The sequence below is a fragment of the Leptidea sinapis genome, chromosome 12 (genome assembly GCF_905404315.1).
Source record: "Leptidea sinapis chromosome 12, ilLepSina1.1, whole genome shotgun sequence".
Taxonomy (NCBI): Eukaryota; Metazoa; Arthropoda; class Insecta; order Lepidoptera; family Pieridae; genus Leptidea; species Leptidea sinapis.
The window spans coordinates 205,055-272,909 of record NC_066276.1 but is presented as its reverse complement, the minus strand read 5'-3'; the positions used below and the strand labels follow the sequence as shown (position 1 = coordinate 272,909).

General features: G+C 34.1%; 2 protein-coding genes and 1 long non-coding RNA gene across 3 annotated transcripts in view; 1 reads left to right on the top strand and 2 right to left on the bottom strand.

Annotated features, from left to right (window-relative positions):
• The window catches only part of LOC126967343 (odorant receptor Or2-like), a 4,583-nt gene extending 3,789 nt beyond the window's left edge, over positions 1 to 794 (bottom strand). Inside the window, exon 1 of the mRNA XM_050811799.1 lies at positions 1 to 794. This exon is cut by the window's left edge and continues 140 nt beyond it. Within this exon, the coding sequence (XP_050667756.1) occupies positions 1 to 654 (654 nt within the window). The 5' untranslated portion in view covers positions 655 to 794.
• A 6,659-nt stretch (positions 795 to 7,453) lies between these two features.
• Positions 7,454 to 18,421, bottom strand: LOC126967003 (uncharacterized). Its single transcript, XR_007729860.1, has 6 exons — positions 18,295 to 18,421; positions 18,043 to 18,214; positions 15,711 to 15,765; positions 15,321 to 15,533; positions 15,015 to 15,173; positions 7,454 to 8,974 (listed from the first exon to the last, which is right to left on the bottom strand). It is a non-coding gene; the product is annotated as an uncharacterized LOC126967003 (long non-coding RNA).
• A 44,927-nt stretch (positions 18,422 to 63,348) lies between these two features.
• Positions 63,349 to 66,602, top strand: LOC126967312 (uncharacterized). Its single transcript, XM_050811774.1, has 4 exons — positions 63,349 to 63,358; positions 64,411 to 64,558; positions 65,572 to 65,641; positions 66,585 to 66,602. The coding sequence occupies exons 1-4, from the start codon at positions 63,349 to 63,351 to the stop codon at positions 66,600 to 66,602; spliced, it is 246 nt and encodes an 81-aa protein (XP_050667731.1).
• Positions 66,603 to 67,855: the final 1,253 nt, after the last annotated feature.

The following is a 67,855-nucleotide window of genomic DNA, read 5'->3' as shown; positions in this document are numbered from 1 at the left end:
CGCGTTAGTGTCATAACTTGCCAATGTAAGAGCTCCGAATGATAATATAAACAGTTGAAGCGTAATCACCATACAGTAACCGATACCCCTGGATTTATCCAAAGGTACCCAAGAACTTATTATTTCTGGATACGGAGCACTGCCATTTTTAATAAGATATCTATATTCACACGACGAAAAGTATGCGACAAACGGTGACATATAAAAAATTAATAAACTAACAAATGCTAGCGACCAGTAACAAAATGTTATAGACCGACAATATTTTGTGTATTTCTTTATAATCTTACATGTTACATTATCATCATTTAAAATTTGTATTATTTCGGTTGTAGAAACATATTCTATTATACTCGTCCACTGTTCTCTAAATAATACAAAGCTTATAGATTGTAGAACACATAAACTGCTGGGTAACGAAAAGGTAAGATTATTCAGCAACTTTTCGGAATCATGTCTTAGAAACCACAATTCTATAAATTCAGTTAACTGCACAGCTATTAAAGATAGCTGGACGACATTATATTTATAACAGAAATTCCTTTTTTCCTTCCACATGTGCCCTAAACTAAGACTCCAGTTAGTAGGACCAAGTAAAGGATGGTTACAGTTTTCCAATTTCTTAAAAAAAAATGTAAGTATATACTGAAGCATAGTGCAGTTCTACAATCGATTTTGTTTGGTTATTCATATATATCCATGTGTTCCGTATTTTATATTATCCAGCAAACTTATTTAAATTTTAAATTGAATTAATATTTGCCCATAAGGCAAAAATTAAATCTACCTGCAAAATTATACATAATGATATAAAAGTAGTGGATATTCTTTAAATTTACTTTATAAATGGGGTTTCTCTATGATCGATTTCTGATTGTAATAATTACATGTTGTACTTGTGTATTATAAGATATTCTTCTACTTCTCTACTTTTATCTGTCATTTATACAGTCACAATTAGTAATATAGGTACATACGTTATTGAGTCTTTGTGTTTTTGTGGTGCCACAGACAACAAAATCTAGCTTAGGTATGGTAGTTTCATAAAAATATTAGGTAATACATTGTTCAGCCTATATTACATGTTTATTATTTCCATGTTTAAATCATTAGACTAAACATTTTAATGTCAACTTTAGAAAAAAAAATTGTTAGTATAATTTGCCAAGTTGCTGCGAGGAAAGAAGGCAATCTTTATAATAACTATAAAGCGATTCACTTTGTACAGTTTCTGTGTTCATGTACCAGCTACCGAGTATGTGTTGAACGGTAATAATTTTTACACTAGGTTCCTCCCAAATAACGAGATTAGTATATACAAATGAAAGATGTAATCTACTTTTATACAGCGATATGTGTCTGATTTTTATATTATTCGAGTATTGTGTAGAGCATAGTTTCTCAAACTTATTTTGCTCACCGCCCACTTTGAGAATATGTTTTTTTCCATCTTAATTTTACTTACCATCTGTCGTGAATTTAAAACAGCTATTGCCACGATTATATTTAAACGTAAGATATTATATTACAGTCGTAAGATACGAATATGACCCTTATCCTATTTCTGAGTATAAAATGAAGAATGAAAGAAGAATGTTTCAATGGGAGCAATTATAACGCATGCTTAGTTATATTGAGGAATATTTTTTTTTGACATTCAAAAGACGTGAATTTATGACATAACTAATGAGAAGGTTGAATTTGATGCATTTTAAGGAGTTTGTTAATGTCAGGCTAGATTTTACTTAAAAACAACCGTAAGTCGCCGCGTTCAGTAACATGAAGCCGATCAGAAATCGTGGAACAATCAACCATAATCCTGGGTACAGTTGTGAAATCGGCTTCTACAGCCAAAATTCTTGGTAGCCATTCTTGAATTTAATTTTTAATTCCTCATTTGTCGTCAGTTCTTAGTTCTTCTTCTAACTGGAATGATCCTGCTGTGTTAACATTTGAAAAAGTATCCAAAACTCAGTCTGGTATGTCATGTTTAAAACGTCCTGGAATCGTTCTTTGAAATCTCTGTGGAGGTTTCCCAAGTGGAAATTTGGGAAGTTATTGAATGTCTGCCGATATTTCTTTTGTATAATAGTAGTTTGGATACGAAAGCAGCAATGCTATTTTTTGTCTTAATCAAGTTTAAGTCATCACCTTGGAGTTGGAGGTTGACATCATTAAACAATTTAGACAGGTCTGTGAAGTACGCAATATCATTCTTTGATGAGATGAGGTTTTTGTTTTTTTGGGACTCTATCACAGATCCAAACAGATTGTAAAATCGAGTCAAGCAAGTACCTTTCTGTGCGAAGCAGCAGTCGGTTGAAACCTTCATCATTGGCAATGCAAAGCTGACTAAATAATCTGTCATTCAACGAGTTACTTCTGATTTCATTTACTGATCTGGTGACATATTGCAGTGATATATGGAGGCGTTCATTCAGATTTTTCGCAACCAAATGCTGGCGATGAATTACGCAATGCAAGTAATTTCCTTTTCGGCACTAGACTTTTCCAGAGTATTAAATATAGTTTCTCCTTTTGTATCCGTTTCGAAATTTGTAGCAAACAATATTTCTTGAAATATTTTCTCATCATTAATGAAACTCACGTAAGACAATAACAATACTTCATTGGTGGGTAAAGTGGACTCATCCTTTACTTCCGCCCGAACCTCTTAAGTGACAGTACATATACGGTATTTTATTTTGTTTGTTTTTCGAGAAAGTTGCAAATTAATATAATCTATTTAAATAACTAGCTATCTTCTTTAATATTCAGTTTGAAATTAGAAATAAGTTTTAATTGCCACCGATCAGTGAAAAACCACTCATCAGTTACTCACAACTATAAAGACGACATTCACCGGAACGTTCTTCTACGACGAGCTTTGAAAATTGTGGCACTAAACAGAAACACTTCAAAATATAGCACAAAACGTAGAATAACATTAAAGAACTACACAAATTGGAACTCAATACCGATATCCACAAACAACCAAGGTAAACTAAACCAAGTTTTTATTTCGTTGCAAATCAAATACTTTGTGCGACTTAGGTATATTGAAAAATGTCGAAATTAATCAGATCTCCTGTAAATCGAAATGTACAGCATACTTTGTCAGACTCTGACATAGCACAAACAAAAAGTCATGAGACAGCGCCACAGCGCAGCAGCAAGAGACGCACAGGATCCCCTGATAAGTCATGCACGACGGAGGATATCAAGAATATACTGGCGGAATGGAAGAATAACGAAAATTCTCTACTTAATAAACTGGTAAATGACGTAGCCGAAATCAAACATCAAAATACTCAAATAAAAGAATCTAACAAAGAAATTAAAAAAGCATTAGAATTCTTGAATTGTCAGTATGAAGATATGAGGAAGAAAATGGAATTATTAGAAAGTGAACGCAAAGAGCATATTTCACAAATCGAAATTCTTGAACAAAAAGTAGAAGAATTAAACCGTACACTGAAATCATCATCAATCGAAATAAGAAATATGCCTTCTATGAAAAACTATGAAAATAAGGATGAGCTGTCCAGTATCGTAGTTAAAACCTGTAAGGCTCTAAATCTTGGTATAGAGAAACGAGAACTAAAAGACATATACGTAATACGAGGCAAAGGAGGTAACAATACCATTGTGACTGAATTCACATCTAATATAGTAAAACATAATGTCATCAAAGGTGTAAAATTGTATAATAAACAACACCCCAACTCTCGCTTGAATACTTCTGTTATAGGACTAGAAGGTGATAAAAACCTATCTATATATCTGAGGCACTTACTTACAAAGCACGAAGACTATTCTATCTAGCGCGTGACTTAGCCAAGACAGAAGAATTTAAGTACTGTTGGGTAAGTAACGGTAAAATATTTTTGAGGAAAACCGATCAATCGCAACACATGGAAATCAAAAACGAATTTCAGTTAATCAGTCTCAGAAGCAAAAAGTGTCTAGATTCGATTTTGTTGAATACAAATAATTTTCCATTATTTCTGTATAAGTTGTGCATATACTCATATTTATTGTATTTCTCTCAAGGTAAAAAACTGTTAATAAAAACACCAAGTAATATAAACATAGAGCAGGAACTGGGTAACAAACACTTAGGGACATAATATATAATTTCAAACCCTTTCCGATAGGATTTCAAAAGTCATGTTTAATCAAATATAAAATTCAATGTCGAAAATAATATAACTCTAGCTAATGACCTGGATCAAATATCTGCCGGGGACGCATATGAATGTCGTCCTGAAACAAGTAAAGAATTGCTAATATCCCCGAATGATACCTCAAACCTTAAAATCCTTACACAGAACATAAGAAGTATCTCTCGTAATTTTTCAGAATTACTAGTATTACTAACAAGAATTGACGTGAACTTTGATATTTACATATTAACAGAGTCCTGGAATTCTAAAACAATTTATTTTCCCTCTATGGTAGGATATAATACCTACTATACTGAGAACAATTCCAATCAAAACGATGGGATCGTTGTTTATGTTAAGCAAGGCTTAAATTATGTAGTAAAAGAAGATATACTAAGTGATGCAACTTGCATATTAATTGAGGTCAATACAGATACAGTTGTTATTGGCCTCTACCGTTCTCCTTCTTTTAAAAACACAAGCAATTTTGTGAATTCACTTGACAATTTACTTGATACTTATAAAACGCACAAAACTATTGCTATATTGGGAGATATAAACATTAATGTAAGAAATGACATTGATTCTAATTCTGCTGATTGTCTAAACTTATTGGCAAGTCACGGGCTCATTACTGGTCACAACTATCCTACCAGAGGTAAAAATTGTTTTAGACCACGCTATGATAAAAGCGAAATTACCATCCACGACCCTTGTTATAACACCATCGATTACAGACCACTCAGCGGTCATTATTAAGATTAGTTTAAATTCTAAAAATACGCAAAATACCAAGATATTAAAAAACAAAATAAGATATGATTTGATCGCTAAAGAAATTGAGAAAAAAAAAAACATTAAGCCTATCATCAACTCAAATGATCCCAATTGGTGTTCTAAAGAAATAGTTGATACTTTAACTAAAACAATCTCAAAATATACAACCACAACATTAATTCCCAAGAAGTATCACTGTATCAAGCCTTGGATTACTCCTGGTCTCATACGTTGTATCAAAACCCGTGACAAAATGCATACAAAGTCTAAAAAAGAACCTGACAATCAAATTCTCAGTATTACTTACAAGCGATACAAAAACCACTGTAACGATTTATTAAAAAGATTAAAAAGAACATATGAACAAAATGAATTAAAAAAACACGCTAAAAATCCTAAAAACACATGGACACTAATAAGAAAATTCACAAACACAACTAACAAAAAAGAATTACAACAGGATCTCCTGAGGATTGACACTAAGCCTGAAAACGCAGTTGGGAAAGTTAATAACTATTTTGCTGGTATTGGCAAGGACCTAGCAGACAAAATTCCTCACGTTCAATGTCCCGTAGATTTAAATTGTTCTAATAAAAAACCAATGACGCCATCAAACTCTATAGTGATGTTGAAAACAACAGAAAAAGAAATAGAAAACTTAATAACGAACCTTAAAAATGACTCAGCTGTTGGATGGGACAATATATCACCAAAAATAATAAAATTGAGCAGACACATCCTTGTTCCACTTTTAACACACATTTTTAATTTATGTATTGAAACGAGTACTTTTCCACAGGTTTTCAAACTCTCCATTATTCTACCCATATATAAATCAGGAGAAAAATCATGTGCCAATAGCTATCGCCCTATTTCAATTTTACCGACTATTTCCAAATTATTTGAAAAAATTATGAGTAAAAGACTTATGTCCTTTCTAGATAAAGAAAATATCTTATCTAAGCATCAGTATGGCTTTAGGGCAGAAAGATCAACAGGGGATGCAGTATTGGATCTATCAGAATTTGTCGCAGCCCGTCTTGATGCTAAAGAAAAATGCGTGGGCGTTTTTCTTGACCTTGCGAAAGCCTTTGACACCGTTTCTATACCACTTCTTTTAGACAAAATGGAGGCAATTGGAATAAGAGGAAAGGTGCATTCACTTTTTAAGGATTACCTTACAAACAGAAAGCAAAGTGTAAAAATAGGTGATTATGTAAGCTCTTTTCATCCAGTAACTCACGGTGTACCTCAGGGCAGTGTGCTCGGTCCTGCTTTGTTTCTGATTTATGTGAACGACCTTTGTCATCTTAATCCAATTAACTGCAAAAAATTTATGTATGCCGATGATACGGCCTTAATTTTTCATGATGGCGCATGCTGCTGACGAACAAAAACTTAATATAATTTGATCTATTTCATCTTGAAATAATAAAAACCATTCGGAATAAGCCATTTTAGTGAAATAAATCTGAAATTTTATGGTAGGGGTTGACCGCGAACCCAAACCGGTTCGCTTGCCAGTTTAGATTATAAACATACACAAAACATCGATTAATAATTATTAATTGATTTTTGTGTATGTTTCTTTTATTATAATTTCAACAAATATTAAGTATCTTTTGGAAATTAAAATTTATATAATCTTAATCTCTGTACTTTAACCTCGATTGTAGTACTTTTTGTTTTATAGTTTTTAGTAATGATGATTTTAAAACATTGCTCGTCCTACCAAAATACGTGCACACGTGATAAAAATGATAACAATACCTACAATAACAAAAATTAAACGATTTTAATTTTAATTTTACTTAAGTACGTGATTAGCGTGTATTTTTTTGCCTTTTTAGACTATATTTTTCAATCTACCCACGCCCCATCTGCGCCATCTCAATGCCCCCTAATTTTCTCTCGGTCATCTACTGCCCCCCCGAAAGTCTCAAACGCCCACAAGGGGGCGTTATCGCCACGTTGAGAACCTATCACAGAGTGACAGGCGCAGTGTCATTTTATCGGTGTCATATTATTATAATATATTATAGCTAAGGTGTACTTTGCATACAATATGTATATCGGTAGTAATGTTAAAATATTAAATTTTGATGCGTCAAATGAATATAATTGACTTTTGAATTTTTGAATTGGACCAGTGGGAGGCTCCTTTGCTCAGGATGCCAGCTAGATTATGGGTACCACAACGGCGCCTATATCTGCCGTGAAGCAGTAATGTGTAAACATTACAATGTTTCGGTCTGAAGGGCGCCGTAGCTAGTGAAATTACTAGACAAACGAGATATAACATCTTACGTCTCAAGGTGACGAGCGCAATTGTAGTGCCGCTCAGTGTTTTTGGGTGTTTCAAGAATCTAGAGCGGCACTGCATTGTAATGGGCAGGGCGTATCAATTAGCATCAGCTGAATGTGCTGCTCGTCTCGTCCCTTATTGTCATCAAATAAAAAATAAAAATAGAGCAAACGGGAATAGGAACATAGAATTAAATCACTAACACTTTATTTTGCACACACTTTTTATTTTATTATCTCTATTGACAAATTCAAAAAGTAATGAAGCTGGACAAATAATTAAGAACGATTTATCAAACTGCTCGAGAATTGTTTTATATAAAACTTGAATTGAATAAATCACATTAATTTGAAGTGCATGAAGAAAAATAAACAATTTATTTATTGCATTTAAACTAAGATTAATAGCTAGTAGAATGTCCATGGCTTTTAATTACTGCTTTATAACAGCGAGGTATTGACTCTATTAATTTTTTGACATATTCTTCTAGAAAAACGTCGAATGGCTCTTAAAAGTTGCTATGATTTATTTTTCTTCCACATCCGCCAAATATATCGGGTTCATAGTTAGGCTGTTATCTGGCCAATCTAAGAATGAAACTGTGTGTGTAAGAAATTTCTTAACAATGCGTACAATAAGGTTTGGGTAATTGCCGTGCTGGAATGTCCAAATAACTGGAAGGACGTCTTTAGCAAGGTAACATTATTTCGCGGTTTCAACATGGACACCTTCCTTGCTATCCTTCCGTCCAACTTTTCATCTACCAAACGCCTTTGACTAGTGCGTACCGAGATTGCTGAAGGTTTTTATCAAATATTCTTTTTTCAGCTCATTGGGCACTTTGGAACGATTTTGTTTGATATTTGTTCAACGAACGATATTACAATCATCTCGACGATATAATTTTCTCTCTTTAGGTACACGCGGAACATTTGAAGTTGTTTGATACGTGGCAAAATGCTTCACAGCGTGCTAAAAGTCATCGTTGTTTAGTATTGCAAGATGGTCGGCTATATTTTGATACGAGCAAAACCATCTCGTGATATTTTATAATTACATTCCTTATAGATTTATAGAAACTTGAATTTTTTCCCATTGCTTTCATTTGAAGCAATCACCGTCAATACTTTTACAGCACTAAATGTCGGGAAATAAAAGGAAAAGTGACCTACAAGTAGAGAGCCAATAAATGTTCAGTTTTATATTTTGAATAAAATAATAAACTGTATAGCTTACGTAATTATTTGACCAGCCAGTAAGTAATGTACCAAGTTCATATTTAACGTATAAAGTTTATTTACTTATTTATTTGTCAAGTATATTTATCAACGCATGTACCGACAGTATGTAAATTTATGCAATACAGAGAGGAATACATAAAAATACAATTAGTTATACTTGTGACTTTGCAAAAAATCTTCCTTGTAGATAAGCGTTCTAAATTTAAGAAGGATCAATGTGAAACGAAGCTCTTAATTTAAATAATTTTGCCACACACACTTAAGATACGTATAAAATTAAATGATAAATATAGGAAATAGTTTCTTAAATTTTTCATGGTTTAATTTTTGCTCATTGTATGATTTTTTATCCATTCCCTAATTTGAACATTCAATAAGCTGGTAAAAACTGCAGGAGATTGATCTGAATCGCAATTGCGAAGAAAAGACGTCAATCCGATGACTTTCATGGTAGCAGTGACAAAGATGGGGCCGCCAGAATCACCCTGTATAGAAATAAAAATATAACTAAATATCTAACGGAAAAATAAATATTAAATAAATAAATTTTCAAAAATCCTAAATCTCCAGATAAGATTATCGTATAAGATTCAACAGTTCTAAGTATATTTGACTTATTGTGACATTTGACTTGGCTGGTTTAACAATAAATTGCTCTTATTTTATTATATTTTATGCCCTGTTTCACAATGTACAAGTAGAGTAACGAATAGGCAACTTGCAACAAAGATATCATGTGCATCTTACAATGTATCAATAGTGTTATCTAGCAGATAAGCGCCATTTAAGTTATAGGATGGATCTTGAAGCAATTATCAAAGTTATCTGCCGGGTATTGGATAGCCTGACAGAGTGACAAGCTGTTGACAAAATAATGTCAATTTATATAATCCCAACACACCCTCGAGGTGAAAGCATTTTTAGAATTGCATCAAGTTGACATACTTCTAATAGCAGAGACTGACTTCATTAACAAGAGTTATTTTAATATACATTCTTATAAAATTTATCATACAATGCACCCTGGTGGTACTGCACATGGCGGAAGTGCCATACTGATAAAAACAATATAAGCCACCATGAGACTACAAGCTATTGCAAAAGCGAAATTCAAGCAACAAATATTGTCGTTGACGACTGGGCAGGACCATTGACAGTATCAGCAGTATACAGTCCGCCTAAACATAACATAAAGCAGGACGACTATGAGAAATTCCTAACCTCTTTGGGACCTCGATTCTTGGCTGGTGGTGTCTATAACGCTAAGCATACTTACTGGGGCTCACGTACAATAACACCGAAGGGAAGACAGTTACTCAGGGCTGTTGAAAACTTTAACATTAGTTGTATCTCATCCGGCGAACCAACCTATTGGCCCACAGACGTAAGAAAAACACCAGTTCTGATTGATTTCCTAATTGTGAAGGGTATAGCCAGCACAAACTTTGCATGTAAATCAATCACTGAACTTTCATCTGATCTCTCACCCGTTCAAATATTGCTAAAGAGAAAAATAGCGTTAACTGTAAACCCATGCCAGCTGCATAATACAAAAACAGATTGGAGTTGCTTTCGAGAGACAGTAGCAGCATCTTTAAACTTGAAATTACCTCTTAATACTGATCAAGATATAGAAGAAGCTGTTGAGTACTTTAACAATTGCATCCAACAATCTGCTTAGCTTGCTACACCTGAAACCACTAATACACTATGTATTGCACAGAGATATCCTATCAATATCAGGAAACTGATTGCCCAGAAACGAAAAGCACGTAAACTGTGGCAGAACCCCCCCCCATACGCAAAGCAGATAAAAGTTGGGCAACTAAAGACTCCGATAAAGCACAGGTATTCGCTGATTATCTAAATAATGTATTTCAACCCAACCCTGATCACGGATCTACTCAGACTGTATCAGTATCTAAATTTCTAAAAGAAACACATCAGTTAGATCCCCCAATAAATGCTTTTCGAAACAGGAAGTAAAACAAGCAATCAGAAAGCTAGATCAAAATAAGGCACCTGGATATGATCTGATAACTGCGAGAGCCATGAGGGAATTGCCAGACGAAGGTGTACTATTCTTGATGTACGTTTACAATAATCTATACTGAGAAGATCAGCGATGCCGAGACAATGGAAAGTAGCCCAAATAATTGCAATAATTGCAAGTCACAGAAAACGAATACAATGACAACATAATATATGTATACTTTAAGTCAATTTAAATTGCAAAAAAGCGTAGTTAACTAGTACATAGTAATGCCTTTAATTAGTTTAAGCATTTGTAAAAACGTAAAAAAAAAATACTATTTAATACCTATTTGTGGAGGCTTTTAATTGGCCTATATATAAACATGTAGATATATGTTTTTGTATTAACGGCTGTTAGCCACGCTATGAAAATAAAAATAAAATAAAATAAAAATAATGGTCCTCAAACCTGGTAAATCTCCAGAAGATGTTAAATCCTACAGACCTATCAGCTTATTGCCAATATTGTCAAAAGTAATGGAAATTCTATTCCTAAGTAGACTAATGCGAATCATCAAAGAAAGAAATATAATTCCTGTTCATCAGTTTGGCTTTAGACAAAAACATAGTACAATAGAACAAATCCACAGGCTTGTTAACCATATTAATATCGCCTTTGAACGCAATCAAATCCTGTACAGCTGCATTTTTGGATATATCTCAGGCCTTTGACCGAGTGTGGCATGAAGGACTCCTATACAAAATTAAAACATCTATTTCAATAAAATTCTATCAGTTCATAAGATCGTACTTTAAAAACAGACACTTCTTCGTGAAGCAAGGTGAAGATGTTACGCCATTATACGAAATACATGCAGGTGTACCACAGGGCAGTGAAATGAGTGTCTATACTCCGGACTTTCCTACTTCTGAGGCAACTACAACGGGCACCTTTGCCGACGATACCGCAGTACTGTCATCGCATGAGTTTCCGGAAAAAGCCACCCAAATGCTCCAAAATAGTCTTGATATGATCGCAAATTGGCTCAAGGATTGGCGTATAAAGGCAAACGAATCAAAATCTGTCCAAGTAACTTTCACTACTCGGCATAACACCAGTCACATTAAATGGAGTTCAGATCCCACAAGCCGATGAGGCAAAATACTTAGGAATGTACCTTGACAAGAGAATCATAAGCATATCTTCACCAAACGACTGGCAATGGGACAACAGGTTCGGAAAATGTACTGGATGTTAAACAAAAAGTCACAGTTATCACTTGCGAATAAGCTGCTTCTCTATAAATGCATCATCAAACCCGGTATATGGTCTTATGGATTGCAGCTGTGGGGCACGGCGGCAAACTCAAACATTGAGATCCTGCAAAGGTTTCAGTCAAAGACGCTAAGAATGAAAGTTAACGCACCATGGTATAACACAAACCACAGATTTCATCATGACCTTAACATGAAAACAGTTAAGCACGAAATAACGGACAAAATGAAAGCTTATATTACAAGAATTTCGCACCATCCAAATGTACTTGCAAGGCACCTCCTGAGTGTTACCATAACAAGAAGGTTAAAAAGGAAAAACCCACAGGATCTTCTACTGTAGATTGATTTTAATGAAGCGAACTTGTCAATGGACGAGTATCGCACAAGCCCGGTATATATAAATTCACGACCTATTGATGAATGTCGTCCTAGACAGATTGCAATATATTATTTATATATAAAAAAAAAATATATAATAGTAGGGGAGCCCTAGAGTCTAAATAGGGAATTACTCGAGTGTCGTGATCACCTATTGAATTGTGAAGGATTTGTGTAGATGCTATAAAGATAAAAGTTTATCTGATCTATGTACACACGATATATGCACCTCACGTGTTTCTGATAACAGAAAAATATTAATCTGCCGTTTTGCATGGTGGGGGTGGTCATCCAAAGAAAATAGGAAAAAAACTTTTACAGTGCGTATATCTGCGAGGAGATTTTAAGTGAACGCACTTGTAGCTCCTATTCAAAAGACTAACGATAAGGATGTGACCAAAAGCTATGACAGATTTTTGAAAATATAAAAAAAATCGTGACTTTGAAATACTCAAGCTCATTATAACCTGTATAATTATGAGTTTATCTGAATGACCTTGTCATCCTGACCTATGATTTAACATTTATGTGGAGGAATTCCCTCAATCTAACGGTTTGAAAGTTTTTGGTTAGAACCTTTGTGACTTTCCCATTTCATTATTTCACGCTCAAATTATCACTCTTCTACACATAATTAATTTACCTTCAAGTACTTACGTATTGTGGGAGTACTTCACAAGTTGCAAGTTTGCCCCACTTATGTTATTCTGACGCGCTCCCAAACTCCCCGCCTCCTCTACTATTTAATGTTTGATACATTAGCCACGTGAGCAAACAGGAAGGTAAGGAAGGTGTACGCGCTTTTTTTGAAGGATATGTCGTATCGTCCCGGAAACACTGCACAAAGAAGTTCATTCCACAGCTTTGTTGTACGTTGAAGGAAGTTCCTTTAAAATAGCTCTGTGGAGTACCGCCAAACATCCAGATGATGGGTGTGGATGGGATGATATCCTAATTTGTGGCGTATCGTGCGAAGGTGAAATTCGGCGGCAGGAATCAGGTGAAACAGCTCTTCGGAAGACTCCTCTTGATAAATGCGTAGAAGACACACAATGAAACAACGTCTCTACGCATCGCCAACGGCTGGACCGTTCACAGAGCACTGGGTCCCCGACAATTCAAGCTGCTCTGAGTTACAAGCGGTCAAATGGATCGAGCTGATACTCACCGACCATGACGAAAGCCGTAATCTCGGTCGTTGATCAACTGGTGACCTTCTAGGTATACCATGAGTTGGCGGTTAATTATGCTCTCCATGATTTTGGAGAGCAGGGAGGTTATAATAATAGGACTGTAGTTAGCCTGACCTGAACTGTCTCCTTTTTTTGGATAGGATGGACAAGGGCTGACTTCCATGAGTCAGAAACTACGCCATTTGAATATGAGTGCCGGAATAAACGCGTTAGCTTAGGCGTCACACGTTCTAAGCACGATTGAAGAAATGCTATCCGGCCCGCTCCAATTTCTGACGTCCAATGAAAAAAGAGCTCGCCGAACAATTTTCTGTCTGAACTGTACTTCAGGCATAGAGCTCTGACACCGCGGGATGGTCGGCGGTGTTTTTACTATGTCGTCAAGAGTCGAGTTGGAGGCAAATAGAGCGCACCGAAGATCGGCTTTCTCTTTTGCCGTATGGACCAGGGTGTCATTCTTCATGTGCACTGGCGGCAGGGACGGCTGGTTGAAGTTACCAAGAGCAGCTTTCGATAACGACCAGAACTTGCGTGTTCCAATCGAATAACTGGAAAGCTGCTCACTGATTTTGTCACCGTGATTCGATTTCGCACGGGCGATTTGCCGTTTTAAATATCTGGAGGCACGGTTATATTTCCTCTTTAGAACTTTACGGTTTGTATCCTTTGGGCCCAGCGCCCAAGTTCGATACGCCTTTTTTTTTTTTGCAGTCAGTTGCTGCTTTAACTGACGCATCGGGCTGATCTGCCACAGATCGGTACTACAGAGCGTGGTATAAATATATCCATGACCTGGGATCATCTGAAGAGAAACAAACTTTGCCAAAACCAACGGTAAGATACAAAAATGGAACGCATCCTATCCCAATCTGCTGACTTGTAGTGTCAAACGTGGCGGTTTGCTGGTGGTCTACGACGTGGGCGTCGGATAGGTACTACACTCCTGACCAGGCAATAGTCGGACGTCGCGAGAGCAAGTCGTAAGCTCAATCCATTTGGTTTTTCATTCCGAATTTTTTATGAGTAAAATGCAGTACGATAGTGAAAAACCCTTTTTATTCATCGACAATTACAAATAAAAACCAATTTTATGAAATCCCAACTCATGGAAATTTCTTTTTTGGTTTCTTAGAATATTCATTAAATTTGTACCACAATTTTCGTTTCTTTTCTGGCAGAAATTGGATATCCAATATAGTTTTGTGTAGATGATGCCACAACCTGAGAGTTGAACAAAGCATACAAGATTTTATGACGTTACGTCACGTTAGCTCATTTGGTTAGAGCATAGAGATACATAACAAACAAACGGTGTCAGGCTCCACCTACAGAAATCGTTTTTTTTTTAATTATTTCATTAATAAGCAAATAAGTCATCTAGTATATAAATATAATAGTGAAGTGGTGCGAATCACAATCTGTGTTATTCGGAACTTTTATGTAGCAATTCATTTATCTTGCCTATGAAAATTTGCGACTTTACTTGTACATTTTGAAACAGCCTCATGGGCCACGGTATGGTGATTAATTTATTATTTATTCCAGAAAAAAAAATACTCGACTGTATCAACACAATATGTGAGCTATTCGCAATAATAGTTCTGTCTGTGATAGATCCTAAGTAGCTTCCCGTAATTTAATTTAAGAAAATTAGCACAAGTCATGTAAAAAAATGTTTTAATAAATACAAATGTATACTTACCCGACATACATTCGAAAATCGGTACCTATAAGATGGAAAAGGAGAAAGAGCACAAATCATTCTAGGTGTAAGATATTTTTTGTAGGATTTCAAACATTTTTCATAATTTACTGTTTCAACAAATCCTGCCTTTAAATACTCAGAGGCTGGATAGCCTTCCTGAAAACAAAATTAGCTCTTAAAAAATTACTCATTGATAACTTAAGCGTTTTTAATATATTTCTGTTGGTACTGGAGCTATGTTAGGAATACACACCCAACGATCCCAAGTGATAAAATATATAGCAAATAATAAGTATTTCTTACGCTTATAGCGCCCCATCCAGACACAGTGCAGTTTGTACCATCAGCAATCTGCTCTCCTGGTTCGGGAAAGGAGGCTTTGGCTATTCTAACACCATCAAATATTAACTTTTCTAATAATTTTATGAGTGCTACATCAAAATCAAAATTAGTATTCTTTCCAGGATTGTTATATTTTTCATGCACGATCATGGTTCCATTCCTGTATGGATATTCCTGTAATAATATATTATATCAATCTATTGAATACTCTCTCGGATGAGATTGAAAGCAAAAACAATATTATGTTTCTAATGAATTATATTTATTATAAACCTTCTTTGTAGTTTTATAAATATAAATAGATCTAATTTCTGTTAAGCTTTGAAAAATATTTATAAAATTTTTACTTACTTCTTCCGAATCACCCCAATTGTTAAATCCCACTCTTACTTGAGCTATGTTGGAACTAAAACATAAGAAAATCAATAAATTTCATTAAAGGTAAAATACATATACTATATTTGTATAACAAGAAGAGAAACAGAAACATTACAAAAGCCACAAAGACTAGACTAATGCGAATGCTTATCTTACTTAAATTTTTGTATAACGCTGAAACGTGGAAATTGCGAGAGATTGAAGATAAGAAGATAAACACAAGAATGTGGTGCTGGAGAAGGATACTTCGTGTATTATGGACCGAATGTCGTGCCAACGTTTTGATACGCAAGGAACTAAAAATCAAACAGCAATTATCTTCCATTGTGCAATCTCGTATACTCGCCATCTTTGGATAGGTATCGAGACGGGCCAGCTCGTACATAGAACCTTCTTGACAATGACGACCGCTCTGTCAAGCTTCAAGCTTGATACACTCTCCAAAAGAAAGTATGTACACATTAGACAACTTAATTTCGTGGTATTGCTAAATCAATATGACATAGGCGGGGGACAACAAGCAGAGTTAATACTGAGGTAAGTTGACTAATGCCCGTTCCCAATATACTATCTACAGATAAAGATAAATTACTACCTTCTACTGTCAATAATTAGCTGTCAATAATCTGAAGCTTTCCCAATATACCCGATAAGTCATTCTTATCGCCTTATATTGGGACGCGCGAATTGAAATTTCCATACAAACTTCTCTCGCTTGTAAGCTATTATACGTCGTCCCATTGACAGACAGCGTGTACGGATATGGTGAGTTACCGTCGACAAGTTTATTGAGACAGAAAAGTCAACGATAGTTACAATTTTTATCTCAAGTAAGAGATAGACTGAATATTGGGAACGTCCGTAAGAGTCAACTCTAGTATTTTAAAATGTTAAGTTGGGGTAATGAAGGTCTAAACTCGTCAGTACACGTCGACGACGTCCGAGGTGCGGTTCTGCTGCTATGAACCCTGTGCCTAAAATACAAATATAAGATTTCTTTAGTGTTTTACATCATTTAATTCAGGTTTCTTTAAAAGTACTTAAAACTAAGACGTCATTTTGTGCTAAAAATATGATATTTAAGCTCATTTTCTTTTGAATGCGGAAGCTAAAGTATTTAGGCTTTTTTCATCTTATTTTACAAATATAAAAATTTGTATTACATAAAAAATTAACAGTTCAGAATTATTACAATAACTTTACATTAAAAAGTTTATCTCTCAGAACAATAAACTTTATTCCATTATAAACTGCAAAAATATTTCACGGCTCAAATTCCATCCCTCGGCCTTGCGGTGTTTCGAAAGATATTGTAATGCCGAGCCAAAAAATCACGAGAGATATTGTGATGTATTAATCAACACTTTAAAAAATAATGTATTATGGGAACATCATATCAACATTATTAAAATTCATCTATATTTCTACATATTAAATTTAAATTTTACAAGAAGCATAGTTCTAGATGTCACGATCAACCAGCAACCACAGGAGCTAGCATAACGCGAGGACGAGCCATCATTACCTCTCTCGAACATTATTTAGGAAAAGAACGCATAACGAACAAGTGAGCATAACGAAGCCTTCCACAAGAACTCAACCAAATAACATGAAAAAATTGTTGTGTACCTACATAGTATAATCGAAGGTACACTAAATACTTATACTTACAAATATCATCGCAATAATGATTTGAATAAGCCTACGTACTCATAGCAGATGTAAACGTAAGTTTGTTTTGAACTGGCAAGTGCTTAGTCGCGAATACCGCGATAGATTGCTTGGTTTGGTTGGCACAAAGCACGCGCGATAAGAGATTGACACATTCAGTGGTAGAGGGTCCAGTCTAGGCATCGCCATGATCACCAAGACAATGGACGCCGTAAAGTGGCTGGAGTAAAGTGTGTGGAATCCACAGAAAACAATCGGGAGGGGTAGTGGAGAGATGGCGCGCTTAGCGTGCGACGGATTGGGCGATTAATTTTCCCTCTTTTTTACAGATACGTATGGTACTGAAGCTACCTACGACTCGCATACTAGTATGACCCCGACATAAAGCTAGTTTGAACTCACTAAGATTTCATGTCGGTTACAAGGCTCACAGGTTTTTCAGTGGCTTTTTGATGACTTCTGCAAAAATATTATTATTTCATTTAATTATAGTTTCCCATCCTCGACCATAAGTCTGGCCGGGGATCATGCCACTCAGATGAAAACTTGTAGTGCAATACTAGGTGAGACTAATTCGGCGACAGTTATGACTGAATTGAGAACTAAATCGGATAATTAAAATAAAATCACATACTCTACAAGACAATGTGCGGCAGTCAAAACAATTTTTTCACTATATATGACCCCTCCACAAGTATTCGTATCTGTTAACACAAAAGCTTGAAAGGGAACATCTTCAATGCTGATGTAACGCCCACCCACGATTTTATTATTTGTGGTTTTATCACCTGGATAGCCGAATACATCTGAAATAAATAAAATTTGTACATTTCGGTATATACAAAAAAAATGATTAGCTTAAATTCGGGAAGAAACTTTTAGTTACCTTGAAGGAAAACAACTTGGTATAGTAACACAGGTAATAAGAATTGTCTCCCCCTCATAGTTTGAAATATATGACGCTGTATGCTCTTCAAGTGATCTAAGTAAGGAATGACATATCAAATATACCCCAGCTCTATTTATACCATATATTAACTTTAATTAAAGCTGTGTCTTGCATAATTTAAGAAAGTAATTTCCCTAATACTAATTACTTTTAGAATTAAATATACATTTTGGTATTCTTAAAATATGTACATTACTTTAGTAACCAACAACAAAACTTAATTAAACTCTTTCGTTATCACAAATAAGTGACGTACTTACTAATGCCAACATTTCTTCATTGTTGCAAGAGTCAATAAATTACTTAGAATAATAGAAAATAGATTAGAATTTATTTTCAACTTGCTTAAATACAGAAACAATATTCGTATTATGTGTATGAGTTTGTGTGGGTCAACACAACTCTCATATGAATACAACAGTGAGCTATTCAATATCTATCTACGTAGGGTAGACTAGTCCACTCTACTGAGTTGTCTAGTTTGGTAAGCAATAAAGTTAAATAAACAATTTGTTATGTTTTTAAGGTGATAACCCTAACTTCTAGGACGATAAGCTAAACACATATCTTATCTGGAGTTATCTGGAGAATAGAAGTCAGTTTATATTTCAGAGAACTTGTCTTCCACTGGTAAAGATTTATATGCCGCAGTAAGTATTTTCTGCCAAGAATAAACAGTACCATTTCGTCTGGTCGTGTAACGGTAATATTCTTACGAAAAGCAATATCAAGCGACGTTATATAAGTGAGATCAAAGGAAAATTTGGCCACCTTATCATAAAATTCTCTAATCTTGTTTGCATCTCTGTATATTTGTATATCTTTTTATTGTGAAATAGTCTTTATATCTTAAAAAGCATCAAAGATTGTAACTGTTATTGATGGTTGAAGCTTTAAAAATTTAGTATCAAAATGTTAGAGGAATATGAACAAATCTAATGTCATATATCTTAGTACTGAATTCAAACTTTGATATAATTGTAGTTACATAAACATGGATTAAAAGCAGAGTATTGAATAATGACTTAATTATTGATAGATATAATGTCTTTCGTCGATATCATGAACCTAGCGAGTCGAGCAAATTGGATGGAGGTGGAGTTTTAATTGCTTTTTCTAGAAAATATAAATTCTAAAAGGCAGATTTGTGGAAATCTAGCTATGAAGACCTCTGGGTTAATATGATACTAAACTCAAACGGCCTTACAAATAAAAATGTTTTATAACAACTCTATTCCACCGTTATACAGAGTGGTTATGGTTATACTTGGTGTAATATGAAAATAGAATAGGAAAGTTGTTAACAAATAAACCAAATATTGCTTTCTCTCTTCTGTTAAGTCAAAATACGGTGAAAATCATGTCAAAATGGACGGTTCGGCAACAGCGCAACCAAAGAGAAGACACAAAATTGTATCTTTGCTGCTCTGTGTATATATGTATGTTTGACGTAACGTTTTGACGTGTTTTATAACAACTCTATTCCACCGTTATACTGAGTATGGTTATACTTGGTGTAATATGAAAATAGAATAGGAAAGTTGTTAAAAAATAAACCAAATATTCTTTTCTCTCTTCTGTTAAGTCAAAATACGGTGAAAATCATGTCAAAATGCACGGTTCGGCAACAGCGCAACCAAAGAGAAGACACAAAATTGTATCTTTGCTGCTCTATGTATATATGTAAGTTTGATGTATTGATACTTCACTTTTCGAATTTGTTGTTTATGACAGGGCCCACACCAAAGTAATACACTACACGCAAGCAATGTTTTTATATATTTATATATATAAATTTTGCTTTTATGCAAAACAGTGCTTATGTGTACTCCACCCATTCGAAATCATCGTCAGACTATATAGATACAATTTCTAGTTTTGATTACCTACAGATACCACAAGGGTATCTACATTGGCCAATATATTGGTAGAACAATCTGCTTTTATTGAGCAGAGTAAATGTATTTTAAGCTAGATAAGGAGACAACAGAGGCTTTCTCTTGCTTGAAAAGTAATTTTAAGGAAGGTTTACTTACAGATAAAGTGAATCAAACCACTAAAAATACACCACATGTTATCAACCTCGTTCACCAAAATATCAGGTGTATAAAAGGAAAAAAACTTGAAAGAAGAAGAATTGTATTTAAATAACTTTAAAATTGATATATTATGTTTCACAGAACACTGGCTTAAAAGTTTTGGATGTATTTTTAATTTCAACAATTACCAGGTTGGTAGCTTGTTCACGAGAACCGCTGCAATTCATTGAGGGTCATTAATTTTACTGAAGAAGAAGTTAAAGTAAAAGAATTGAAATAATATTGTATGCCTGTCTTTTGAGCGGATATTTTTTGAGAAAGTTATGGATGAAGTTTTTTTTCAAAACCACAAAATCAAATAAAAAACTGCTTGTTTGTGGAGACTTTAATATAAATATTTTAGAAAATAGTACTTTAAGTATTAAATTATTAAATCTATTTAAATCATACAACTTATCCAATATGTTCCATGAACACCCATAAGAATAACTTCTACTAGTGCCACATGTATTGATAATATTTTTACAAATGTGAGGGCTACTAGTAAAAACATAATTAGTATATTAGATTCGGACCACTGTGGTCAGTTAATTCAGTTTGAATCTTTAAACCCCAATATAACTAAACACAAAATAACTTTTGTGCCAGTTACATCAGACCGCATACAAAGAGTGAGGGCCATCCTTGTTAGAGACCTCCCATTTTTACATAATACATTAAAACCAAATGAAATCTATAGCTTATTCTTTAATAAGTTTTAATATAATAAATAATCCAGGAATGGGAAATTGGCGTTAACTGCATCACTCTGCCTTCCCAGTGGGTACAGAAATTCAAATATAAAACGAGCTGGCCGACGAACTAGCTGAGAATGGCACTTCCTTGCCATATTTCTTGAGCTTATTGGACCTGAACCATTGTCCAATGGTATTGTGGGAACCCTAAATTGCATACGCTTGAATGAGCAGGAAATTCGCGAAAAAGCTAGTGATTTGCTCGTTACCAAAGGCAAGCTAAACTGCACGAACTTTGCAAAATTCTTTAAACAATCCTATGAAGGGCCTGAAAAAATCCTACTAGATTGTTTGGCCATCGCAAACGTGAAAGCGGGGTGCCTTATAGCTCTCGCATTCCATGCAGAACCCCCTTCCCCACCGGAACCCACCATACCAAATGCGTGTAGATGTGAGTGTTTTGTTAAACGGAGAGGTAGTGAAGCCGTTTGGTATCCTACTAATATTATAGTTATAATTGCAGTTGCGAAGGTTTGTAAGAAAGTCTGGATATATGCTTCTTGCTCATTAACTCAAAACCTAACACATAGGCTATAATTTAGAAAGCTATAGTGTGAATTAGCCAAAATAATACGATACGTGTCAGTAAGTAGGAATAAATCTGCAGTCTGCGAAGTTGTATGTATAATATAATTGGTTATCACACTAATATTTTAATGGTGAAAGTTTATGAGTGTGTGTGTATGTTTGTTTCTTCTTCATGCGCAAATGGCTGGACCAACTTTGATACAATTTGGTATGCAGGAAGCTGACACCCTGGATTAACACGAAAGTTTTGTACATGTATAAACATTATTTATATATAAAAATAAATAAAATAAGAAAGAGTTTTCTTGATGAACGCTGCGAAAACAGGTATAGATAGAACAATAAAATGTTGTAAGGAATTATAGAACTTTTGAATACCTAATAAAAATCTGCGATACACTATATCTACATACCTATTACGGCTTAGCCACAGAAACTGCTTTTATGTTTTAAAATTTAATAAATCTCTATGGTGTTTTAGGTAGTTTTATTGACAATATAACACTACTTTTCACTGAATTTAATTACTTCACCATAAAGAACACTTAATGCAGATAATATTTGTGCCTTAAATCAGTATAAACTGTGAATTACTTTAGGATAAATCATACATAGGCAATGTACGAAAATGGCGTGAAACGGGCTGCTGATTAGTCGACGTACTCGGTAAAGTCTAACTCTCTTATTCATAATAGTCTGCTAACTTAAAGCATTGCTAATTCTCACTCTGTCTTCTTCTATTGACCTAAGTCAGAATGAGAAAAAACACTCCTTAGCGGCTGTTTAAAGTTAGCGGACCATTATGAATAAGGGGGTAAGTGTTTTTAAATACAGTAGAACTCCTGTAAATTCAAGCGTTTAAATTCGACCTCCCCTAATTCGAATTCTCGGAATTCTCAGACCCATCGCCTTAAATTTATAGGAGTTGTACCGTAGATGGTGCTGTGCAGATAACATCATTTTCAAATCGCGGTGTTAGGTTTCTTCGCTGATTGATGACTCTTGACTTATACAGTTAGGTCTAATATTTGTATAAGAATGGAGAAACCAGTTGATTGAAGAGTAGGGGTAAGAGCTCTAAAAAACCACCCTTTCGTACTGTGGTTACAACTCAGAATAAAGATTTGGAGTTCATCTTTAACTCCTACTAAAAAAAACGAATGATTCGAAGTGTACAATTGAGGCAGAGCTCTTTTACCAGAGAACTACGTAAAACAGTATCCATGTAATCTGCTATAAGTTCACCTCACCTTCACTACAAGTACCTTGCTGTAGAACTACATTATTTCAGGGAAACTGTTTGTGTCTGGGCATAAAAATCTATAATCACATCCCAAAAATAATAAGAGAGGTATCGTCAAATAGGAATTTCTGATCTAAATTAAAAATATACCTTAGTAAAAACTGCTTATATTCATTATACGAATATTTTCAACTTTTTTAGTTGACTTGACTATATACTATATAATACTGCTACTAATCTTTTGTTAAATTTATATTATTGTAACCAATGATTTAGAAATGTATTTTATAAAATTTGCACGTCATAAATGTGGCAAACATGTACTTAATAATATTTATGTAACATCAATCTAACATGTTTATGCAAATAAAAACTTTGACTTTGACTTTGACTCGATAAACAAAACGTATGGATAAAACTGATAATTCAGCAAGTAATTCCTAAGTTTTGTTATAATTATTTTTTTCTTTCTTTGTTTAATATTTTTATCAAAGAGCGATGGTAGTGTAATTATTTTTATTGTAAGTTCTTTAGTCTATAGCTTTTTAGATAGCTTAATAATTTTGGTGCAATTATGACTAGCAAATACAAATTCAATCTTTCACAGCGCTCCTTAAGAGCTAGAGAGCTATGAAAATTGATAGACAACAAGAATCTAATGCATGCTGAACAGCCAGACCTGAGCAAGCAGCACGTCAAGCAGAAGCCAGAGCTTGAGAAAGTTCTGTGCAAGCTGATGCTCGACGTCAGGAAAATGCTATCCGCATAGCCACTCAGCGTGCATCAGAGACTCCTGAAGAAGCAATTTCTGGGCGTCAAGAAAACGCAGAGTGTATCTATGGCCTCTCGACGTATCAGTGAAACATCTAAAGAAGCAGCTTCTCGACGAAACGAGCATGCCAGGTCTAATAGCTAAGCGTGCATTTGAAACAGCAGATGAAGCAAATGCTGGCCGGCTCGCAAGTGCTCAGCGTCAAACAGAGCGCCGGCAAATAGCAAACAAAAGGGTTTTATCCTTTACACATAAAAATACAAAAAAAAAATACTGAATCGCAAATAACTTGGGCATTCGATGTACCAAAAGACACACTCTTACTTCATTTCTTTAGCAGCATGGCGTTCAATCCATCAGTCAATTATTTATTTTTTGAATTAAGTACGTACAGATAGATAATACATAATAAAAATGCTACTATTATTAATAATATTTAATTCTAATTTTCCATTAATGTTCACAAATGTCGATAAACATATAGGCTAGTTGCGGGCATAGTATTTTGCTGCTTCATAGCGTCCACGCAGACGACGTCGCGGGCATCAGCTAGTCTGCTGTATTTCTTGGCATTAGTCTTGATTCCAAATAACTATGGGGCCCCCAAATTGAAGGATTGGCTTATAGACTATCTGCAGCATACATTGCTTACTGTTCAATCGCGTTTATATTTTGTATTAAAAACACGCGATTTGGTATTTTAGACTCAGTTTTTACGCTTACTCACGCTTACCTCGCTAGAAACTGCAATCAAGGTACCTCCTCCTCTTTCAACACCAACTTTAATATAATCACAGTCACTGCAGTAGACCGTGTACTGAGAGCCAAATAATTTTGCGTCATTTATTCCCGGGTGCAACTTTGTTGTAAACATGTCATGTGTTATTTACATAGTAAGTAACAATTTTATTGAGATAAATAAAAGTGATTTCGTTTATTACGAGTATATATATACATATATATAAATGAATTGCTATTCGTTATTCTCGCTAAAACTCAAGAACGGCTGGACGGAATTGGTTAATTTTGGTCATGAATTATTTGTGGAAGTCCAGAGAAGGTTTAAAAGTTGAATAAATATAAAAATGCTCGGAATTAAATGAAAACAACGATTTTGTCGTCCAGAAATCAAATTGAAAGAATAGTTTAAAATGAATAACTAATTAGAATTTTTATATCTTTCTTACTTTCTCACGAGGTAAAAAATAAACTTAATTTTAGTTACTATAGTTGATAGATTAACTACAGCTGTTAACATCTACTAAATTATTTTTATGTAGATTAATAAATCTAAAGTTTTGTCACAAATTAAATTTTGAACGCAAACAATATTGTTTGACATTTGACAACAAACTACATGTAGATTGATAAATCTTAAGTTTTGTCAAAAAATAATGATATCAATAATGCTTCAATGATTGGTTCCATCGAAAAGCAATAAATACATTTTTAAATAGTAATGTTGTGTCACTTCCTTGATTCTTGAAATTTTCAGATATAAGAAGTAAATAGCACTGAATAAAACCTTATGTAAATAATTCAAAGTAAAAAGAGTTATATGTATTTTGACATCTTAAAACTAAAAAGTTACTTATTTGTATTTTTAAGCCATACAGCCAATAGGAGCTTGTCCCTGATTGGCTGTTCGCGCTAGGATTTGTTTCGGTTGGTGCAGCATGTCTAACGATACTTAAGATCAGTCACATTTGGCTGGTTGCTGCTGCAACCAACGGCAACAAGCGTGACCGAACGGTCACGTAAGAGTTAAGTACCAAACTGATATTTATACTAATATTTTCTGTTCAGATATTATTATAAGGGATAATAATATCAGAACAAGTATCTATTAATTAATAATTTTTAATAAGGACTTCATAATCTGATAGCGTCACCCCTTGTGAATAATGAGTGAGAAAATGTTTTAACATAAGTACAATTTATTAAAGATTCCTCGACTTGTTAGATGTATATTGTACATAGATTATACTTTAAAAGATGGGTTAAGAGTTTCTTATCAGTTCTTCTACCCATGTAAAAGCCTTTTACAAACAGATGTAGCTTCGTGACGCAATAAATATATTTCTAAAATTATGGTGGTTTACTTGAACATCAATGTTATATCATTAGTTCATTTTCGTATTTGCATTACTTGTAATTTCTATTATTATACTATTCTTATGCTCTATTTCTGGTTACTAGTCTAACACGTGAAAATGTTTTGGGTAACATTGTTTCTTCCAGTATATTTTTTTATTGAAGTCTATCTATATTTCTTTCTACCAGCTTAGCAGGTCCAACACTATGTCTATGAACATACCCTGTTTATTTTTGATTCCTCAAAAAAGAATATTTTTCCACTGTCTAACCGTCCAGTTTTCATACCTTCTGGCAAATGCAAGCTGGGCTTAACTATGTCGCCGTTTTGACATGGACACCTTCCTTGCTATCCTACCGTGCAACCTTTATTCTACCAAACGCCTTTGAATAGTGCGTACCGAGATTGCTGAAGGATAGTTTTCATCAAATATTCTTTGATGTCTTTATAAACTTTGGAACGATTTTGTTTGATGTTTGCTGTTGTTTAACGAACTTTTTGCGATAATCTCGACGAAATAATTTTCTCACTTTAGGTACACGCGGAACATTTGAAGTTGTTTGATACGTGGCAAAATGCTTCACAGCGTGCTAAAAGTCATCGTTTTTAAGTATTGCAAGATGGTCGGCTATATTTTGATACGAGCAAAACCTTCTCGTGATGTTTAATAAGAACATTCCTTATAGATTTATAGCAACTTGAATTTTTTCCCATTGCTTTCATTTGAAGCAATCACCGTCAAGACTTTTGCAGCACATAATGGCATAAAAATAATAGTAATAGTGACCTACAACCAGAGAGCCATTGAGTGTTGAGTTTAATAATTTTAAATAAAAGAATAAACTATACGGCGTTCTTAATTATTTGACCAGCCAGTAAGTAGTAATACTAAGTTCAGATTTAAGGTATAAACTTTATCTATATATTTTTTAGTCAATTATATTTAACAACGAATGTATCAATAGTATGTAAAAGTTATGCAATACAGAGAGAAATACAAAAAAAATACATGCAATTAGTAGTACTTGTGGTTTTGAAAAAAATCTTCCTTGTAAATATGCGTTCTTAATTAAAGAAAGTTAAACGAATCTCTATATTTAAATTATATTGTCACACACACATACTTAAGATACGAATAAAATGAAATGAAAAATAGTCAATGGAAATATTCTCTTAAATTTCTCTTGATTTAATTTTCGCTTTGTGTATGATTTTTAATCCATTCGCTAATACCAGGATCCGCTAAGTTGGTAAAAACTGCAGGCATATATTCATCGCAATCGTAAAGAAAAGACGACAATCCGCAGACTTAGGGGACCGCCGGAATCACCCTGTATAGAAATAAAAATATATTTGAATAATATACATTCAGAACAAATAATACAGACGACCTAACAGAAAAACAAATATAAAATAAAAAAAAATATACAATAAACCACAATCCGACTAGAAACCGTGTAATTTTCAAAACTCCCAAATCTCCAGATAAGATTATCGTATATGATTCAGCAGTACTAAGTATATTTGACAGTAACATTTGACTTGGCTGTCATAACAATAAATTGCTCTTAATTTATTTTATTTAATGCCCTGTTTCATGCATCAATGTACAAGTAAAGCCACAAATAAGCTACTTGCTACTCATCTATCGAATAAAGATATCATTTGCGTCTCAAAATGTATCAATAGTGTTATCTAGCAGATAAGTACCTAGGAGCTCTAGAGGCTAAATAGGGATTTACTCGAGCGTCGTGATCACTGGATTAGGAAGGATTTGTGTAGATGCTAAAAAGAAAAAAGCTGATCTGATCTATATACACACGATATATGCGCCCCATGTTTCTGATAAGAGAAAAATGACAATCTGCCGTTTTGCATGGTGGGGATGGCCATACGAAGAAAATAGGAAAAAAAACATGTGATGTCATGGGACACCGGATAGAAACAAAATTATGAAAAAAATGGGCAGTATCTACTGAATTCCACTGTTTAAAAGTTGTGCGTGCGCAACGTAATAGTCAAAGAAATTTATCTTCAATAACATCAAAAAGGTATACATAATGTACATGTTCTGCTTCTATGTCAATGCAATTTTGGAGTTATAAACCTATTTATATATGATTTAAATATTCGTTTATTGTATTTTGGTGTGGTTTGGCCTTGTTACCAATGCTCTAAACAAATAAAATAAACAATCAATGTAATTTGTCAGAAATGTGTCAAATGTCAATAATTTTTACGTGTCAATTATTTATATATAAATAATACTAATCGTACGTTCCGGACGTTTTTTCCCGGTTAGGGTACCCCTCCGCATCGTCCCATAAGAAACTTTGTTCCAAAATCTTTTACAGTGCGTATCTACGAGAAGATTTTAAGTGAACCTACTTGTAGCTCCTATTCAAAATACTGACGATTAGAATGTGACCAAAAGCTATGACAGATTTTTGAAAATACAAAAAAAAATCGTGACCTTCAAATACTCAAGCGAGTCAAATTATTATACAGGTGGTTTATCTAAATGACATTGTCATGCTGATCCATAATTTTACATTTATGTGGAGGAATTCCCTCAATATGACGGTTTGAAGTTTTTGGTTTGAAACTTTGTGACTTTCCCATTTCCTTATGTCACGCTCAAATTGTCAGATGATTGAAATGTACACTTTTCTTCACATACTTAACTTACCTTAAAGTATTTAAGTATGGTGGAAGTACTTTTCGTTTGTTCCTGTGAATAATGGGCGAATGGAGAGATATAGAGGTAATGTGTCAGATAAACTCTCAAATTTGGATTTATTGAATCATAATATTAATCCTAATGAAATGTATGATAAGTTATTTAAAATAATTTAAACAGAGTTTGCATCTATACTTACTTCAAAGACAGTCAAATCAGGTGGTCTCTTGTCATTTAATGATTGAGCAAAAGCTGGCATTCATAGGAGCAGACAAAGGCTATATGAACTATATAGCGAGAGAGATTATATTATAGTCATGATGCATCTTTTCTCGAGTATGTTAAAAAATACTCTAAATTATTTAAAAGTGTTTGTTCTATTGCAAGGTCTATGCATATCAGACAAATAGTTAAAAATGCACCAAATAAAATAAAGATGACTTGGAATGTTATAAATTGGGAATCTGAAAGATTTAAAGACCGCAACATTGAATACAATCTATCAATAAACAATACAATAATTCAATCTCAGCAGGAAGTTGCTACTGCTTTTGAGAATTTTTTTCTGAGCTTCCAGTCTCTATCACAAATACTCTTGTCTCTTACAACAGTGTTGCTGAGTCACTTTTTCTGAAAAATGTTAGTGAATGTCAACATAGTTTCAATTTTAGTTTTTTTAGCCCTGGAAAACTAATAAAAACTTTTAAATCTCTAAACATGAAAAAAACTGCCGATATATGGGGCATTTCTGTTAAAATAATAAGTTCAATAATTGATGTCATAGTACCATATCGTGCAATAGTCTTTTATAATTGTATTTATCATGGCGTGTTTCCTGACCTTCTGAAACATAGTAAAATTATACCAATATTTAAGCCGAATGCTTACTTACTTTAACTCTCATAAGTTACTTCATTTGAAATAATTTGGCTTTACTAGGGGACTTGCTTACTTTTGATGCCTGCGAGGGATCGCAGAATGCACTTGGCATCTTCTGTGATTTATATGAGGCTTTTCACTGCGTTCAACATCCAACGCTGGTCAGGAAGCTGTGTCACTATGGCATAAAAGGAATTGCGCTCGATAAAAAGATTATAGATACGATAAGACATAGATACGGCGTGACTAGTATACTTTACTTATTTTCATAGTATTTTATCCTATGGTATATAATAATACAATATTTGTCCTGCCGAAAAAGGCTATTCGCGCCATTTATAACCTAAAGAATAATTGGGAGCAAAATTCTAATAATAAAACATCTTGAATGTTGATCCTCAATATATTCTTGATAATGTAATGTATGTTAATAGGCACATAAGTGAATTTGCTAGAGACAAGGAACAGACATAAGCTTATAATGCCTACTACTCGGCTTAGTCGAGTTAGTAAGTCTTTTGTGGGGCGATGTATATGCTTTTACAACAAGATCCCAGAAAATGTTCTAAACAAAAGAATTACGTAATTCAAAAGAATTAAAAAAATGTTTGTGTGATAAAGGTTACTATAACATAAATGACTTTCTTAATGATACCACAGATTGGGAATGGAGCAACCGCCCTCAGGCTATTAAATAATAAGTTTAATTGTACAATATTACTTTGTAAACATATTTTTTGATGAAAGAAAGCCCGCTGAGTTTGTTGCGCCCATTCTTCTCAGGCCTGGGGCATTCATTTTGGAATGAGTGGTTGTTTTTTTTGACTTTCAATAAGTGATGTCACGTCCTATTTTGAATTTTAATTCACAAGGTGCAAGTTTGCCCCACGTATATTATTCTGACGCGCTCCCAAATCCCCACCTCCTCTACTATAATGTTTAGTACATGGCTTGTTTATGTTATGACTTATAGACATTAATATGAAAGGCTCATGACCATTGATAAGTTGACATTCTCATGTAATGTACAATTACAAGGAAAAAAAATTACCTTGTAATGTTAGTGGTAAGTCAGTCTTTGGTTTCTGTATCAAAAACGCGACACATTACATAAAAATATTACAAGTCAATCTCCACCTTATCAGAAATAATGTTACACATTCTAAAGGGATTTTAAAGCAAATTTTAATTTCATATTTTACACATTCGTGGCGTGCACCGCGTGCTCCACTCCATTGTGGGTTTTTAGCGAATCCTTTTGATTGTTACATTCCAAGTCAGTCATTACACGTCGACAGAGTAAGTAGCAACCGCAATCCATTTCGTTTTACACTCACGATTTTCAATGAGGATAATGCAGTGGGACAACGAATAAACCAATTTTATTTAATGACAATTTCAAAGAAAATCAATTTTATGGGACTCATGCAAATTTTTATTATGTTTCTTATAATTCATTAAATTCGTACCACCACTTTCGTTTCTTTTTTGGTACAAATTGGATATCCAATATAGTTTTCTTTTCTTCTTATTCGAATAACAATAACTGAACTAATGAAGCACACACAACCTCTACGTCTGCCATTATGAGAAGAAATGGAGCACACTTGAGCCAAGACCTCGAATGATACATTACAGATATAATATTAAGTTACTAGTAAATCTGTGTCACCGAATTATACATTACAAACAAATGGTGCAAGTCAGTCTCCACCTTTAGTAATAGTTCTCTAGAATATCTAGAATATAAATATAGTAGTAAAGAGGTGAGATACACAATCTATGTTATTCGGAACTTTTATGTAGCCATGAATTTATCTAGCCTATTGCAATTGCTACTTTACTTGTACATTGTGAAACAGCCTCTAAGTGTACATGCCTTATGTTGGAAAGCTCATGGGCCGCGATATGGTTATTTATTTATTTATATATTCCAGCAAAACATAACTCGACTCTACCAACGCAATCCCAGTAGCTTCCCGTAAACTTTATTTTTAGAAAATACGCACACGTTCTGTAAAAAAACGTTTTAATAAATATAAATATATATATACCCGACATATATTCGAAAATCGAATGAAACGACTTATAGGAGCTTCTGCACAGACCATTCTAGGTGTAAGATATGTTTTGTAGTCTTCTAAACATTTAGTATAATTTACTTTCGCAAGAAAGGTTGACTTTAAATTCGCAGAGGGTGGCCCGTATTCCTGAAAACAATATGCGCTCTTAAAAAATTACTCATTGAGAACCTAAACGTTTTTCTGTTAGTACCGTAGCTTTGTTACGAGTACACACTTAATGAGCCCAAGCCATAAAAATATATAACGAATAATAAGTATTTCTTACCCATAAAAATGTGTGCACAAACAAAGATGGTGGATCCAGAGTCCGCCAAAACAAAAAGAGTAAAATTTTCACTTACTAAACTCAACTGGACCACACTACAGCAGATTATTACTGAACATAACAGAACGTACAAGAACATCACTGGCGATAATAATTAAAAAAAAAAACATTTTTTTTATGTCGTAATATTATCTTAATAAAACGTATACTCGTATGTATTTATTTATTGAAGTCTCAGCAACTAAAGAAAATGTAATTCTTTTGGAAATGACTACTTTTGCCCTTAATGCAGGCCTACTACTGTCTGGCCGCGAATGTATGGATTTATGTAATAATATCATTTAAATGGCGGGAAATGATTAAAGAATATAACATAATGAACGCACGGTACGTTACCCCAATTATCTAAACTTAATGGTTCTCGACTATTTATAATAATAAGTTGTATTATCCACAAATTAAAAAAACATAATAAGATCAACCAATGAAGCTCAAGTTTAGGGGCCTTGTATTTGATTGCGTCGTAAGTACCTTGCGTTGGAAAAGCTGCTTGGATATAATATTTGGGGTAATAATGTGTGGACTTGATTATCAAAAAAATTACAATATTCAAACTAATATTTGAAAGTGTTTAAAGAAAATTTAACTTTAAATTAACCAACAACAGCAGAGTTTGATACGACATGGGTGCTTTCAAAAAAAGTACGTACACCTTTCTAAAAGGCTTTCAACGCTCCTGCAATTCCTCTGGTATTGCAAGAGAATGTGGGTGGCGAAGATAACTTAACATCAGGTGATTTATCCGTCTCTACGTTAAAAAATAACTTATCGATGGCAGGATAATCGAGCCACTATGAGAATGCATGTAAAGTGTAAAATAAAAATAAATTTATTACGAAAGAACCCACTTCTAGTTATGCTGTATCACTTACTTTGTAAGGAATGAATGCAATCTGAAACATTCTTTGATGTTTTTCTCTACGCTGTTACTGCTAGATGTATTGTTTTCAAATATGATTTCACACTTATAATGTAAAATATTCAATTGCCCTTTTAAAAACGTCATTATACTGACGGCGTTCATGTCGAATACAGCGATAACGCCGGCTCCTTGAATAGTAATAATCACATGCCAGAACATTCCAAAAAAGTACCCAGGCATTTTGGAATTATCAAATGGATACCAAGAACACAATATTTGTGGATATGGCGCAGTTCCATTGTGTACTAATTCACGATAAATTGGATCTGTAGCGAATTTAAAAAATGGAGATATTAATAATGCAATACACGTAACAACTGCTGTAGACCAATATAAAAAAGTAACAACTCTGGCATAAACTAGCTTTCATTAGCTTTAGTATTTTCAACTCTCCATTATTTAAGTTCGAGATTTCTTCTTTAGATATCATACAATATATTTCATTCCATCGACGCTGATAGCATACTGTTCGTATATTCTTAGAAATTGATATAAGACTGACAGCAGTCAATGAGAAATTTAAAAGCACTTGTATGAAATCATTTTTCATCAAATAAAGTGCATAGAACTGATAAAGAACGAACAGAAAGCAGACTGTATGAAATACGTTAAACAGAATATTCCGAGTCTTATTAGATTTATGCCAAAGACCAAAGAAATACAGTCCTTGCAGGTTTGGCCCCAATAAAGGATGTTTAGGGTTTTCCAGGCCTCTAGCTAGAGCGACAACCCTATCAATAATCATTTTTCAAGTAAACGTTATCATTAAGTGGTCCGAAAAGCCAAGCTTTATAGGTTTTTACTTTAAAATAGGACGTGATTATGCCATAAGCTCAGAAGAATATTATTATTATATTTGATACCTGTATTTATTTATGGCATGTTTGGTATACACTAATAAAGGAATTCAATTTACTTCCTTGATTAATGTTCAACACTTTAATTATTTATATGCTAATCAATTCAGTTAACATCGAATCGTAAAGTTTAATTTAAAGCGTTACTAGTTAAAAACATTTCCAATTATCTTTATCAAGTTTTAATCAGCTAATTTGCATTATTGATATGCTCGTGCGTCATTAACTTATTTGAGTATATTACTGAACATTTTAAAACACGTTTGGTGAAGCAGCTCATTGCATAGTGCACTAAAATATTAATGCTTCATTTATGTGGATAAATTATGGCGGCGTCTGATGCATTGGACCTTCTGCTAACTTGAAATTGTATTTAGTTACAAATGAAAGGTCTAGATTGCGCTAGTTGTCTCGCATGCGCGCTGAATACGTGCGAATAATCGACTCGCGCGCCATAAAACAGTATCAAAGTTGTCTTCGAGTTGTCTGCCTGCCGTGATTGATTCTATAACCTTTTAAGTGTCTTGTGTGCCACGTGTCCGATACATATATTTTGAAGACTTGCTTGTGACATCAATCTAGTTCCCGAATATACCGTGGATGCTTCCTGATTGCTGTTTTTATCCGCTCTGCTGCGACAACGACAAGCCACGAATCAAGACTGATCTGCGAGTATTCCTCCTTAGGAAACTCTAGATTCAATTCAAGTTAGTGGATTGGTTTTTGTATTAGTTGTCGCCATAATTATCCGCTTTCTTTTTCGAGTTACGTTCCCTGCGGTAGACTGTCTATTTACACGACAGCCTACCAACATTTATGTGTAGGGCTTAAATGCCCCACCACACTTTATGGTCCTCACGAGCTCAGATATTGTCCAGCATATAATTATCATTACGTAATTAATATCATAATATAAATAAATTTCTTTATTTAACTTCATACAACAACCAATTAGCTTAATATTCATCATATAAACTTGTTCAAGTAAAATGAGTAAAGACAAAATGGATCATGACAAATTATCTAAACAGCTTAGTATTTTGAACGGTGAAAAGGAAATAATATTTAAAAGAATAAATCGTTTGTATAATTTATCCGTCAATGTTTCTGGTTTCGAATCACGCAATAATGAACAGTTTTTAGCTGATTCAGAAACTATAGATGAGTTGAGGGTAGAGTATAAAAAGTTATTGCATCAGATTATTGATATTGAATTAACTTTAAAACCAGATTCTTCACCTAATTTTCAAAGCTTAGAATCATTTGATGATTTATATATTAAAATAAAAAGGGTTAGGAATAAAATATTATCGGATCACTTGTCTTTGCCCCACACACAGCCGCGCTTGAACAACAATACTTCCTTCCATATAAAAATTCCACCCATTGAGCTTCCTAGTTTCGATGGAAAGACATAACTAAATAAAACCGTTTAAAAATGGCCTGTCTTTTATGAGTCATTTAAAACAAATATTCACGAGAATAAAGAACTGACAGACTCTCACCGTATCCAATATTTAATGGGTAAGTTAACTGATTCCGCTTTAAAAATAACCGCAGGTATAATACCTACAAGTGATTCCTATAAAATTATTTGGAATTCACTAGTTAAAAAGTATCAAGATAAACGATCGTTAGGCACACATCACTTAAATAATATCTTAGAATTAAAGGGTTGTTCTCATTCCGCATATAGTTTAAATGCTTTTATAGAAAAATATTCGTCATCACTAGCCGCTTTAAAGCAATTAGATATAAACGATTTAACAGATTTTATTGTATTCCACTGTGCTTTAAGAAAAATAGATTCTCAAACCGCACATTCATTCGAGTTATCCGTCCGCGATGTTGAAATTCCTTCTTCAAAAGACTTGATAAACTTTATTCAAGATCAAGTTAAGATTTTAGAACGTTCAGACAAAATACGTAATTCTAATATCAATACAGGCTTAGCCCCGGCTGGGAACAAACCTACCGCTGCGACCACGCGTGAATCGCGCGCACGAACTTACAAGTCATTCGTCGCGAGCCACGACTGTACTACTATACCTACTTCTCCCGCTTATTCAAATACACCGCTTGTGTGTGTTTTTTGTTCAGATAATAAGCACACAAAACTTTATAATTGTTTTAAATTTGAAAACGTACCTTATGTACATGATCGGTTTAATTTCATTAAATCTAAACATGGATGTGTTAATTGTCTTAGTGTTACGCATACCATAACTAACTGTAGGTCGTCGTCTGTTTGCGAATTATGTCAAAAGCGACACCATACACTTTTGCATTTTAATAAAGATAAAAATGATTCTAGTAGACGTGAAAACCGAACTGTTGCGCTGTCATCGCGAGATATGCCGGTGAAGCTCGCGTCACCACCGCCGCCGCCTGGGCCCTCGCTCGCGAACGTGGCCACCTCCAACAATATTACCGCCACCACCGCCGTGCCCTCTGCTGGTAACTTGTCGGTACCACAGTTGCGCGATGTGCCCGGATATATTAATCCGTCGGTTTCATTGACGTCAGAGGCTAGACCTAATAATTCGATTTTACTTTCGACCGCTCAAGTATTTGCAAAGCCGCAGGGGAGAATGGGGCGAGTTGTAGTCAGGTGTCTTATTGATAATGGTTCACAGAATAATTTGATTACTGTTGAATGTTGCCGCAAATTAAACTTATCGATTGTACCGTTATGTAATTCGTTTGTTAAGGGTGTTGGTATGTCGTCTCGACCTATTCATGGCTATGTTTATGTTGAGATTGAGTCTCGCTTATCTACTGAATATAAATATAAGATATACGCTTTAGTTGTAGATTGTATAACGGATGAGTTACCTTCCCGCTTTATAAAATTAGATAATGATTTAAGATATTTTGATAAGTTACCGCTCGCCGATTTGACTTGGAATATTCCAGGTAACATCGACATTATATTGGGTGCACAGTTATTTCCATACATTTATTTGGGAAATAAATTAGATATTGGACCGCGTGCCCCACCCGCCTTATCTACTGTTTTTGGTTATGTTTTTATGGGTGACTATCCTTCTCAGAAAAATGATAATATCTGTGTACTAAGACCGCTTCGCTTATTGAATCGACCGCTTCCGCTGATTTTAATTGTAATGTCACTACCGCTTCTTTTATCTCGCTGAATTTAAATGATTTAATTCAAAGATTTTGGCAACTTGAAGAATTACCGCAATCTGAATTTTTATCGCCTGAGGAAACGGAATGTGAGAATTTGTATACTTCCACTGTGACTCGGGACGATACCGGCCGTTATGTTGTCTCTCTTCCTTTCTGTAAAGAGCCGTCAGAGCTTGGAAACTCTCGTGCTGTTGCATTGCGTCGACTATTGGCCTTGGAGAGGAGATTTCGACAAGATGTTAAGCTAAGAGATAATTTTAACAAGGTTATATAAGAATATATAGATAACGGGTATTTGAGTTCGGTCTCGGAGTACGAAGTTTCGGATACAGGTTATTATATACCGCATCATGCTATCGTTCGTTCCGACAAGCCTATGCCGCGTGTTGTGCTTGACGCTAGCGCGAAAACTCATACGGGATTATCATTAAATGACGTTCTTCATGTTGGCCGTAACATGCAAACCGATCTGTTTCGTTTGTTATTAGAATTTCGATTATTCCCTGTCGCTATGAATGCTGACATTAAACATATGTACCTCCGCATTGGGGTTTTTAAGGATCAACGCAAATACATACGAATATTATTTAGATTCAGTGAAAATGAAAATATCCGCACATTTGAATTTAACTGCGTTCCTTTCGGTCTCAAGTCAAGCCCATTTTTGGCAATGCGCACAGTGAGACAGCTGGCTTCAGACATGAGTTCCCACTTCCCAGAAGCTGCTAAAATTGCAGAATCGAGTCTGTACACAGATGACCTAGTATACTCCGCTCCCAATGAGGAAACTGCAAAGAATTTGGCTCAGGACCTGATTAAAATGTTCGCGTCGGGTTCCTTTGATTTGGTAAAGTGGCGAAGCAACTCGCCAGAGTTAATGAGCAGCCTACCTGATACACACCGTTCCTCTTTACACTTTGACGCTTGTCAAAATGTATCGGAGGTTTTAGGATTATCATGGGAACCTTTGAGTGATGCTTTCCGCTTTACTTCCTGTCAAGTTTCTGAGGAATGTACTAAGAGAAAAATACTCTCTGTAGTAGCCCGCTTATTTGACGTGCTAGGTCTGGTCGCTCCCGTCATTATGTACGCTAAATTACTCATTAAAGAGCTGTGGCTGAGCAATATTGGCTGGGATGATCCTACTCCATTGCACATCACACAAAAATTTAACGCCCTAATACAGGAATTCCCGCTACTAGATAACTTGCGTATTCCGCGTCATGTAGGTGTTACACTTGAGTGCACTTTAAACCTTGTTGCATTCTGTGACGCAAGTATTCAAGGATATGGTTGTGCGATTAATGCCCACTGTACCTTCCCTTCTGCTGTCACAGTGACGTTGCTTTGCGCAAAGTCTAAGGTATCACCAACTAAAGTGACAACGTTGGCACGACTCGAGCTATGTGCAGCTGTGCTAATGTCTAAATTAATATTTGCTGTGAAGGAGTCTTACTCCAGGCGCTTTCCAACTTCAGAAATTTATGCTTTTTCAGATTCCACGATTGCTCTATCCTGGATTCACTCATCTCCACACCGTTTTTCTGTTTTCGTCAGCAACCGCATCGCCCAGTGTCAAGAAAACTTAAGTCCTGAACATTTCTATCATGTCGCTGGAGTTGAAAATCCCAGTGACTGCCTTTCTCGTGGTTTGCTGCCATCCCAACTTGTATCTCATCTGTTGTGGTGGAATGGCCCCTCTTGGCTGCAGCAACCACCAAATTTCTGGCCCATTCAAAGATTTTCTCCTACAAATTCCGTAGAACTTCCAGAGCATAAAGCTCATGTTTTAACCGCTACCGCTATGACCGAGCCTCCTATATTATGTGAGTTAGCTCATCGTATCTCTTCATGGGATAAATTATTGCGTACCATATGTTATGTACTCCGCTTTATTAAATATAAAAATAATGTAACCGCTAATTTGACTCCTCTTGAAAATATAAATTTGGCGGAACGAGTTATGATCCGCACTCTACAATCTGTATATTTTTCACAAGATATCGCTTTACTTAAAAACTCGAAATTGCCGTCTAAGAAACTTCGACCATTGGCAGTTTTCTTAGATGAAGAAGGTATTTTGAGAGTTGGCGGAAGACTATCCAAGTCAAGTCTTCCCTTTGATGCCAAGCATCCCGCTCTTCTTCCAAAGAATAATCACGTGGTTAATTTGATTATTCGACATTACCACGTAATGAATTGTCATACAGGACCAGGACTTCTTGTATCAATTCTTAGACAGCGTTATTGGATATTGGACGCCAGAACTGTCGTAAGATCTGTTAAAAAATCGAAAATGTCGAAAATGTAATTGTTTTTTAAATTAAACCCGCATCATCCGACACCGTTCATGGCAGACCTTCCTGCGTATCGTGTCTCAGAGGCTAAAGCATTTGTGCATACTGGAGTAGACTATGCAGGTCCTATTCGTATCACTCTTTCTCGACGAAGAGGACAACATGCTCAAAAGGCATACATCTGTCTATTTGTATGTTTAGTCACAAAGGCAGTCCACATTGAGTTAGTTTCTGATTTAACCACTGATGCGGTCTTAGCCGCTTTCAAGCGTTTTATTTCCCGTCGGGGGCCTGTGTCTTGCCTTTATTCCGATAACGGAACAAATTTTGTTGGCGCTAAGGCACAATTGGATGAGTTATATACATTTTTATTGACTTCAAAATTTAAGACTTCCCTTTCTCAAGAATTTATCTTGCATAAAATTAATTGAAAAATGATACCGCCTAGATCACCACATTTTGGTTCTATGTGGGAATCAAATATTAAGAGTTTGAAGACACATTTATATAGAGTTATTGGGTTGCAGCTTCTCACTTATGAAGAGCTCCAAACAGTTCTAACCCAAGTTGAATGTATCATGAACTCACGTCCTCTTAATGTGGTATCCTCTGATCCACATCCTGAGGTTATTACTCCCGCTCATTTTTTAATGGCATCACCGCTAAAATATTTACCTGCTCCAGATTTGTCTGATCAACCTGCTAATTTAGTACAGCGTAAACATTTGTTAGATAGCATGGTGCAATCGTTTTGGAAGAAATGGCACACTGAATATCTGCATACGCTGCAGATTCGACAAAAGTGGTCTACTCCTGATAAACCAGTGGTGGTTGAAACTGTCGTATTAGTTGGACAGGATGACTCTCCCCCGCTAAGTTGGCCAATAGGGATTATTACGGAGGTTTTTCCTGGCACCGATAATATTGTTCGAGTTGCAAAGGTTAAGACTAGATTCGGTATTTTCAAGCGTCCGGTTGTAAAACTTTACCCTATACCAACTCAGTAACTTCTTTATTTTTTGTGTTAGTTTATAAGATTTATTTTAGCTTATTTAAAAAAAAAACTATTAATTAATTGACCACTCTTAAAGCCATTTTGTTTTTACGTTTTTTTGTTTTTTGTCGTAATTCTAAGTTAATCTCCTTTACCGCTTAAATTTATTTCTTATGGGATTAATTGAGATTTTTCACTAGAACTCATGATACCGCTTAGTTAGAGGTAACTATAGATAATTGGTTGTACTCTTTTATTTAATTTATTTAATATTACTTTATTCATGTTGAAAGGTCTCCGACCTTCCAAGGCGGGGAGCATGGTGAAGCAGCTCATTGCATAGTGCACTAAAATATTAATGCTTCATTTATGTGGATAAATTATGGCGGCGTCTGATGCATTGGGCCTTCTGCTAACTTGAAATTGTATTTAGTTACGCATGAAAGGTCTAGATTGCGCTAGTTGTCTCGCATGCGCGCTGAATACGTGCGAATAATCGACTCGCGCGCCATAAAACAGTATCAAAGTTGTCTTCGAGTTGTCTGCCTGCCGTGATTGATTCTATAACCTTTTAAGTGTCTTGTGTGCCACGTGTCCGATACATATATTTTGAAGACTTGCTTGTGACATCAATCTAGTTCCCGAATATACCGTGGATGCTTCCTGATTGCTGTTTTTATCCGCTCTGCTGCGACAACGACAAGCCACGAATCAAGACTGATCTGCGAGTATTCCTCCTTAGGAAACTCTAGATTAAATTCAAGTTAGTGGATTGGTTTTTGTATTAGTTGTCGCCATAATTATCCGCTTTCATTTTCGAGTTACGTTCCCTGCGGTAGACTGTCTATTTACACGACAGCCTACCAACATTTATGTGTGGGGCTTAAATGCCCTACCAACGTTTCTAAGAAGTAGGTAATACTTTTTAATTCATGATAGGTCGTTGTATTACAATATCAAGTTCACTAGCTTACTACAATAAAATAACCATTTCCACATTTCATACCATTTTGAATTAGTATTTAGTAGTAGTAAATTATTTCTTGCCTTAATTCTCCAAACATCATCTAAAGAACTTATAAAAAAACTCGATTTGTTCTCGTGTTGTATGTGTGGCCATAGTTTCTTTTTTCTAGGCTTTGAGATCATATTATGTTCAAATATTGTATTGTCTTCGGTCCTTGGTACATGTGTTTCAAGCATATTGGACTTCTTAATGAAATTAAAAATCAGGCTTAATTATATACTATATTATACGAATATAAAAAAAAGACATACAATTTTATTTTCGAATTATTACATCTTGTATGATTCTGTCCCGAAATATGCTTCGCAGAATAATGTTAAAGCTTATATACATGAAAGAGGCGGTTTTTATAAAAAGCCAGCTGCTGATTCGAATATACTACATATCTCAAATAACTAAGTCCTTACAAAAGGTAGCATTTATAAAACAAATTTGGCCGCAATTAAGATTTTGTAAAGGTTTTAAGTTTTTAAGGTAAATGTGGTAAGGAAAATCCTTTAGGGATGCTGTTTCTAGAATAATTGGTTTTTAAATAAAGATAAAAATAAATCGTTACAATTTATTAAATAGTAATATGTATTACACTGTTATAGTTACTGTTCTCAATACTCTAATACTCCTTCATCGTGTGATCAAAGTATAAAAACTGTAGGCTCCCTCTATTATCTGAAAAATTTCATTTCTATTATAAATAATAATTAAAGCATATAGGGTGAATTCAAATTTTAGTTATTTTTAAATATAAATATTGTTATAGACCCTTTCTTTTTTCTGTTTTTAGCGCCTGTGGTGACACTATAAGTGAAAGATGTCATATAAAAAAGATAATAGGGTGTGGGTAATCGTCGTCGCATTGCTCCACTTAATGTAACTAGGAATTTCTGATTAAAGATCTTTAGAGTCAAAAATGTATAACTCTTTAACCTTTAAATACAAAAACTCTATATTATTCTTTTTGAAAGATAAGATGGCAAATTCCAAATTTACTATCTGTTTCTCATATAAAAAACATTAAAAAGTCGAATGTCTTTTACCACAATACCTACCATAGTCCGATTCGAAATTGATCGCTTTTTTTTAAATAAAATTATGTGTAAATATAGCATCCTGCCATTTTATAATCGTGAGTTTTAGTAAAAATGTCTAGTCTCGCACAGCCACTGCCCGCTAATAATTATAAGATACGTTGGGATAAAATAGATAGTTATTACGAATATTGTAAGTGTGAACTTGATAAGGTGATTATGAATGAATTTGTAAATTGTATAAATGAGTGTAGTACCTAGTTGTGTAAGTAGCGATAAAGACGACTGTTTTAAAACTATTGACGAATATTACGATAGGATTATTAAAGTTTTACAAGTAGGTGCCGGTAAAAGTTCAGATGTGCGCCCTAGAAATAAAATCGAAAGCCTGTAACCGGATGGAACGGCCATGTAAAGGATAGTCATTATCACGCCTTGATTATGAATGCTGGTTAGTGACTGGCAGGCCGTCCACGGGCGACATATATGAAAGAATAGTAGATGGTAGAAAAGTATTTAAAAATAAAGTGAAATGGTGTGTTCGTAATGAGGAAATGATTAACATGGACATTTTGGCTATGTAAAGAAGAGAAAAAAAACCGTGTGGTGTTGTGGGACACCGGATAGGACGAAGTTCCTTATTATAATGTTATTAATTTTACTGATTTACTTAAAAATACTGGACAGTTTCCACTGAATTCCACTGTCTTTTTATTTAGTTTATTTGAGATATGTAAGCTCGGAGTCAGAATAAATCTATATAATATATACGAGTAAAATGTAAAATAATTATGAACTACAATGGCAGCATTGAAATTATCCCAAATTATACTATTCCCGGAACACTGTCGCCCCATCTTGATAAAATAGTTACAAATACAAAAATCAGATTTCAAGATAATGTTACGTTTAAGAAATTTTCTAGTGACCCTTCCTTTATATAAATCATGTATGGATAGGATTACCTCGGGTATGTTTTACTTTGCGTACGCAAAAGGGCTCACATTCGTAAAATATGGTGTACTTAGTAAAAGTAATGATGGCATGATAAATTATTTACTACCGTTTCTATTGATAATAAATTAGATAAACCAAGTAAGTTATGAATACCTTAAATATTATCATGGTTCCTAAATAGACAAAGTAAGTAGGTATTTAATTATTTCTTTTGTTGTAGAGCATGGTAGCTAGAACTTTGTCAGATTATTCATCGAATTTACAGCCTTCCTTACACAATTTATTACACGTACAAAGAATGATAAATAACGTCTATTAGTTTTGTATCCGACGAAGACTTCTATACTAATACCTACACAATATTGTAATTCCTCACAAATTGAAATTTGTAAATGTCAGCTCAAACCAAAATACAGTAAAAGAATAATATTTAAACTTTATTTTCAGTATCTAGAATATAACAAGAAGACCCCCCGTTAGGTTTATGGGCAAAAAAAATCTTGTTCTACATCAAGACATCATCTAACGGTTAGATGTAAAGGTTAGACGTACTCCTCCGGGATACCTTAATATTTTTGAGATTAGAAGCAAGGGTACAGTGACATTCTGCAACATTAATCAAAAATTATTAAAGAAAATTATAAAATAGACTATGTTTCCTATACCTACAACTACAAGTATTATTTACTAGAACACTTTTGTGTGAAGAAAATTCATTAAAAAAGTAGTTTTAATTTAATTGCCTTGGGAAAAAAACCGGTTTTTTACCGATTAGAAGGTTAGTCTAACTTATCATTCCTTAGTTTGACTTATGGATACATTACTGTCACCGTTTAATGACAAGATCTTATCTATCCATAGTTATGTACAATATAGTAATAGTCCAATGCTATCTGTCAATAGGTTATCGAAATGTAACTAAGCGGAAAAGGATAGATTTCTCTACCTCTAGTATATTGTATTAATTATATCGCTGTCTTGCAACCCATAACACAGGCTATGTATGCCTAATTTGGGGCAAGATAATTTGTGTAAAAAGTGTGTCAATATTATTATTTTTATATTATTATAATATTCATGTGTTGAAAAGAAATTTTGTTTCAATTGCATGTTACAGAAAATGGGTTACGTACTCATAAAATTATAGTCCTTATCAACACCACCATAGACTTAAAATATATTAGCGTATAGACAAACTGACAGCCCGATAATACGTGACCAATTCTGATTTGTCCATGTATATGTTAATGGTTAGTTAGTTAGTTAAGTAATAAAAGGCATTTATTTTCTCAAAATTGATTCCTATAGAATTCTTTTTGATGTCATTTCTAAAATACTGGATACTAGTACCGCTTCGGAAACAAATGGCGCTCTGAGAAAGAAGAAGTGGCGCACGAAACTCCAAAAAAATATTTCATATTCAAAATACTAAGAAGGTAATGTCAAGCGAAAACAAAAACTTTACTATTCAAGTTTCTATTTGCAGATACATTTAATATACGAGACAAACCTTTCCATTCAGTAAACAGCTGTCTATTGGAAAAACTTTTCGGTTTGTGATTTATAGCGGGAGTGTTAGTTAGTGAACTATCAGTAGATATTTATGTTCGGAGGACGAAGTTGTTTTTTATATTCAAATATTTTTTCCATTATTTACCACAATATACCATCGTGTTATAAAGAATTGTAATCTAATTTCTGTCCACTAAAACGGTGCAATTGAACGCTGAAGATTCTAGAAATAGTATGACAAAGATTGTTGCGTCTTACGTAACGGTTTCGATTCATAAGTCTCCTTTTAACGTCCGTGACAAACTTCTACTGAGCAACTAGTGGCGTGCATCGAGCTGGAAGTTAAGGTGCTGGATCCGAGGCAAGAAGTGGCGAGGACAAGGTTATTATTTTATCTTTGGCCCGATTTTGCACATTGAGGTGGGGATCTCAGAGAACTCACATTAATTCCATTCCATTTATAAAATAATCGAATATAGTCCATTTAAATAAATATTTATATAGAATTACTAGCGCTAGTTGTTTCACACAACAGAGATGTTCTTTCTAGAGAGCCACCAGCGACCAGTAACGGAACTAGTCGGAGCTATGGACTTCAATGAGACGGGTCGCATTCCTCAAAAGTATAATAATGTTTTAGCAAAACATGAATTTTTATAATAAAAATTAAAATTTTGAATAACAATTTGTGTATTGGAATATAAAATTAAAAGAGTTTATGAATTACACATAGACATAATATAGTAAATATCTGAATTTTTATGGAATGAAATTGACGCCAACCCTTTACATTAAAAGAAAAAAAAAATTCAAATCGGTTCATAAAGACAGACTTCTGTGGCAACAAACACACAATACAAATGAATTGAGTCTTTTGCGTCTTACAGTCACTTGATTATTGGGGTTTGTTTAAGTAATTTGTTTAGTATAACTAAAGACTGTTATTGCTCGAATATGAGAAACTCTTATATCATATAAACAGTAAAATAAACTTCGACAAACTCTTGTAACTAATTCTAGTAGGCTTCATAAGATACATAATAGCTTTAAGGGTAAATGTATACACTTCTATAATAAAGTCCCAGCCACTGTTCAGGCATTATCTATAAAAAAAAAAAAATGTTTTATAAAAAAATGGCTCTGTCGTAAATCTTATTACTCCACTGCTGAATATCTAAATGATCGGACAGCCTGGGACTAGCTTGTGATTATTTTATAGCGATAGAAATGACTGTACAATATTAGTATATTTTTATTGAAAAGAGCGCAAAAAAAGAATGCTGGGAGAGTTTCTTGCGCCGCTTCTTCTCTCTCAGAGCGCCATTTGTTTCCGAAGCGGTAGTAGTATCTAGTAGTATAAGAAATGACATCAAAAATAATTCTAAAGGAATCAATTTTGAGAAAATAAATGCCTTTTAACAAAGTAGTGTTATGTTTGGAGAACTGTATCAATACAGCAAATGTAAGTCTTAAACTTTGGGCGAACGTGCCGTAAGAACATGAAAAATGCATTTGCCTCCAACGTTCGAATTGAATATATCGGAAATTTTAGATGTACCGAGAGCTTTGATGATTTTGTGTTTATGATATTTTAGATTAAATGTTCTGTCTAATTTGGGAGTGATTTACCTGTCTCTGATACTTTAACAAATTACTTATATTAAAACGAGAGAGAAGAATTTTGAAATTTGGTCATGTAGAGAGAAAGGACACAAGTATACCTATATGAAGAAGAGTGATTATCACAATATAAACACCAGAAATAGAAATAGACTTGTTGTTACAAACTTCAGACTTCATTAAAGTGGTCACTCATTAATTTGGAAATGTATACAAATATATAATAAACTCCCACATCATGTAAGGCTGGTTTTAGTGCTTGACCGACGGTCAGCGCTGACATCGGTCAAGCACACGGACGAGTAAAAAAAGAAGGACTCTGTATCACCTGATATAACAGTGGAGCACCAAAACAAGCCAGTAAACGAGTAAATACATAGTCCCACGCACACACTTACACTAATACAAGCCGATCGGCCGCCATTATAAGATTTGCCATCGTCTGTGACAGATCAGTTTGCATCGAAATAAAATATTTAAAAATGCCGACGTGCGTTGTGAAAAAGTGTAAAAACGATACTATTAAAGTATTTGTAGCCATATATGATTATTTAAGGGAGAAAAAATTGTGTAACTGGTATCCCCCGTAACCGTACAACTAGCATAAAGTTGCTTCACTTACTAATATTGCAGCGCGGAGTCTTTCTTTTTTTACTCGTCCGTGGCCAATCATAGCTATAACAATGAAAACATAATAATATGAACGTGTAAAGTCCAGCGCTGACAAATTGCTACGCGCGTGCAGCTACGAGAATCGTCACAACAGAACAGTCATCAACTCATCAGTGTGACACTTTCCGAGCAATAGACCGTACGCGCGTGCGTAACATCGTAATCAAAAAATTGTGATCTGCCGATTTCGAATAAAATTTCACCCTCAATTAGGCACTCTATAGTAATTGGGAAAACACTATATCTTCGCCGTCGTTTATTCCGTAGTCGTAATCACATTAAAGAGGTTACAAGTGCAGTAATTTTTCAGCGGAAAGGTACACGCGCAATCAAGTTTACAGTCAGCTGGGGACTGAATAAAGCATTGTCAGCGCGTACGGGTTTGCGCTTTGATTGACCGACATCAGCGGTCACCGTCGGTCGAGCTTACAATCCAGCCTCAATGAACTTCCGTAATATAAATTGAAGCTTCATATTCTGGAAATTTCGTATATAAAGAATTCGTATAAAAAAGTTCAGGAAGATAAAGACGATAAAAATGTATTGAAACTGTAAAGAAAGAAAAACTGAAACTAAAACTGAAAAGGAAACTGTAAAGGGAGGATAAAACTAGCTCAGTTTCTTACCGGCTCTTCTCAGAACAAGACTAGTAGTCTCGGTCTCTCAGGAGACTACCGGGACGTCTTGTGATGAATGAAAGTCAATTTTGATACTTGGTATCAAGCGTACAAATTATACCTAAATGAGTAAAGGAATTTCATTTCATATATTGACTAAATTGTTAAAGAAATGTTAAAGAAATGTTAAAGAAATGTTGGATAAGACCCACCCTGAACTGAACCCACATCGGAAATGAAACAAGGAGCACCAGCTTACGTAAGAGAGCTAAGATTAAGAGAGCTTGATGTGAGTGGAGCCGACCTCCATCGGATTTCAGACAGTCATGTACGATAGCTATATGTATGTATGTAACCAAATTATGAACATAATTATCACGTCGTCATATTATATAAAACACTATTTTATTACAATTCCACGGAAAATTTAAAATTAAGTTTTGTAACAAAACGTTATAATGCGTCAACCAAAGAGAATTTAACCACTACGTGCGTCAACAAATTCAAAAGCCCCAAAAGTGCCATGTTTATTCCGGAAAACAGTATAAAAAAGCAAACTTTCCTTTATATGTGTGGTAAAAAATCGTAAACGCAACAGGGGAGGGAAAAAAAGCCATTTCTTGAGTTCAAGATTATGATGCTATGTTTAATATTTTTAAAGTTATGGTTTAATTTATATATAATATATAAATCAACCCATATTTTTTTATAGTTTAATAATAATATTACTCTAATCATACCCACCACGATCATCTATATACAGAAAAGTATCTAAGCGAGGTTTGGACCCGCAAACTGTTGCTCGAAAGACAGATACACCACGTGACAATATGCTCGCAAAATAAACAAAAGAATTTTATTGTTTACCTCGTTTCTGTAGTATTTTATCTTTACTTATTTTAAGTATTATTTATTAACAATAAATTAGTACTTGACGGAGGTCGTTTGCGTAAAACAGTAAACTTGGCGTTTTTACATCTTCCTTCTACGTGGTCGCAACGCAAACGATATAACAGAAAGTTATGTTACGATTCCCGGCAGATGTTAGGAGTTCCGACATTTTATCACAAAAGTTTGCCAACTTTTTACGGATATCTTTGTTTCATTAATGGTTGAATGATGTATCGTTCAAGATCGCACTGCAAGAGAAAATTCACCACATTTTCGTTCACAATAATCTCCCTAAAACAATCCATATGAAGTTGGTTACCAAGACTCTCAAATCTAGTCAAGCCAAGTAACACTTATAAAATCGAGGAAAATGTTCTATATGTCGTGAATGTTTTGAACAAGGTATAGTACATTGGCTCAATATATAAGCTGTACAAACTAGGCCTATCAGACAGGCCCGTGCGCACTGTATGAGCCCACCTTTCAAACCGATAGAGGGCAAACTCTCCTTGACCTGAACCATCAAGCTTGGTGTCCCTTTTCGTTCTACTAGTCAACCTGGACGAACGAGACAAAATCAACAACACTGCGCCCAAACGACCAGATAGTCCTCATTCTAAACTCGCTCAATTCTACACATCTATTAATACACGCACACACACAATAATAATGTTGAAGTGTTACAGATGGACGGTCAGACAGAAACCACAAACACAATATAATATTATATACACCAAACACGAATCCCCTTTCATGTTCGCACTCGGATTCGATTACTGCTTCCGCACCGTGTCTCCAGCAAGTCGCCGCCGCGTTCCGAACGCCTCTTGCGCTTTTTACTAATTGATTGATGATGCGGCATGTATATTTAATTTCAGAAGTGAGGTGGATCACTTAAGATAGCAAATTATTTATATTTGAAAGAGAGATGATTAGGGTCGAGTAGGTTTCATTTGTAAAATACGATCCTGTAGCGCCACTCGAGAGTTGAACCTATGTAAGGCTCAAATTCGGGTCACCATGGGCGGTTGCCTCACCACTTCCCGTCACGTGAATGTTGCCCGTTTGTCTCCTCTAATATGAAAAAAAATGCGTACGTAAAAAGTACAATGGGCGGATGTCGTCAGAATTTAATAATTAATAAGTTTACTCACGTCATCATACATAAGACAATCTCTTCTTCAGCTATGATCACCTGCTACCAAAACACTGTATAATGCTTCCTATCTCATTTTATCCCACGTGAAATCTAATGAATTTATGTGTCTGTCTCGCTATTTCGTTTCATCGACTTTCAAACCACAACTTTGCTAAAGAAGATTTCACTTCAAAAATCAGGTTATCTATACGCATATTTATCTTATCCCATAAAAATATTATCTGATGATGTATTATTCCGTAATCGACTTTTGTTATATTCCTTGATTACAAATTACATTTTATAGCTAGCATATGTAACTGTTTTCCGTTTCATAAATCTCCATTTAGAATCATTTCACACGTGAATAGGCTCGTTAGTCATAAATATCCTAACTCGGGTCGTTATGTCTCATTCAACGTATGAATAGTGTGATGGAAAAATAAACGTTGATTATGTTTTGGTATTGTGATACTTTTTGTTATGTTATTCGTCTGACAGTATCATTATTGTCAGATGGAATACTTGAACTGGTTTCACTTGTACATAATTATTTTGATCGTACATCAACAGCTTAATTCATAATATGTCTACTATCAGGAGCGAGCAGGTGTTCTGTTTTCCACCAATCATGGATGACAAATCATCGAAGGGATAATGTAAACTTTCACTTCAAATTCACTTTGTATCTTTAATAAATTTCGATTAAGAAATAAGATGCAGAATAAGGAATTTTTTGTAACAGTATTAATTAGGAGGTTTGTAATTTTGTAGGTAGTGTTGCCTGCTACTTAAACTAGCAGACGCTGAATGGATTTTTTTCGAATGGCGGACACCAGGTACTTTATTTTTATGTACATGACGATAAAATAAAGGTTTAAGTCTAGGAATTTAAATAAAAACTAGGTTTTTGTGAGGTCAGAGTATATTTATTGAATGTATGTTATAATATTATATGTTATGGCTTGTTATATAACATCATCTCCTGTTGTATAAAAAAGCTAGAATTAGTAATATATTACTTGCAGCCTAGCTGGATTAACTATAAAAATAATTTTTACTAGCGAGCCCAATTTGGAACGAAATTTGAGTCTTGCGATTTGCTTTCTGATAATTTTTTGCTGTTTTTTAGCATTAAGAAAATTACAGTTTGTAATATATAGCCAAAATTATACGAACATTGTACATAGTTACAAATCATATTTTATATCCAACGTATGTTACAAAGTTTTCCGTACCATAAATCTCTATTTAAGGCGTTTCACACGTGGATAGGCTCTTTACTCATAAATATCTGATAGCCTTAGTTATGTCTTATTCAACATAACTATGGCTAGTGTTTTGTAAAAAATGAAGACATTATATTTGGTAGATTTGAGATTCAAGTATTCTTACTAATATATTGATCTATTATATTAACTCGTCGAGCGTATACTGTTTGTATATATTGTTACTGAATGAATGAATCATAAAATCTAAATACCTAGTTAGATTTTCACAGACAAATTTTAAGTGTAATATCTTTGGGTCAATTATTTATTCTATACAGTATAATAATAATAAAGCTTTATTTATTCCGAATCACTTTTTACATTTTGTTTTTATTCATATAATATTTTAAACTTAAGTTAAAACAGTTAACTGTAAAGTTAACTAAGTTAGTACAGTTAGTACTAATTATTGGATTAATTCGGACTCCTTTCGTGTAAAAGCCTCCTCCATATTCTTCCATCGTTCTCTATCTTGTCCTGTTTTTATCCATTCCTTTCCCGCTATCTCTTTTATGTAATCGACCATCGTCTCTTGGGTCTTCCGACTTGTCTTTTTCCTATCGGCACCTTCCATTTTATAACCTTCAGCGTCAATTTTTTTGTCTGTTACTCTGCAGTGTGTCCAGCCGACTGCTATTTTTGCTTAAAAGCATATTGAAGAGATTCTGAAAGCTTGGTTCTGTTTCTTGTAATTTCGCTTTTAATGTTTTGTATTTTCTTTAGCTTTAGGATGCTTCGTTCAATTGCTCTTTGTGTTGATGTTATCTTGTTTTTTATTTAATTTGTGTATGTTAGGCTTGGCAGAAGACATGTATCCATTACAATCTTTTTTGTGCCAAGCTGTAATCTCCTTTAAGAACATATTTTTGTGCCTAAATATTTTCCTAAGTTATTTATATTATGTTGAAAGAGACCTGTTTATCGAGATACACATATTCGTTTTCGTACTCTATTTTGTTTTTCATCAACATAATATAATGGTATTCTGTGTACTTATCTAACATTTGGCAACACCACTCCATGTGAAGGTGTTTCTGATCGTCGGTTAAAGTATGGGGAATCCATTTGGTACAAAGCTTCCTGACGCCTAAACGTTCGTATAATATTTTTTGAACTTGACTCATGCCAATGCCTAGGCTTGCCCGTATCTGCTGATAGGTCACTCTCTTATCTTCCTCTATCATACGTCGCACAGCACTGATGTTATCTTCATTAGTCTCTGTAAAAGAACGTCCGTCACGCGGATCATCATTGAGATTGCTACGTCCACACTTAAACTCGTTAAACCAATTGTAAATAGTAGTACGAGATGGGACTTCATTAAGAAATTCTAATCGCAGCCTATCATAGCTTTGCTGTTGAGTAAGCCCACAACGAAAGTTATAATAAATCATTGACCGAAAATTTTCTCGCGTTAGGTTCATTTCACGTGTAACAAGAGTTTAAGATTTGCCGCCAATTCACAAAAACAAATGACAAATGAATGCAATATACTACATTAGGTTACCAAAGACTTCTAAAATTGAAATTCAAAAAAGTTTTCATTAGCAAGGTTTCTAACTGTCCAGTTCTAAACATTTTCAGTGTTATCCACGTATATTAGTCATGACTATAATATAGTTTATTATACATAGTTTAGGACGAGTTCATGTCCAGGCCGTCCATTCTTGCTCTCTCTTTTCAATGTTTACCATGCAGTGAGTTATTTTATACTTATCATAAACTTGTTAACATAAAGTGATTTTTCAATCCAATATAGAAATAAAATATTTGAATGGACATTTTCCAAAAGATAAAGTTACCTGTAATAAATAAATGCGCGATAAAATATATTGTGCATCAACTTTTACGTGGCAAATATTCTTTTAGGATTGAATTTTATCAAGTAAGTTTTAAGTATGAGAATAATAATTTTCCTTTATTCCATTAACTATCTTTGCCAGGCAGTAATGACCTCTTGAAGGTTGTAGCATGAGGTCCTCAGAGCTTCATAAATGATGACTCTATAGCTTGTTTGAAACGATTAGTTGGCGATTTTATCGTGACACGTAAGTTAAAATGAATGAAAATTATTCATATACATATATATGGAGCAAATGACTATCTTACTTTCATCCATTATGAATCATCATTAGGATAATGACTCTTAATTCATTTCTGATTCTATACAACAAAAATAGTGAATAGTCGGTCTTGCTGCAAAAGCATTTCCGTAAAAAAATTAAAACAAAATTCTAATATTAGAAATGTACATTGCAACAGCGGTCGTGGAATGCCAGAAGTCAAAGTGATGCGGGTGGTACTGTGCACGTAATGTCCCGTTGTGGAATTCGGCCGCTGGAATCAATCCGAACAGCTCCTCTGAGCACTCCCCGTGATAAATGCGGTAGAAGATGCGGAGAGAGCCCACATCTCTATGCAATGCCAAAGAATCAAGCCGATAGGAGATGACTTGATCGTCGATGAGTCGAGCCGCTCTTGGTTGTATGCGGTCAAATGGAAGAAGCTGGTACTGGGGAGCACCCGCCCAGAGGTGAGAACAATACTCCATGTGAGGGCGAATTTGCGCCTAATAAAGTTGCAGATGGTGGCTTATAGTGAAGTGCTGTCTCACCTTACTGAGTACACCAGCTTTTTAAAGGCCTATTTGGCCTTCTATTCCAAGTGACCACGGAACTGAACGTCGCTCGGTATATCGACGCCCAGTATGCCAATACAGGCTGTGGCAGCTATAGAAGTGATCTCGAATCGAGGGGATACGACAAAGGAGACACTTAAAAGTGGTGAACGCATAAACTTGTGTCTTCTTGGGATTGAATTGGACTAAATTTTGTTGGCCCCACTCCGAGACTTTGCAAAGCATAGTCTCGATTTCAGACACAAGTTCGTTCTCGTCGACAGTATCCTGGGACATGTTGGAAGCCGGTAGCCGGTAGGAAGGAAACCCTGTGCCGTCGTCTGCATAGCAATGAATACTGCTGATTTGCAGCATATATTGATATGAAGAAGAAACAGTGTAGGGCACAGCACGCATTCTTGCGAGACGCCAGCGTTTATGGGTTTTGAGTCTGAGCGTGCACCGTTGATAACAACCTTGATGCTCCGATCGGCCAAAAAGCTAGTGACTCATTTGCACAACTTCTCGGGAAGCCCATAGGATGACAGTTTCGCTATAAGCGTTTCATGCCACACCCGATTGAAGGCCTTTGCTATGTCCAAACTCACCGCCAACGCCTCTCCTTTTATGCTAAAACTTGTACGGCACATTCTCATTTTTCTTAATTTCTGTACTTTAAATTTGAATTCCGTGATATCTTATGATGCTGTTTTCCCAGCCATAGGTCAAGAAATCGATAATTATATGGAAGTTCGAGCGAAGATGATCAGTTAGACAGTTATGCTACCACACTCAGAAACACAAGTTTTGATTTTTTTAATGATTAATCGTGTTGAGAAAAGTGCCGATTACATGCCAATGGTGCAGAATACCAGATAATAGGATTACTTTTTGCATCATACTCTGTAGGCCAGCATTGTTGATCCTAAAGAGCTTGGTATGAATTGCCTTTTGATTTACTATATTCTCCGTGGCGCGGAGTTGCATCTTCCACGACACATTATTTAATAAATTAGTCTCTAGTTAGTCTAGTCATGAATATACTGACATTTTAATATCCTGGCGATCCTGGACAGGATAAAAAACCAAAATAATGATTTTCAAATAAATCGGATGTATAAAAGTGTCGCAGCCATTTCTTTGACCTAGTAATTTGCCACTTATTCAGTTACAAACCTACTATATGTACGATCCATTTAAATTATAAATCAAGTACAACGTCTCAGCAAAGACAATGGTCTTAGTCAGGAAGATTTTTATTAAATAACTATCAGCACAGAAGCTTTAAATTAGTAAAAGAACTTTCTATGAACAATTTGCAACTCAACCAACTTGAGATAGTATAAATGTCCAATTGAAGTAGTTGGCGACGAACTATTTGCATTACTTACTTGAAAGGAAATAACGTTTAACTTTTCATTACGAGTACATTAAAATGACATTAGGTGACTTACTCAAAACGCGAAGGGCTTCTTAACAGTATGATCGACACATACTAATTATCGTAACATTGAATGAGATTAATCAAATAGGTTCAATATACAGGAGAAAGGGATTTCAATATAGACATTTTGTGAACTTCCCGGAAAATTAATGAAACGCATCGAGTCCCAACCTACTTTTCCATTTAATTGTTATGGTTTTGTTTCTTAATGAAAAATAAATTTAGTGTTGCCACAATTAAGAATTAGGTTGTAACAGATAAATAATTGGCAGATTATTTTTTATTAAACAAAAATTCTTCACTAACAATCATACGGATTGTTTTAGGGATTCCAAATTATCATGGCATACAATTATTGTCGTCCTTATAAAACGTTGAATGAATGTAATTATGAATTCGAAAACCGAAATACATTGGTACGTGCTGTTAGGATGGACGCGCTGGTGGCCTTTTTAAAAAAACACTCTTTGACTCCCGAATTACTTTAATTTCCACACACAATTTTATACAGAACTTACTCACAAGACCGAGTGTAGCCAACTCTCCACACCGCGTGGCGGCTATCGCTTTTATATAAAACTAATATGTTAACTCGGCAATTTACCTCGTATGACAATTGTTCATAACATCTCCCCCCTAAAAGACGGAGATATATCTAAGAGATAATCGAAGTCTCCATGAAACAAAATAAAATTCATTAAACAAAATCAATGTTGAATAATTACTATATCTGAAAACTTAATCTTTGACCAAAGCTCATGGAGTCTTAAATTTAAGTAAATTATCTTATTTAAAAATCAAAAATAAAATTACAAATAATTAGTATCTATATCAAAGTAATCAAATTATTAAAATCTACCCAAACCTCAAAAATAAATTTATAAACTAAGTTATTTCTAATACAAACTTATAGTTGTATGTTTGGTTAAGCCTAGAAATAGAAATAAAATGTTATCATAAATTAAAAATAGAATGAAAAAATAAAAATCAACTGAATTAGAAACTATCTAAGTTTCTATGTGATCTAAAATGAACTTTATGCTTTTTACTTTCTATTTCAGGAAGGCTTTTAATCGAATCCTTGTCACATTCATCTGAAATGTCTGTCAATTCAATCGCAGTGGAACTTGACGTTATTGTCCTTTGGACTTTCTTATTATTGCATTGATTATATATTTGAATGCAACAAGCAGACGAGTTATTGTTACATTTCAACCATTTCTTAAATAATTTGTATGCTAAATATAATAAAATAAAAGTAATTATAATATATGTAAATATGGAATAGTAATTTCCATATTTTATTATGTGAGGCTGGTTTTCAGCTTTATTAATATCATTCTCCAAATGATCTAACTTATGAGAGGCAAATTTTAAAGATTCTAAATCAATATTCGTTAAGCTAATTGGAGACAATAATTTTAAACTTTCATTGTAAATATTGGGCTTACAACAATCATCTTCAATAATGTTAAAGTCCAGTGATAACTGGCTTGGTAAAATTGTTTTTAAGTTGATGCTAGAATAAAAAGTTAAAGTCTGAAAATATGCAATACAATTCTCTTCAAGTTTCAGGATTCCTGTACCTTGTAAAGTATAATCTTTAATATTATTATTACATTTAATAGTTAATTTATTAGGCTTAGACTGTACATAAATATATTGTCCATTATTTAACTTTTGCCATAAGTTAATATTGCCATAAATTACCTTAGAAACACAAATATCAGGTAGCGACAAAGTCACCTCGCTTAATAGCTTAGATTCACAAGATGGATTATTTATAGTAGACAAGATTGCAGGCTGAGGACAAATCATGTATTCAAAATTAACATTTTTACACTTACCTAAATCATCAAATAATGCATAATACAATCTATCATCAGTTACAGCAATGTAAGACTTAGAAGGTTGAATAAGAACATAAGTTTGGTAATGCTCAATTTCATGAGGTGTAGGCAATGGAAGGCTTTTATAAATATCAAACTTAGTCAAACTGATCAATGGTATCTTAAGTACAAATATCAACCTATTATTATAAAAATATGAATTTAACTCAGACAAATCAATAAGAGTATGTATATTTTGTAAAGTTAAAATTAATGGAAATTCAACATTTCTTTTTAAAGAAAATTTACTGTTTGAAAGTTCATCATAAAGCTTGCTAGGCGATAAAACATAAGGATGCAAAATGTTCGCTTTTGCAAACAAAATAGAGTTTAAAATTGCATCTAAAATATTCGTTACAGATAATAAGGAACCTTCAATAATATTCAAAATTGAATTAATCTTTTCTATATTAATAATCTTAGAATTTATCTTACTTTGATCTTGAAATATAAAATTTAATTTCTCGATGCGGTTATTTAATTTTATCTCGTTATTATTTAATTTTATAATAGACTCATTAAAATTTCCTATAGTTGATTTCATTATGTGAATGTTATTTTTCATTAAAGTGTAGATTTCTTTCTCACTTTCTTGACATATTGAAATAGCTTCGTCGTATTTTCTCGCATCGTCGGCGTCTAGAGTACCGAAAAAGAATTTTAAAACTTCACCACCGAACTCGAGGGCTCTTTTTGTTCGATTTTCGGGGTTCTCAGAAATAAGATGTGATAAAGAGTCATATTTAAGAAAACTAGCATTTATTAAAATTTCTAGGGGATTAATGGAATCCTTACAGTCTATACTAATGACCGCTAGGTTTTGAACCTTTTCACAAAAATCATTTAAATTGATTATAGACCTTTCAATTTTCAATAAATATGGTCGTAACCTTAAAATATCAATATGAGTAACGACGTTCCAGAAGTCATCATAAAAGTAAGCTTCTGAAGTGGGGTCAAAATAAATTCCTGGGCTATTTGAAATTGGATGAATTGGTTCCGTAGAACATGAATTGAAGAATAATCTGAAACAACAATAATTTATACTGGTTTTATTTCATCAATATGATGTTTAATGTGTTTGCGATTTATTAAAAGGGTAACATTATTTTTTCCGTTAACCTTTATTATTTTATAAGGCCCTTTCCACACTGGGGAGAGCGCTTTTCTTAATCTATGGTGCTGTTTTAAATAAACCATGTCACCTACTTTATACGACTTTGAGGAAGAAGAAGAGTCATAATAACGTTTTGATGTTTCTTTGCTTTTATTTATATTTTCAAGTGCTCTTTCTCTACTAAATCGCATACGATATTGAAGAGCTCGTATATACTCATCATAAGTATTATTGTCGTTTGTTTCGTAAACACTACTAGGTATAGTCGGCTTATAACCGTATAAAAGTTCAAATGGTGTATAAAGAGTTGTAGAGTGCGGCGTTGTATTATAAGATAATATTGCCGTCGCTAGATAGCAATGCCAATCATTTTGATTTTCGTTAACAAACGATTTTAAGTATTCCTTTAATGTTGCATGAGAACGTTCAAGGGCACCGTTAGTTTGGGGATGATAAGGAGAAGAATACAAATTTTTAATTTTAAGAATGTTGGTTAATTGCTTAAATAACTCTGAAGTAAAACATGTGCCTTGATCCGTAAGGATCATTTTAGGAAACCCGAACAAAGATATAAAATGTATAAGGCTTCTAGCAACCTCATCAGTAGTGCTCGTCACCATAGGGTATGCACATGAAAACTTTGTAAGGTCATCTTGAAGTGTCAAAATATATTTAAATTTCTGAAAACCTGCTTCAGGTAAAATTCCAACAATATCTAGAGCCAATCTTTCAAAGGGCTTAGTACTTGATGAAGTGATAACCATGGGAGCTTTATTTGATGCTCGTAAGGGTTTATTAATTTGACACATTTTACATTCTTTAACAAATCGTTCTATGTCTGAACGCATACTCTTCCAATAGAAGGATTGTTTTATCCTACTGTACATCCGTTTAATACCTGGGTGTCCAGCTATTGTAGTTCCATGATTTTCTTTAAGTATATTTGGGACTTCCGCAGGCGTCGGATAATATATTTTATTTTTATAAATATGTACATTTATATTAGTACCGTGAAAAATATAAGAAATAATATTGTAAATTTTGGTATAGTTTAATTTTGTAAAAGGGTCTGAAAAATCAGAAATAGCTATATCACTCTCGTTAGCATTTTTGCTAATAATTAAATCTCTTAATTTTAATAATAAATTGTATATAGTTCTATAATTCGTTTCCTCATAATGATGAACCTTAGTGTATAAAAAGTAAATGGTTCTATCACTTGTATCGACTGACTGTACAGTCTCGGATTCACGTTCTAATTCTAAGAAATCAGCGGGACTACTCAACATAGATAACAATTGCTCACAATGTGGCATAGAGTAATCAAAATCTAAAGATATCGGACAAATTATTATTTTATGTTTAGTTAAATGAAGACTTTCATTTAGTTCTTCAATTTTAGTATCACTGGAAACAGATTTAGTAAATTGATCTTTAAAGTATTGTTCATAAGTAGAATGCTTTAAATTTGAATGAACAACAGCGTTAACCGGGTTACGAGACAGAGCGTCAGCGTTTGAATTTATTCGACCGGGCTTATAAATAATCTCGTAGTCGTATTCTTCTAACTTTAACCGCCATCTTAATAATCGACTACCAGGATCTTTAGCATTAAATAACCAAACTAAAGGACGATGGTCAGTGACAATTTTAAATTTGTAACCATAAATATATGGACGGAATGTATTCACACCAAATAGAATTGCTAGAAGTTCTTTTTCTGTGGTTGAATAATTACCTTCTGCTTTATTTAAAGTGCGAGACGCATAAGCGATTGGTTTATCCATACCAATTTCACCTTGTGATAAAACTGCGCCAACTGCGTAGTTTGATGCGTCAGTGGTTACTATAAAAGTTTTAGAGAAATCAGGGTATTGAAGTAATGGTGCACTTATAAGTTTTTGTTTCAGTATATTAAACGCTTGTTCTTGTTCAAAAGACCAACTGAAAATAACATCCTTTTTTAATAGAGATGTAAGAGGTTTTGTAATATGTGAATAATTTTCAATAAAACGGCGATAATAACCAGTTAAACCAAGAAACGATTTAATATCTCGTGGATTTTTGGGCACTGGAAAATTTGAAATTGCTTTAACTTTTTCAGGATTTGGCGAAACACCGTTGTCAGTAATGACATGACCAAGATAAGCGACTTCACGTCTAAGGAATTCACACTTATCCGGCTGTAGTTTTAAATTGGCTTCTCTAAGCTTAGAAAATACAAGTTCTAACTTATTTATGTGTGATTCAAGGTCGTGGGAATAGATAATACAATCATCAAGGTATATATAGCAATGAAGACCTTGAAGACCAGTGAGGACAATATTCATCAAACGTTGAAACGTTGATGGAGCATTTTTTAAACCAAATGGCATTCTGGTAAATTCAAAGTGTCCAGATATACCATTTGTTGATACACTGAAGCCAGTTTTGGCAACGTCACTGGGATTTAATTTTAATTGATGGAAGCCAGACGCCAAATCAAGAGTTGAAAAGTACTTGGAATGACCTAATTGGTCTAATATGTCGGTTATTAGGGGTAGAGGATATACCTCGGAAACAGTCACATCGTTTAACCGACGGTAATCAATAACAATACGCCATTTTTGCTTACCAGAGGCATCTATTTTTTTGGGAACTACCCAGACAGGGGCATTCCACGGGGAAGTAGATGGTTGGATGATTTTTTGTTCAAGCATTTTCTTTACTTGTTTTTCAACCTCATCTTTGTGAACTTCGGGAAAGCGATAGGATTTTACATGGATCGGTGCCGAATCACCGGTATTGATAGAGTGCTGAATTACATCTGTACACGATAAAGGTTCGCCTTCAAGATGAAATATATCAGTATAATTTGATATGCAATTTAATAACTTTTTCTTCTCTTGAGGATTTAAATGTGAACAGCGTATTTGTTCAAGAACCTGATTGATCCTATCCTTTTTAAAATTATTAATATGATTTATTAATTCAACAGGCTGTGCATTTAAAGAGGAGGGTATCTCTTTTTTCAAATTCAAAAATTCAAAAGGTGTAACAGTAACCATAAAATCATTAATCTCAATTTGAGAATCAGTACTATTCAAAATAGTAACATTCACTCTTTTATTATCCTTTATTCGGACTATGCAGTTTGCAAGATAAACTCCTTCTCTAATAGTTTGGTCTAAAACCAAAGCTTCTTTTAAATGATGCACTTCATCTAAATTTGCAACTTGACACTCGATTACGCTTTCTGAACGTGCCGGTATCACATAAGAACTTTTTGTAAAACTTATAGGTATAGAATAACCTTGCACTAAAAGAGAGTTCGTAGAATATTGAACATCAATATTGAAGTGTTTAATAAAGTCACTTCCTATAATTCTATCGAATTCTAAATTTGTTGTGTCGTTGATGGAGTGAAAAGTATAATTAATACGCATCTTACTTTTTGTTGAAAACTTATATTCAAGGTTTAATAAAATAGAGCCAAGTGATTCACAGTATGAATTACTATCATTGAGACCTTGAATTTTCACAGTATGTGAATTAAGCACTGGATGATTTGATAAACTCGAATATTTAATAATCGATATTGAAGCACCAGTGTCGATTAAAAAGCTGAGAGGTTTCTCGCTATTATTAACTTTAAAATAAACATGTGGCAATGATATTTTATCGATTCTATTAACCACAAACTGATCCGTATTTATTAATTGTTTGGAATTATTATTTTTTTTATAATTTTTCTTTCCATTAGGTTTACCCTTTTTATTAACCTGTGCTAATAAGAACGGCTCAGAGACACAGGGAGAAGGTTTAATCTTATTTAATTTATTCTGACTATATTTATTTCTCTGTGGTACACTACTCTGTGCAACCGTGAATTGACCACAGGGCAGGTGTCCTTGAGAATCAGAAGATTCAGTTTGTTTAAACCTATTAGAAGACTGAGTTTTATAAAATAATTTCCGATTATTATTTACTCTATGAGGAACATTACTCTGTGCAACTATGGATTGACCACAGGGCAAATGTCCTTCAAAATCAGAACGCTCAGTATTACAATTAAACCTTTTATAATGACTTTTGCCATTATTTAATGTTGACCGTGATTTATAAAATTTAGAAACACGGGGAAAAGTAGAACCATTAGAAACATAATTTTGTTTCGTGTCATTTCTAATATGACAAGGCTTCGATAGACACGGAACCGAAGCCCTTTTTAGTTTAAATGGTCTTGATTATCATTACATCCATCTACATCAATAATATTCACATGGGAATTATTACCTTTCGGTGCGAATGCGGTCCGATTCGGTGCATGGGAAAGTTTCGAATTTCGCTGGGCATTCTTATGCTTGAGCGTGTGACACTCACCGATCAAGTGACCGCGCTTCTTACAATAAACGCATACTTTGTTACCGTTGTAAGAATTATTCTTTGAAAAGTTATTATAACTTTGGTTATAACTAGAAGGATGCGAATCATAATTATTAACTTTATAAGACTTTGTATGTCTATTCTTATTTTTATAGCACTCAGATATTGAATGACCATTTTTATTACATATAGTACAATATTTAGAAGATTTCTGTGATAATTTATTTAAGTTAAATAACTTCTCCTCTTCTATCGCGTGAGTTATCGCGTCGGAGAGAGTTTTGGGGTTTCTACAGCGCACAATGTGTGAAAAGTTTGAATTCATGCCTAATAAAAATGTGTTGAGAGCTAAGTCTTCCATTGCAGCAATTCTACCGATGAGTTCTTTATCACTCTCACAACTATAATGTATATCAGATTGAAGCCGTGTGAGACAGGATTCAATCCTCAATGAATATTGCGTCACATCTTCATTGGGAAGTTGTTTGCAGTTCTGCAGATCAAGTAATAAATGAGTTGAGTGTTTCTTTTCTCCGAAAGTTGATTTTAAAAACTGTTTAATTTCGGGCCAACTTCCAAATTTCTTTAGACAACAAGCTAATTGAGCTTTCCCCTCAAGTTGTGACACGATATATTTAAAAAGAACGTTCTGTTGTTCTGTACTTGCTAAAGAAATTGCATTTTCACAATTCGTTAAAAATGCAGGAAGTGATTCGCGATCCCCATTGTATGGTTTGATGAACTTCGTCAAAAATGAGAGTGTGAGTTTTTCACTCATTTTAATTTTTGGCTTTTGGGGTGTCGCTTCTGAAAGAGAACTGTCTGAGTCGCTATTTGAATCGACTTCTACAGACTGTTCCGCTTTAATTGTTTTAGGCATTAATTATTAATAAAATAACAAAAGCGTACAGAGCATCAGAACACACAGACAAAATTATAAACGCACAATAAAATTGATAATACAAAATTGAAATATAAGCTGTATAAAATAGTAAATAAAGTTCTAAATCTTGAAAAATAAAATATAAATTCACCATTCACTTTGAAATTCACTGAGTGATTTATTCACTTTAGGACTCTTAGTAAAGATTAGAAATAACTCACAGAATTAATAAAATCTTCATACTCGTCCAATGACCTGATGTTCTCCGTGGGACGGTCACGGGGAGGATGGCTCCAGGTGACCTTCTGGTCACTGGTCGGAGGTCTGATGTGGTGGAACTAAGCAGGTGATGCGGGCTCACGCTTGATAGCGGAGGCTTATCGTCGATCAACTGTTAGGAGGTGTTTAAGAGATGCTGGCTTGCAACTGCAAGGCTAAGACTTAATAGCTATCTCTTACAGGATCCAGGCGTAGCTCTTTATCCTTGACTCCGGGTCTTCCCTAACTATAGGCCTTCCCGAAATCCCACTTCTGACACCAATTTTGTTAGGATGGACGCGCTGGTGGCCTTTTTAAAAAAACACTCTTTGACTCCCGAATTACTTTAATTTCCACACACAATTTTATACAGAACTTACTCACAAGACCGAGTGTAGCCAACTCTCCACACCGCGTGGCGGCTATCGCTTTTATATAAAACTAATATGTTAACTCGGCAATTTACCTCGTATGACAATTGTTCATAACAGTGCGGAGCGAGTATCTAACCGGGGGTTCCGTGGTGAGAGTCAACGGTTCAACCTATTGCGACATCGACATCGACACGTGGAAGAAACTTTCTTAAAAGCCGCACTGTAGAAGAACGCCAGACATAATGTATAGGAAGACGGAATTAATCTTGCCTACTTCGCGAGATTTCCCCGCCGCGTCTCGAATACAAGCAGTTTTGGGTTAATTTCGCGTTAGCTTTAAGCACTTTAATGCCGCTTTTACGATGCAGGACTATTTATATGTTACTTGTATAATGATCTAGGTATTACTTTAAGTGCCTGAAGAATACTATTTATTTATAATAACTCTGTTCGTTCTTTCTCAGTTCTATGCACTTTATTTGATGAAAAATGATTTCATACAAGTGCTTTTAAATTTCTCATTGACTGCTGTCAGTCTTATATCAATTTCTAAGAATATACGAACAGTATGCTATCAGCGTCGATGGAATGAAATATATTGTATGATATCTAAAGAAGAAATCTCAAACTTAAATAATGGAGAGTTTAAAATACTAAAGCTAATGAAAGACTATATAGTTTATGCCAGAGTTGTTACTTATTTATATTGGTCTACAGCAGTTGTTACGTGTATTGCATTATTAATATCTCCATTTTTAAAATTCGCTACAAATCCAATTTATCGTGAATTAGTACACAATGGAACTGAGCCATATCCACAAATATTGTGTTCTTGGTATCCATTTAATAATTCCAAAATGCCTGGGTACTTTTTTGGAATGTTCTGGCATGTGATTATTACTATTCAAGGAGCCGGCGTTATCGCTATATTCGACATGAACGCCGTCAGTTTAATGACGTTTTTAAAAGGGCAATTGAAAATTTTACATTATAAGTGTGAAATCATATTTGAAAACAATACATCTAGCAGTAACAGCGTAGAGATAAACATCAAAGAATGTTTTAGATTGCATTCTTTCCTTACAAACTAAGTGATACAGCATTTAATATACTAGAAGTTGGTTCTTTCGTAATAAATTTATTTTTATTTTACACTTTACATGCATTCTCATAGTGGCTCGATTATCCTGCCATCGATAAGTTATTTTTTAACGTAGAGACGGATAAATCACCTGATGTTAAGTTATCATCGCCACGCACATTCTCTTGCAATACCAGAGGAATTACAGGAGCGTTGAAAGCCTTTTAGAAAGGTGTACGTACTTTTTTTGAAAGCACCCATGTCGTATCAAACTCTGCTGTTGTTGGTTAATTTAAAGTTATATTTTCTTTAAACACTTTCAAATATTAGTTTGAATATTGTAATTTTTTTGATAATCAAGTCCACACATTATTACCCCAAATATTATATCCAAGCAGCTTTTCCAACGCAAGGTACTTACGACGCAATCAAATACAAGGCCCCTAAACTTGAGCTTCATTGGTTGATCTTATTATGTTTTTTTAATTTGTGGATAATACAACTTATTATTATAAATAGTCGAGAACCATTAAGTTTAGATAATTGGGGTAACGTACCGTGCGTTCATTATGTTATATTCTTTAATCATTTCCCGCCATTTAAATGATATTATTACATAAATCCATACATTCGCGGCCAGACAGTAGTAGTCCTGCATTAAGGGCAAAAGTAGTCATTTCCAAAAGAATTACATTTTCTTTAGTTGCTGAGACTTCAATAAATAAATACATACGAGTATACGTTTTATTAAGATAATATTACGACATAAAAAAAATGTTTTTTTTTTAATTATTATCGCCAGTGATGTTCTTGTACGTTCTGTTATGTTCAGTAATGATCTACTGTAGTGTGGTCCAGTTGAGTTTAGTAAGTGAAAATTTTACTCTTTTTGTTTTAGCGGACTCTGGATCCACCATCTTTGTTTGTGCACACATTTTTATGGGTCATCACACAAGATCGTTGGATGCTATACTCATATCAAGTTTTTATCTTAAAATAATGAGAACTATACTGAAAGTAGATAAGAAGTTGTTAATTATAGTAAATACAGAAATAAAAATATTTCAATCTCTAATCTTCCATTACCTATATATTAAATAATGATTACCGAACATAAAATCCCAAAAGAGTTAGTAGATTTGTTGTTATTAAGAGAGAATGGATGAAGGTGGGATCTATGCTACAAAATAAGGCAAATGTAGAAGAATTGAGAAAGGCCGGCCTCGTCGTATATTACTTGATGAGTTCCGCAACGTATTGAAAAGGGGCCAGTTCGAGTACAAGGGATTAAATGTGAAAGGTTTGATGTTCGTGGAAAAGGCCAGGCAAGTATTTTAGTACCTAGGAGTGATTGCATGGATGTATTTATAAACATTCACTGCTACAATAGCTTGCAATAACTTGTATTTTCGTGCGTTTATTAATTTCTTCAAATTTGCTTAAATTGTTAAAAATGTCCATATTATACTACTTTTTTATTTCCTCGCAATCGAAATGAAAAGCAGAGTTTATAACTCGTCCACAAAACCATTTTATCCTCGACATAACTATATTAGGAGGAATACTAATAGCTAGCTTAATATTTTCAGGACAAACTAGGATTATCTCAGAAGCTGCTTGTTTTGGAATACACCGTTGCTTTAGTCGTACAATTATTCATATACTGTTGGCACAGTAATGAAATAACGGAATACGTAAGTTGATTTAGGATGGTAACAAGAAGGTCGATAATACGTTGGGGAAAAAGTATCTTCACATTTTATATAAAAACACATATTATTTAATATATCAAAACTACCGGATCTTGTAGGAACACTTGAAACAGTAAGAGATATAATAATGTGTTGAGTAGAGTATTGATATATAATATGTTCATATTGCCGGTTCATATGTATATTCCATATGTAGTATCCACATGTCATCATCTCGTATATATTATATATACTCTCCATGTTATAGTCATGTTGTAAACATTCAAAAAACTTGAAACAGTTAAAATTATAATAATGTGTTAAGCAGAGTATTGACAAATAATATATTCATTTTGCCGGTTCATATGTTAATTTTATATGTAGTACCCACATGTCATAATCTCGTATATATTATATATACTCCCCATGTTGTCGTCATATTGTGAACATTCGAAACACTTGAAACAGTAAGAGTTATGATAATGTGTCGAGCAGAGTATGGATATAAAAAATGTTCATATTGCCGGTTCATATGTACAGTCCATATGTAGTACCCACATGTCATCATCTCGTATATATTATATATACTCCCCATGTTGTCGTCATGTTGTGCACATTCCAAACACTTGAAACAGTAAGAGTTATAATTATGTGTTGAGCAGAGTATTGATATATAATATGTTCATATTGCCGGTACATATGTATATTCCATATGAAGTACTCCTCCCCTCCCATGTTGTCGTCATATTGTGAACATTCGAAACACTTGAAACAGTAAGAGTTATGATAATGTGTTGAGCAGAGTATGGATATAAAAAATGTTCATATTGCCGGTTCATATGTATAGTCCATATGTAGTACCCACATGTCATCATCTCGTATATATTATATATATATTTTATTATATTATTATATATATATATTATATATACGAGATGATGACATGTGGGTACTACATATGGAATATACATATGAACCGGCAATATGAACATATTATATATCAATACTTTGCTGAACACATTATTATAACTCTTACTGTTTCAAGTGTTTGGAATGTGCACAACATGACGACAACATGGGGAGTATAGATAATATATACGCGATGTTGCCATGTGGGTACGATATATGGAATAAACATATGAACCGGCAATATGAACATATTTTATATCAATACTCTGCTCAACACATAAGTATTACTCTGACTGTTTCAAGTGTTTGGAATGTTCACAACATGACGACAAAATGGGAAGTATATATAATATATACGAGTTGATGACATGTGGCTACTACATATGCAATATACATATAAACCGGCAATATGAACATATTATATATTAATATATAGACAACATGGGGAGTATAGATTATATATACGAGATGTTGCCATGTG

Coding starts and splice junctions, on each gene's coding strand:
- LOC126967312 (XM_050811774.1), top strand. Junction 64,559..65,571: donor AATAATTCCAAAATGCCTGG/GTACTTTTTTGG, acceptor TTAATTATTATC/GCCAGTGATGTTCTTGTACG.